At 44.3% G+C, this 72,089-nt stretch overlaps 1 protein-coding gene across 2 annotated transcripts; it reads right to left on the reverse strand.

Annotated features, from left to right (window-relative positions):
• Positions 1-9,521: 9,521 nt before the first annotated feature.
• ISM1 (isthmin 1) lies at positions 9,522-49,655 on the reverse strand. Of its 2 annotated transcripts, XM_048299472.1 has the most exons (7): positions 49,570-49,655; positions 48,408-48,889; positions 27,474-27,710; positions 18,852-19,119; positions 15,240-15,383; positions 13,064-13,153; positions 9,522-11,414 (listed from the first exon to the last, which is right to left on the reverse strand). In XM_048299472.1, the coding sequence occupies exons 1-7, from the start codon at positions 49,577-49,579 to the stop codon at positions 10,897-10,899; spliced, it is 1,749 nt and encodes a 582-aa protein (XP_048155429.1). In that variant the 5' UTR covers positions 49,580-49,655; the 3' UTR covers positions 9,522-10,896. The 2 variants fall into 2 exon arrangements, with proteins under 2 accessions (XP_048155429.1, XP_048155431.1); XM_048299474.1 differs by lacking the exon at positions 49,570-49,655 and having other exon boundaries at positions 9,522-11,438; positions 48,408-48,578.
• Positions 49,656-72,089: the final 22,434 nt, after the last annotated feature.

Here is a 72,089-nt window from a genome sequence, read left to right on the forward strand (position 1 = left end):
TGTCCTGTGTGCTTCCATCACGTGTGCTTACACAACTGGCTTTGTGACTCACCCTTTCGGCTTCTGCAGTCGCATTTATTAAACTGAAGGCTGAGGTTTCACCCCACAGAGAACAAAGCCCTCCTGGATGCAGGACAGCGTATCACGTGTGAGTGGCACATTGCAGAGAGCTGCTGAGAGCAAATCCTGCACCGTCTGCACTGGCTGCATCCACCCATTCCCTGCTCTTGAGTATTTGTCTGCGTGCTGCTCTGAGGTGTGGACAGTGTTTAACCTGGGCACAAACTTGTTTTTGCCTCACACAACCTGGTGGCTGCTCAGTTTCTGTCTAAACCACTGGTGGGTATGAGACACAGTTACTGGAATCTTCAGGAATATCAGCATTAATGACACTTGTGTTTCAGTGATCTTTCATAGTAGTGCTTATGCTTTTAGAAGTAAGGTGGAGCCCTATGGGAAAAGGGATTTGCAGTCAGGTCCCAGTTTTGCCACAGTCCTTCATCACTGACTTTAGCCAGGTTAATTCTCTTGACACCATGAGTTTTCCTAATATTACTATCATGCTTTAAAAGGTGTGGGGAAATTAGGTAATGAATATTTGTTGAGCTGAGATCCCCAAGAGGGACTTAGAGATGTATTGTAATGTGTCATAGAAATGTTCTGAGTATGGAGAACCACACCAAGGTATGGTTGTGATCCTGCTGCTTAAGCCTGTCCTGTCCCACTGTGTAGGGGCTGACTATGGCTCATAAGAAGCCTCAGTAGATCACCAATTTTGGTTTTAACCTAATGAGAAATTCTGTGTTTGTAGAAAGGCCTCAGCTCCTTCCCCATTTTGACTGGAAATCCTGCCCATGGTGGAGGATATGGTTTAGTGGGCATGGCGGTATTCAGTTGAAGGTTAGACTTGATGATCTTGGAGGTCATTTCCAGCCTTAATGATTCTAGGATTCTGTGGATGCTCTCAGGAAGGACTCTGCTCTAGGCCTTAAGCTAACAGCTGAACTCTGAAACCATTTGGTGACGTGCCAATAACCTGAGGAATTTGAGTTACCACAGCCTATGGTTATAGGCAAGTTCCTCTGCATGGAAGTACTAAAAACCTCACCCATATGTGTTTGTGTGGGATCCACCAAAACCAGCACAGCCTCCTGTCTGCTCAGGCTTTGAGCCCTTTGTCTACAGTGCTGGTTACAGCTGGCTTTTGCAATGGGGCTGCTTGTCCACGAGAGTTGAACGGGGACCCTCAAATGGTCCCAGTTAGCTATGGTCTGCTCAGCAGAGGTGCCAAGACAGCTGACACTGTTTTCTTCCCAGGAAGAATCTGGAAGTCTGCAAAATGTGCAGTGTTTCACTTCCCATGTTTTCCTCCCTCAATGAACCCATCTCATCATTCTTTCCTCATTTCTTTCATTGCCAGGGCACAGTGCAGCCTGAGCATGCAGGTGAGGAGCTCCAGCTCCAGATGAAGAGGTCTGGTGGGTTGTCAGCAGACATCTGCCCAAGGAGGGCATGGGATCAGGGAGCCCAGATATTGAGATACTGCTTTGGTTTTGTTACAGGCTCCTCTGTGACCACCAACAGCTCTGGAAACTGCCCTCTATTTCCAGTTCATTGCTTCCTAAACCATTTGCTTTGCAAAACTATTGCAAAGCTTGATTCACAAAAGTGCTCTGAGGCCTCGGGTGTGAAATATTGTGACAAAAGAAGGCATTCCAGCTCTTTATTGCATCGCACATTTTAAATCATGGAAAATTGGACTAAAATACAGTAAATTTAGCATTAAAAGGACTGCTTTCCAATTGCCTGTCAGGATCCCTTCAGCCTCATAACTGTTTTTGTTTGAAGCAATGAGTGTAATGCCTGTTGATAGTTGTTTGTTCCCTTGTTGTCTTGAAGTTGCTGGAAGCAATTTACGAGTTACTCTTGCTTAACATCTAGGAAGAGAAGAGGATGCAAAATGTTTACTTGCTTCTTCTTCGTAAAGAGTTGATTCCCAAAACAACAGATTGGGCTACAGATGATTTGAGCCTTGCTGTTGGCTTCAAGGGGTGAAGGCTCTGGTCCTTTGTACCCCCACTGCTTGCCATGAGCAGAAATGTGGGTGTCAGGCTCAAGTTCCCTTTGCCACGCCTGTATGTTTCAATGGCATTTGTGCCACTCCCATTAAAGCAAAGGCTGTTGTGGAAAGAAACATCACCTGAAGGATGGGATAATGTACTCTTGGATACCATGTGTTGGTACGGAGTGTTTTCCCTGCAGTACAGTCCCACTCACTGGATCTGCTCTCCTGCTGCTTGTGCCACTGTCCTTTTACTGCCAAACACAGTATTTTGCTCACCTTAAGCAAATTTGAAGACAGTGTTCAAACGCTTTTTGATCAGTCAGGGTTTGTTTTCACACCTTTTCTTCCTGCATGCATCTGTTCATTGACTGGCCAGAGTGGATGGGGGCCTGAGCAATCTGTTCTGGGGGTGGCACCCCTGCCCATGGCAGGGGGGGCTGGAACTGGATCACCTCTGAAGTCCCTTCCTATCCAAACCATTCTGTGATTCTGTGACTGAGGAATGGCATGTGGAATTGCAATGCAATGAAAGAGTTTCTGAGGGTTTTCTAAACCACAGTCTCCCTTCGCAACCTGTTCAGGGATGCCAACTAATGCTGTGGGGAGGATGTGATCATCTCCCAGGGACTGCACAGCTCCCACAGCACTGAAAGCATCACAATTTGTTCTGTTTGACTTCCGGCAGACGGTCTAATTATATGAAAGAGCATCACTCTCCATTTGGTCAGAAGATGTATTCTGAGCTAAGTTTACCTAATGCTTTCCTGATTTGTGTGGTTTTTGCTCTTTTTTTCTCCCTGCCTTGAGCTGGACAACAATGTGGTCTTAGTCCAGCAATCAAACACGAAAGAAAACCCATATATATAAAGTACCCTCCTCATGCTGGAACTTATCCAGAAGAGATAAATTGTCTTCATACAGGAGGTCTGGATTTGTCTCTCTGCCCATTAAAAAAAGGAAAAATCTGGCATGAGAACTGTCTTGGGATAAGGGCAGTGCAGTGGCCATTGCCAGTGGTGCTGAGCTGTTCTGCCAGACCTGAGTGCTCAGGGATGCAGTGAGGCCTTTGCAAAGCCAGCACAGGGCAAGCTGTGGTAGGAGAGGGGCTGTCACTTGTCCCCTGTGCCCCAGGGTGAGCAGCAAACATATCCTTCTCTTAGAGAAGGATTTCAAGCCTTTTCACTGAAGTCCACACCTGGCTTGACCTGAAAAACTCAGCCAGCGGGTAGGAAAGCTGGGAGTGCTGGTCCAAAAAGGGCCTGGCAGCTCTTGGCATTTTTGGGGGTGCAATGACATGGTGGTCACTGAGCTATCGGGGGGTCATATTGCTGCTGTTTCCCTTCTAGGTTTTGCTGCCTATGAACCTCTCAAGGGCAGGTTGGATGGACCTCTGAGCAATGTGGTGTAGTGGAAGTTGTCCCCACCCATGGCAGAGTGGGTGGAACTAGATGAGCTTTAAGCTCCTTTCCAACCCAAACAAACCATGGTTCTCTCTGGAGGGGTCTGGATTTGAAGATGTTTGAGAGCAGCTCTACACCTGCTGAAAGCAGTGGGAAGTTTTGCAGAAAGCAATCTGTGGGAGAAATAGGTGGATATTCTTGGGAATAAATAAATCTCACGGTTTCTATTAAATTTGCTCTACCCTATTCAAGCTCTGTTCAAAAAGACCTCTGCAGCTCATGGCAGAATTTCTAGCCTGGAGGTGTCAGATGGAGCACATAGGCCAGTGGGATTTCCTGGCCTTGCAGATCTTCTCTTCTAAAGCTGGAATTATCTGGCCCCACCACCTTTCAAATGCAGACAAAACACAGCCTGACAGTGACTTAGACACCAAAGCTGGGCTCTCCTTCCAAGTGTTCCTCTGGCCCTAGCTCCCTGTGTGGCTGCCTGGGTGCAGTTTCCATCCTAGGACTGAGATTCAGATTGGCAGTGCTGACTCTTGTATCCAGTTGGATCTAAAAGTACTCAGCTCTCGGGGCTTCCCACCTTCCTCCTTCCCGTCAGTGCTGAGCAGTCAGACACAGAGCATGCCACTGCTTTCCCTCTGGCTCGCAGACTGAATCCGTGGGGCAATCCCACCGGCTGCAAAAACAACCCTGCTTTTCCAACCAGGCCACCCAACCTAGCAATGATGGATGCGGTTGTGTTTGAGGTTGAGTCAGCTTCCTCCCCCACCTCCAGCCTGTGCCACTCTGGTGGCTTCGTGCCTCCTGTCTGTGTGCTGGGAAGAAGAGGCCAGGTTCCCCTTTCCTGGTGGGAAAAACGACCCGAGCCAGTGCTCTGTTGTGCTGTCGGTGGTGCTGGGAGGGGGCAAACCCGGGTGGCTGATATGGGGGTGAGAGGAAGGGGGGCTGGCCTTTTGAGCAACAGCCGCATTAAATTACAGGAGTGCTGAGGGCTGTGCCGCTATGGGCAAGGGCAAAACCCAGTTATTTGTCAAGGTTAACCACCGCCATGGAGCTCTCGCGGGCAGCCGGAAGCTGTGGTGCAGCCACCGCTGTGCCGCGGCCTCTCTGAGCACGTGGCCATGGGCGCAGTTATTCAGGAAAATGGCTCAGGAATGTTTCCTCCCCTTACACCTACCAGCTGCACCTTTTAATTTGGCTTTTCTGGGACTGTGTACCTAGTGGTGATTTAACACGTGGTGAAATATTTGGAGAATGGCTCTGTGAGTGGATGGCCAGGCAAGGGAAGTCCTTAGGATGTAGACACTGTATTTTCTTTGCTCAGCTCCTTTTCAAGATTTGCTTTGCTCCTTCTGACTTGTCCCTCTCTGAGACCATCCTCCTTCAGGATATCATTATCCACATGCTGATTTAAATTGGGATGACCCTTAATGAGGCCACTTTGTAGTTCAATGTACTGCTATTTCCTCCCCACACTGGCCAGCAGTCCTTTCCATTCCTCTTACTTCATCCTCTCAACCCAAAGAGACTCTTGGCGTTTCCCAGGCAGGCTGTAAGATGAGGGTAGTGTAGGGGAACTGATACACCCAATTCAGGGTGTTCAGATGTGGTTACTGCTGCAGGGACAGTGGCAGACCTTGCTGTTTCTCCAAGCTGTCATTTGCTGGATGTGCTGGAATAGCTTGGACGTTTGCACATGAGATGGAACTGTGCTTTTGCCTCCTGGTGGGAGCTGGCTCCTGGATGGAGATGTCATGCCAGGCTGGATGCCCTGTGCTTTTTGGCATAACAGAACTGTAGCAGTGCTGGCATGCACCTTAAGATTTGCCCTCATGATTTTTGGCAGGCAGGAGGTGTATGAAGCCAGGCTGCACTGTGGTTAGAAGGTTCTCCCCATTGGCTGCTTGATGGTGAACACTGCCAGGGACAGTGGGACACAGGGGTCCCTGTGTCTGCATGGTCCAGTACTTCTCATTTCCTTACCTGGCTCATGGAGCCCTACTCAGGCAGATGGGGCTTTTCCAAGGCCAGCTTTGTCCTAGTTCTGTGTTTCACAGCTGAGCAACATCCCCTTAAGAGCTGCCCCTGGGAAGTGAGGAAAGGGGAATGGCTGCAGCTTGGATTTGGGGACAAAGGAATGGGCTAAGCACAACAAACCGGTTAAGCACAGCTGTGCAGAGGCAGGAGCCAGCCTGGAATATGGTGCCTGGAGTGGAAACTGGTTCCCAAGCCTTCTCTGCTCCCCAAACTTTCTGACTCACATCCTGTATCCACCACCATGGTGTGCAGATGCTGTCCCTTGCTTCAGGCATGTTTCAGAGTCTTACCAGAGTCCTCCTGAAATCCATAAGTGAAGCACTGTTCTACTTTAAGTGAACCATTGGTCAGGCCCGTAATAAACAGCAAGCTCTGACATTTAACACATGTAATACTGCTTGTCCAGTTTTAAAAAGGAAATATTATCTAAGCGCTCCTCTGAAGACTAGAGCCACCCACACTTAGCTGTGTTAGGTTTGGCCAGTTTGACCTGTGCAACATTGCTATCACTTCCAGAATATAACATTGTGAACCCCTTATAAAATGTGCAATGTACAGAATGAAAAGTTTCTCTGTATGTTTAAAAATCTTCCCCCTCCCCAATCCTTCTTGTGATAGAGAACAAATACGGAAAAAATTTATAACTCCCTGAACTGATAGAAAATTAGCACAGTCATAAAAGGCATCTGTGGCCTTAGCAGTGCAGCTGAAAAGGAAGAATGAGTAAACCTGCCACTCAGAAAGTAAGAAGCAGAGCTGAAGAATGACTGCTGCCATTTTAGCCTCCCAGCCTTTCTCCTCCCTGTGCAAGTGCAAAAATAGCCTCATGCCCTGTGCAGGAGGCACGGAAGGGCTTTGCCGTGGGACCCTTTCTGCAGGCACCACTTGGCAGCAAACCACTGTACAGCGCATGACTAGAGGATATCCTAAATTAATTTACATAGACATATAAATATATGCATGTGTGTGTTTTCTGTATGAAATATGAAACCAGTGATTTCTTAGCCAACCCCTTAATTTGTCTGAAACAGCACAGGCATAATGGAAACTGCCCACACATTTTTCCATTAAAAGTTACAAAGGGAAAGAAGCGGGGAATTGGTGATAGAAAAACACATGCTCTCTCAGCTGGCACAGAAATGCCAGGTGGCAACACACACTCACTCCAGTTTGCTGGGAAAAGCATCATCTTTATTCTGGTGGTCTTCCTGCTGATGTTCTCCCTCCTCAGCACGCTGGGTTCCCTGTGTTTGGAGAGGAGGGACGTGGCCGTGCTGGTGCCTGTGCAGCTGGATGCAGGGAACAGGAAGAGTTTTGAGTTTGTCCGTATCTGTTTTGCAGGTTTCCTCTTCTGGGGGAGAAAGAGCCTTGCCATGCCACTGTCCCTTGTGTGGTGCTGGATGGTCCTGCGGGTGACAGTGGAGCTGCAGAGCAGCTGTGCCTGGGTGGGTTATGAACATGCTCTGACAGCTTCCTGCCCCTGCTAGGAGTGGCACGTGCCAGGTTCCTGCACAGTCTGTCCAGCCTGATGTGACTTTCTCCAGGGAAGGATGAATGTGTGACTGCTGCTGAGAGCTAAAGCCAAACTGCTATGAGCCATGCTGGCTGCTGGGTGGTTCCAGGGGCATCCTGACAGAGAACAAAGGAAGGGGAGAAAGGGAAGGCCTGGGGGAGCCCTGGTGGCTCCTCAGAAGAGGCAGCTCCCTAGGTCATCACTCAGCTCTCCCTCGCTGCCTTCCTGCTGCCAGCCAGGGAGACACCACAAGTAAGGCACTGTGGCATTAAGGCCCTGCCATTTTGGCAGGGCAGATTCTTCAACAGGAAAAGGTAACTTTCCTCCTTTCCTGCCTTCAGCTGGCCTGGCCCCACTCAGCTGTAAGTGTCAGGTGCATCCGCAGCTCATTGCAGGCAGCCCTACAACCTCACCCCGAACGCTGTATCTGGAGCAGCCCCACGAACTCACCAGCATTTTTCCAAAGAATGCCTTGTGTTGACACTGCTAACCAGTCTGCACAGCGGGAGGGGGGAAAAGCAGCTGGTAACTAATGCAGGGCTGTGGGTATTTGTGGATGTGTGTATGGTTCTGGTTTTTGCTATATTGTCCTATAACCCATATGCATCACTGTGGGTTATGTTAGTGGAATTTTGCTGCTCAGCAGCTGTCCGGGCAATGTGAAGCCAGGCCCACTCATCCTTTTAACCATCAAAGGTACGATTCAATCCATTTATGGCTGCCTCAGGGCACTGCTCCACACATCTTTCACAGCAGCTGTGCCAGCTTAATGCTTTCCCACCAAGTTGACTCGGAAGTTGTACTGCAATCTGTATCTGCTGATTGATTGGGGGTTAAAAATAAGTTGGATGACTTGACTGGCTCCTTGTTTAAGTTTCCCTGTTCAGTTTTGCTTGTTTCAATCCCTCCCATATCTTTGGTTGAGTGTTCCAATGTGCCTGCTCTGTGGTAATGTAAGAAACGTAACGACAGCTTCTCCTAACCGCCAACCTGTGCCTGGGAATGTGAGCCACAAACCCTTCCTCGAGGCTTGTTCTAATATGAACAGCCTTGTATTTAAAAGACTGAGCCATATTTGGCCATGGTAAACTCCAGCACCTTGCTGAAGTCTACTACACAAAGTCATTTCACATACAATTTTGGTCATTGGAAAGGTGATAAAGAAAACAGAAAATAAAATACGCAGCCCAGCCCTGGATGGATCATAATTTATTATGAAGTAGGACAGACTTTGTTTTTAATAAAAACTGCTGCTTAGGACAGCAGACTCTCTCAATCTGCGCTCCAGGACTCATCCTATGAAACACCTGGTAGGTCCTATCAGAAGTTATTTGGCTCCCTCAGAGTTTCCAGCCTTGGCAAATTACGAGCAGTAAGACTTGAAACTTTGTGCGTCATTTCATTTATTAGAATAATTTTTCCTTTTCCCCGACACTTTATGTGTTATGTTCTTTATTAATAGTGTAGTAGCATTTCTCAATAGCACCATAATTTACTAATCCACAAAGGGCAGGGATGTGTTTTATATTTCAAGAATTGTGACCAACTGCCCTCTCATCTCCCTCCCAGAGAAACCTGAGAATGTTGTTCCCCCCTACACTGTTAAGTAAGAAGCAGAGCTTTCTCCCTGAAAATACCTGTCTTCCCTGTGAAGTGACTGATCCTGGAGATCCTTGTGCCTTTCATCCATCTGCTGTCAATTTAACTGGCTCCACAAGCTAGTGGCGCCTTCGTATGACCTTGCAAGAATTTACAAAATCTGGTTTCTATAAAAAATAAGGGGTGATCCCCATGTTTACCCTCTTGCTCAACTAACCATGTTTTGTTACTACCAGCTTGTACTAGAACATATCCACGTCTTCCCCACCAACTCAAGTCTGGATCTGGGATGACTCCCATGACTTGGCCAAGTTTTCCAGCTGCCGAGGTTACCTCAGCAGACCAGTTGCTGTCGCAGATGTGCGGTGGCTTTGCCCGGACCGCTGTGTTTCTGGAGACTTGGAGCCTGAGCAGGGCTGGGGTCTGAGGCCCAGCAGATCCAGGAGAGCCTCCAGTATGGGTCAGACTGGGTGTGCCCGGCCTGGGCTGCCTTTGAACCCCCTGGTTTGCACCATCTGGGCAGACCAACACAAGCCTGACCCTGCCCAGCCCAGCGGGGTTGTTGTGCCCGTGTTTGTGCCAGGGGCACCACGCACATGTCCGTCCATGAGCTCACAATCAACCAGACCTGAGAGGCCAACAGAGACACAGAAAAGATTTACAGGATGCCACAGAAGGTTTGGAAGGGACATTAAATATCATCTATGTGTGTCTGTATATAGCAGAGGCAATTGTCTTTTGTGTCTGTCTTGAATCTTTGAGCTCAGACTGCGATGCCGGTTGGCTTTACCACTGCGTGAGGTTCCACATGTGCCTGTCAGACCACATAACCCCAAAATAGGCATTTCTCTAGTGACATTTAGCCTTAGTGTTCCAAATGAAGACACTGACTTGCAGCAAGGCAGTCTTTTGCAGGATGGAACTGTAAGTATTTATTTACCCAGGGCGTAACTTTTATCATTCATCAGAATGCAGGTATGAGCTGCTTAATGACAGGATTATGTATGTAAACTTGCACTTTATAAAAGTTTGGAAATAGACCTTTGCCTAACAACAGTCATGTTCTTGGAAATCAAGTTCCATCTACAGAAGCCTTTCATGTTATAAACATATCCCGCATGTGAGTCATCGTTACAATTCAATAAATACTTTACAAAAATAATGCTAGCTTTTTAAAAAAAATTAAGACATTTTAAGTCACCAATAATTCCTCCCAGAGAGCTTCCCTTAAAGAACAGCTACTTCTGTAGGACACTGCACTCAGCATGAGAAAACTGGGGGAAAAGGGCTGCTTGTATCTTTTATCCCAGGGAACTTGTGGATTCCACTTTTACTGTTCTCTAAAAAAATAAACTTCTTTCTTTTCTTAAAAGAAAGAAACAAGCAGATCCAAACATTCTTCATATTAAAAACTGGGAAGGAACTGTGATCTTTTTTTTGTCCTTTGACATGGATTCCTCCTCTGCCCTCACTCCTCCAAAGAGTTACAGCATTCTCGGTTCACAGGTAGCTGCTCTAGAGATGTAAGCCCCAACAGCTGCAGCTCCATATCCGAGATGTCTCCAGGAGTGGGCTGTTTGTAACTCTTGCAGAACCACTGCATCAGGACATTTTCTGGCCTGTGTGAAAATTACAGCTACAACTTCCTGCAAGCCTACCCCAGGTGGACAGCAAAGACCTGAGATAGAAGGTAACAGGAAGAATTCCAAGAGAAAAATTGCTAGGGATTTTCTATATTCACTTCTGACTATTACCCTTCCAAAAAAAGTTCTTCCCTTCTTAGATAAGACTAGTCATTAAACCAATTACAGGGAAAACTGATGCAGTAGGTGCATTAATCTTGTAAACCGTTCCCATATGGAAGAGTACATTCTTCAATCCCACTGTTTATAACAACTTTTAAATATGTGCCTCCTCTGCTGGGGCCTTGGGGCCTGATGGTGATGGCAGCTACCCCCCAGCCCCTCCACTATGTTACAGATGGGAAATAAAATGAAATGCACATTATTACATGAACATTATTGCAGTATAAAATCCTATCAGGACAAGATTTATGTATGTCTGTATGCAAAAATAGGTGTGTGTGAGACAGAGAGATACGTGTTTATAAATTACACACACTATGAAAAATAGTTATATATTATATTACAACTATATACATTCATTGGAAAGGAACTGATCAACCCCTGTGGAGGAGCCAATGCAGCAGCCATCATCAGTTCTTTGGCATCCAGGAAACGAATGCTATTTTGTATCTGAAGAAGAGGAAAATCTTCTCAGTATTCCCTTGCTTCTTGAAACTGCTTGTAGTAGTCTTCGTCTGATGGGTTTTCTGTACACTTCTGTCCATTGTTGGGAGGCCGGGCTTCATTGTAGCGGCTCCAGTCACCTTTGCATATGATCCAAGGCAGAATGTCCACTTTGTAGTGGAGTTCTGCTGAGAATTCGATGCTGATCAGGTTCGGCGTCCCTGCCCCTTTGCCCCTGGTGATCAGCTGCATGTTATCATCGTAGCAGCAGTGCTGCGCTGCAAGCGTTGTGCTTTCCAAAGACAGCATGGAGCGGATGCAGTATCGTGCCGTGGGCTTGTAGATCTCCAGTTTTTCCTTGGGACCACTCGCATCTTTCCAGCGGAAGTTCTTCCTCTTAAGTCGATCGTAGATCTCAGCGGTGCTGTACGCAACTTCTCTGGGGTAGGAGCACGGGCAGCTGGGAAGATCGTTGACCACTTTGTGCATGTATTTCTTCAGGAACTCGCTCTTGCAGCTCATCCATCTCTCACAGCTATCAGTATCTGTTTCAGGGCAGGAAATGGAAACTTAAGATACATTAAGCAGCATCCCAGTTCATGTGATCAGTGATAATAAATGAGTCAAGTGTAGCTGTTCAGCACCAGTGCTCTGCTTTAGAAAGAAAGGGCAACCACAGCTTGCTGCCCTGCCCACAGTATATCACTGTGCTCTCTTGTCAGGTAAAGAAATCATGTGTGACTGACTTCAGTGCCTCAGGCAGTGCTAGTCTGAGTTACAGTGCAGAACCAGGCCAGTAGGAATCTGTGACACTTCTACCTGGCAAATTCTAATTAAGCCACTGATATGCCCATGCAGCACAAGAGACACTACCATGGGTTGATAAGCAACAGAGGTAGGGAAATCACAGTGATTTGGGACCAGTCTTCAGCTGGAACCCTTAGTCAGAACACACTCACCAGGAAAAACAGCAGTCAGATGTTGAAGTATTAAGTTTCAGACGATGCTAGAGATTACAGGATGGCAAGCAAGGCCTGGATTACTCTTTCTAAAGTTCATTCTAGGCCCTAATTCAGTCTTTCTTCTAAAAAACAAATAGTTTTTTCTATTTGGTCTCCACTTTCCGAAGAGGTACTTCAAGCATCTGCAGTTCAAACATGGAGACTGACATCTTAGCTGGCAAATGCAGCCAAAAGCAATTCAGGTTCTAAAAGGGCATATACATCAGAGTGGCTGTACTTCAGGAGGAGTTAATGGCACTAGAGCCATGACGTATGGCTGGGATTAAAGAGGTTTGTAGACCAGTAGCATATTTAATACTGGCACTCTCTTATTTTGCAAGGCTCTTGTGAGAATCCAGTTAAACATCTCCTACCTAAAATATTATTTATGTTGTCTATATCTTTCTATGGGCTGTCAAAAAACCCCTGCATGTCTTGTTCCACACTTACTTCAGAGGACTCTGCAGGAGAGTAACTAACTGGGACCTAAAACTCTTAGAGCAAACACTCTTGCAAAATATTTACTTAGTGATCAGTGTCCTGTTTTTCTATCTCCTTAAAGAGTCCCATCCTGGCTGTCATTAACTATTGTGCCCTGCCACCATAGGAGGGAGGTGCTGGGTTACACTATTTATTCAATTAATCCAGCAGCCAGTGTCTCTGAGTGGCCACATTATGGTTTTGTTGGAGGGTCGAAAGCAGAACATTGCAGAGATTGGACTGAGTTTTAGATAGTTCAGAATCAAGCCATGCCCTATAAAATTGCTTTGGCTCCCCCCACTGCAGCACACAGAGCTATAAAAGCAAAGCACACTCATAAAAGTCATTGCCCTTTTTTATTTTTTTGATGCGACAGCTGTATTTAAAATGCTTTTATAGAGTCTTCCATTCGAGGCTATTTCAGCAAAATAATAAAGGTTTGATTTTTACCTCCTCCATTAATATGGAGTCTTACAGCTCTTTTCTGAATTAGGACAGCAAGTAACAATTTTATGATGAAACAAGCACAGGACTTAAGGGGAGAAAGATTCTATGACTGAAGCAAATGTTCAGATTGTAAACATAAGCAAGATAATAAATGACTGCTGTTATTGATATTTTTAGTGATAAACTCAATATCTTGGTTCCAAAGGACTAAGAAAACCCTAAGGAAGCCTCTTATCTGTTACTGAAGGATTGACTGTGCTGCTTACCAACTTCAAACAGTTTGGTTGCGTTGAAGTCTTCACTCCCTGCAAGTAAACTCACTTCTGTGGCAGCTGTCCGGAAGGTATCTTCGATCCCTAAGACAAACACGTGTTAGTGGTGCTGGTGTTTTCCTGTTAAAACACAATGGAATCAGCTGCCTCCTTGCCACCCATCCTTCCCCAGGCTCTGCAAAGTGCTTTGATTTGGCAGGGGAGCATTCTGAAGTTGCTGCTGGACTCTTCCTTTAAAAGCATAATGACCAAGGAATCTGTGCTGTTAGGAAGGTAAAAGAGAGCGACAGGCCTGGAGACAGGCGAGTAAGTTCATCTCCATAAGTGAGCAACCATTTTTCAAGGAAAAATGATTCTGTTACAAGAAAATTGGTGCTTGTTAGTCTCTCCCAATGCTAGGGAGTTAAAAGGTGTGAGTAGGCAAGAGATAACCAACCTCTCCAAGCAATTCCATCCCCGTGACTTATAGCTATCAAATAAAATACCAGGATCTCAGCATATCAGGATCTACCAACAACCTCCAGTTAATTGTTTGCTATCAGTAGAGAGACACAGAGATTGCCAGAAAAATGATCTTGCCAAAGTAAACAGCTTTCATTACTGCTTTACTTCAGCCTATTGACCAGCCCAATGTTTCTGTGCCACGTAGGCTTAACACAAATATCTCCTCAAAAAAACTCAAAAAGGTTTTAGGATTTTTTTTCCTTTCCTCCCCATTGAATTAAAGACCTCTAAAGAGAGCATAAAGATCTTTAATATGTGATAACTATATGGTTAATAATGAAGTCTATTCACCATCCATCTTCTTGCCAATGAACTTTCTCCCGCTCTCCTGAACTGGGGCATAATGGTGGCTTGCAAAGGTTCAAAACAGCCTCAGGCCAATTTTCAATAAAATTATCATACAGTTTTGCCTTAACTCCAGCACTAGATGTAGAATAATAGATACCCAAGAACCCATTACAAGGCAGTAATTCACTGCTGGAATTATAAACAGCAGAAGCTGAGCTTTGCCCTTGTAATTTTAAAAATGTCAGCACAGCCTCAAAGAGTGAATGTGTTTTGCTTGTGGATCGTTGGAGGTCTGTTATATGACATAATATATTCTTTCAAGTTTGCCACTGTTTGGTGCTAGCTGGTAATAAATACTAGACAATATAACTGGGGGTTACTTGCTTTTCTCTGGAATTAGCCCCTTATTATTGAGGTTTTAGGATGTATGAGAGCATGCAGAAATATTTTTCCCCTGAACTGCCTAGCAGTTGTTGCCTTACAATGGAGACATGAATCTATCTGCAAGTGAGAAACTTCTCTCCAACTCTCTCACCAAGTCTTCTAAATCTCCTTTCCAGCACTGCTGACATTTCACTTCCCATTAAAAAAGCCTGACCTACAGTTTAAGAATTTCTGCCTTTCTGAGTCATTAAGTAAACTGAGAGTAATGCATACCACCACAACTTGTGTTTTCACTTCTCTCTCTCGTCTTGGGAAGTAATGAACTTGCACCTATCCCCTGCATTGTGGCAGCTACTGCATGACAAATTGGTCTAAATTCAAACACACAGCAACATTTAAAAAACAGTTTTCCATAGCAGCTTCAAATTTTCATGATGTAGGCTTGAGTTCTCAGCCCTGCTTTTGCCAAAGTGAAGACTGGGTGATGGTAAGGACACTTCAAATGTCAAATCCTGTGAATGGGCAGGAACTAAGGCAAGGCTCCTTGGCCATATTTTCTGAATATATTCAAGCCAAACCTATACATTCCTTCATCCCTGTTCACCGATCAGGCAATGCCATTCACTGCACAGCAAAACAGGAGCTCATTGAGGTAACAGCACAGCTGGTTTGATATTCTAAAACAGCTCCAAATTTGTTTCAAGAGAGTAGATTACACCCTTCGGAATACAAAACGCCTGTGCACAAAAATGACTGCCATGACCCAAAGAAAGCCTGTACTTGTCTTTTAAGTCCTGAGGGATGGTGGACTGCATCTAGCAGTGTATCATTACCATGAATAAATGGTGTTGAAAATCGGTGTGTCTTTTCCCACCGGAACCCTAACCTTGCCACGGAACACATGGGCCCCAGGCTTTGCACACAGGAGGGCTCTCCCACCCCATGGCCACCTCTCCCTGCCCCCCCGGCAGCAGCTCCCACGAACAGCTCCCACCTGGGCAGTTGGGCCTGTCGCAGGTGCGGGACTCGGTGGCCGTGCAGGCGTACCCGCAGGACCTCGTGCGCTTCTGATTGCCGCTCCCACAGGTGACGCTGCACAGGGACCACGGGCTCCAGTCGCCCTCGCCATCAACGTAATCTGTGCAAGGACAAACATGGGGAAGGAAATGAAGAAACAAAACTCCTACTACCCAAAACTACTGTGTAGTGTTTTTTATTAAGAAGGCAAAACAAGAATGGAATCCAGATGTCTCTACCTGAAGCTTGGGCTGAATGCCAGGCGCAAGCCTGCTGTTTAAATGGTTTTCACACTTGATGCTCCTCAGGGAAATGCATGCAACATTATTTGAAAAAATATTTCCTTTCTCTTTTGACCTTTTGGCAGCTGAGAATCCTCAGCTGCAGAGCTGGGTCGTGAACTAACAGTACACATCTATTCACATAATCTCCCTGCATACAGGAACATGTTTATAGACCAGACTAACCAGGCACAGGATAAATTAAGTTTTCTTTTTCATATTTTCAAAACACACAGCCATAGCACAACAATTCTCAACTTTTAGGGAAAGATGCATGTTGTTGGGATATGGGAAGCTACAGGGTCATGAGTGAAAATCACAATTTTGTTTTTCAGTCCCTTGAACAGGGTACAGATATTTCAGGAATACTGCTATGAGAACAGGGAACTGCATGCTCCTCTTGCACTGAGAACAACATGCAATTTTTAGTGTTTTGTGTGGATTAATAAATAACATCAAGTCTGACTATTTACTAGAAGGAACCTTCTGAAAAGGAGACATGACTTTATTCTCTTCTGGTAGAGAGCCAAAGGCACTGGACACCAGGTCTGTACCACAGAAGCTGGTGCTGCTGTGGGTACCTAAACTCTTCAGAACCAGCCTCCTTTGTGTGCTGCGTTCAACTGTTGCACATCCCACCATGTGAAGGCCACCAAAAAAAGCCCATGAACCCATCCCAGTTTTCTTGCCTTCCCACTGGCCTCCCCAGCTAAGGGAACATTTGTCTTAATGGTTTTCCCTGCAACCTACAGGAGATATTTTACTGACCCTGTGGTCATAACTTGCAGTCGTAGCTCCTTTGGGTTACATCACCATGCGTAGCAAAGCAAAATCTGGTTTAGTGGTTTTGAGACAGCCCTGTTCTATAGCTATAGGTAAGAATACCTAAGCTACAGCAAGACCTGCCTTCCCTGGCCTCTGTGCTACACGAGATTCCTGCTCCCCCCACGGCCATGCTGTCTGTGGGCTTCCTGAGCTGGTTAGCAGAACATGTAACTTGATTTGTACCATATGTAATGACTGACGACAACTCTGTGGGGTGCTATTAAACATTTATTGCCAGGAGTATGGCAAGGTTATATATCTCACTCAGAGCAAGCTGCCTAGATGTGAGCTCCTCGTGGCAGGGACCTTATGTATTTCTCCTCCTTTTCTGACATGGCTGATGATGGGGAAGCCACCACACCGGAATCAGGTGTCCACGGTGTGATGTGGTTGTGAACATGGCTAATGTCAGTGTGCAAGACCCATGGTTTTGGGGTTTGCCAGCAGACAGGCACCACAACAGTCCAAAAAGGCATCAGATATCTCAGGAAAATGGCCCTCTATGCCTGGCCCTGCTCTTCTTCCTAGCTTTTTTCCAACTCTTTTCTTTCCACAACAATGTGGTTGGCAAGGAGGAGGACAGGTGAGCAGGCGCAATGGCTGTCAAACAGCCCAGCCCAGGAGGCCCAGGTAGGGCAGGGAGAGACCTTGGTAGTGGCAGTGATGCCATGAAGGCTTTTTGCTTTGTCCTTTATACCCTTGCTATACCTTTTTACAACTTCTGTATTCTTAGTGCTTTTTGCCTACATTCTTGGACTTGTTTGTTCATCTAGGAGACTAAACATTTTAGAAGCTTCGTAGCTAGGGATCAGTGTGCCCCAGACCCCAAGGTCCTCTCCAGAACACATTCTGTAAACTACAATAGAACCATCCAGGGGAAGGTTCCTGGGGGAGGTGGGGCTCACTCGAGCCTCTCATTGGGGAATCTTTGATAGATATGCTAATTAGTAAGACCCATAGTGTTATACCAGATCTTTTGGGGGTGTGCATTGCAGTGTGCATTTCGGTGCATTTGACTTGGATGTGTGCACGTAAGGATTTTTAAAATAAATACCAATGTAAAAACCCTTTTCCCCTTCTAACCGTGTTTGACTCTTGATTTTAAGACCAGGAAAAGGCATCAGCAGGAGGAGAGAGAGACACACATAGGAAAGGTGTGAACATGTCAGTGGGTGCAGCATCTAAGCCCCACATGGGCAGGATCTGCTGCTACATCCTCCTGGACAAGGCCAATGGCACAGAGCATTTCAGGTTAGACAGAGGGCCAGGAGCTGTTTCCAGTTGGTTGGGTGCTCTGGTGTGCCGAAGAGAGCTCTAAGATAATTTTTAGACCTGCCTACCTAGTGTTTACACTTCACACTGTTGAATATACCATGTTAGATTTTCAGCTGGAGCTCAAACTGTTCTTCCTATTTTCATATTTGTAATTCTTACTATGTTTTTTCTACCACAATTATTTGTGAAAGCAATTTTATTTAACTTAAATGAATAACTACTATATGAATTCTTGGCAATAAACCCTGCCCACAAATAAATGTAGGTGCAAAAAGAGGGGATAGACTTTAATCTTCTAGCCACAAAATTTAATACGTATGTATGTGTTTAAACACACCATTCCACGAAAACTCTCTCTTGATTTTTAAGACTCTAGTACTTCAAGTTAGCCAAATCGTAGGAAAAATAAGGCTGAAGCAGTGCATGACAGGCACTCTGCAGCATCTGGGGAATAACAACAGAAATGCCAGGGTAAAAGTACTGCGGCTCTGACACCTTGTTCTGACTAAAGTTGTTTGTATTTACACACAACTTAAATTCAAGGGGCTCCTGTGAACACAGTTTAGCTCACCTCCCTTGGGTCATTCCCATGTGGACAGTCACAGCCTGTCAGGGCAGTGAATAGCTGTAGTTCGTCTCTGTTTCTAGTTTCTGCAGCTGTTTCATACAACAAGCTGAAAACAATTGTTTTTGCTGTGACACATCTGGAATAATATTACACACGCAAATACACAATGTTCCTGCTGCACATGCCACTCCCCACACATGCACCAACATAATTAATCTTATTTGTGTATCCACCAAATACTACCACGTTTCAGATCTTGCTTATTTATCCAATAGTTATATTTTGGTTCCCAAACCACCGCACAATTCTAAATTTGTACTTATCCTTACTCTAAAAATAAATACGAAACCTTGTTTCCTCTACTTTTAAAAAAAGCACACGTCGAACTAAAAAAAGGCACTCTTCTGGGATAACTGGTATGATTTTCAAGATTATAGACTTACTAGTGGAATGCAGCTACCACCGTACAGCTTGTGCATCTGCACAGATTTGTATTTAAAAGCTGATGAACAAAAGCCACATGTTGAAAAATTCTATTTTGCTTGGCCTGCTCTCAGCGATGCCTCACCATTCTCATTTCCCCCACGCTTGTTTTTTACAATCCCAAAATGCCCATACGAGGCCTGGAACGCAAACTTACCATACTCTGGCTGCTCCTTGGACTCAAATGTCCGGTGACTGGGTGCATGACTATCCCACCCACCGAGAGGGTTTAGGAAGTTGCTGTCCTCAGTAGTGCTGTCGTACTTGTAGTCCTGGTCCCCGCTGCTCATGCGAGTCAAGGTGGAGGACCTCTGCCACCAGTTCCTCCAGTCAGGCGATGGGGCTGGCCAGCTGGGCTTGCTGCTCTCCTTCTGCAGATCCTTGTCTGTCTCCGTGTCGGGGCCATCCACCACTTCAATGGTAACCTGTGGGATTCAGAACAGCCCAGTCTGACTGTCAGCGCCTCCTCCCGGTCAGTGGGAAACTTTCCACACAGCAAAGACGAGGTGCTGCTTGGCAAAGGGGCTGTGCAATACCTTTGAGTTTGCATATTGCAAACCATATGCGGATTACTGAGCCCAGAGATAGGCAGAGGCTGAGTGATTCCTTCTGCTACCTCTGCTGAATCAGATCTTGGAACAAAGGCTAGGAAAAATCCTGCACAAAATAATAACCCATGCTGTGCCTAAAACCTTTGCAGCATAATTTTCTGCCTTATGGGGAAAATGTGTTTAGAGCCAAACATATATGAACAGGAAAAAGAAAACCAAACCTCTAGTCTGTGCTGAGGCTGAATTTGAGGCAAGCATGAAGCACACCAATGTGCAGAGCCTGTTCCAAGGCCTTGGGCTGACTCAAGATGGGGCTAAGCAAGGCCATGAGTGTGAAGGTAAAGATGCAGAGCCCAGGTACCTCTGGGTTTGCGTCTGTCTTGCCCTCTGGCAGCAGCCCAGCTGTTACTGCTGCATGAAACCACACTTTGTGGCAGTGATGGGAGCCAGCAGCTCCTCTGACCAACGCTGAGTAAGTGACTTGCTGCAAAGCCCTCTAAAGTAGGTCCTTTTGTCATGCTGGAAGAGTATAATGACCTGTTATGGTCAACCTGTTTATGGTTTCTACAGAAGCCCAGAACCAAAATTCAGAGTTTGCTGCCCAATTCCCTCACAGACATCACAAATGTCAATATCATTGTGCATAAGAGCAACCCTTGATTGTTGCTTTCTGTGCTGAACAATGTGTAATTGTAAAACTCTTGGATAAATACTGTGTGTGCACATAGGTGGCTATTTAGGTAGAAGCAGAGACTAGCTGCCAGAAACCTTGGCTCTGTGAGTCATGCAAGCATTGCCTGGCCACAGATACATCACAAAAAGCTCTCATGTGTCATGCTAATGGGGTTCATTGATTACACTGGACTGGCTAAACAACCAGAAGTGACTCTCAAGATATATCTATAATGTTTAATAGGTATGGAGGCATTCTCAGCCTTCCAAGATGGTACACAGTGAAAATCAGGTTGTATAAAACAGAAATAACGTACAATTATGCTAGAAGTCATTTACACAGCTCTGTGGATGTGCATGGTGCATAAAAGATTTGTTTTATAAAATTGTTTTTGGTAAAATCACACACAAGGAAAAGAAAGAAAACATCACAGCTACCTGTGACCCAGAGAGTGTGACATAGGAAGCAAAGAAGAACTGTCATACCCTCAGAGCTGCAGACAAACAATGCCCACACATCCTGTGTTTGGAGAAAGGAGATTTTGAATCTATTTCATGCTTTTCATTTTATCACAGACCAGGCCATTGAAATGAAAAAACTTTCAGGCTACTATGAAGCTCCACTAGGAGAAAGAGCAAGAGCAAGGTAAAGTGCAGCTGTCAGCCTAATAGCATATTTACACAAAAGGTATTTCACTCCCAGCCTAAATATGGAATTGGAACGATTACTTCATTAAACCTCAGTTTCTACAGACCAAGAATTAAAATGGATTTCATAAGCTTGAAAACATCAGGGTCAGTTCAGGCATTCAAAATTGTTTCATCTATCCAAGCAAAACAGAGTTTTCACAATAAATGAAAGGAAATCGCCTTACTGAGTGGCAACCACTGCCAGTGGTGGGGCTTTGGTACTCCCCACCTGGAAATTAGTACAACTCCAGTACTTTAGTAGCAAGTATTTTTAGGACCACACTAACTCTCTGAGCAGTGACTCAGCAAAGTGGGAAAAACCATCCCTCTGATAAAAAATAATGATAATTGCTCCATTTGCTTTGATAATCTGTAGCTGTGTGACAGTCAATCAGCATGAACTTGCATTATTTCAGCCAGGGACAATTTGAAGAACCACAGGGACTTGGTTTTAAATAACGATTGATGCTTCCAAGTCAGTTTAAGGAAAAGATGGTTTGCAGGGACAGAGAAACGTCTGCTGAGCTTGGTGCTACACTGGTGAGGAAAGGCAGGTGGAACACATGGGCTTGCAGTGTCATCAGACCCCACCAGACCTCCAGCAGCACTGCAACTAACTTACTTCCAAGACACATCTGTGCAATCAGATAGCCCCTGCAGTCTGTTTTTACCACTGAGGAAGCTTATTAGAAAGGCCTCTAAAATGAGTTTTCCAACACACAGCTAATTTAAAAACCAAAACCAGCAGAAGCAAAATCCAGTGTGGTAGTCTGACAAATAACGGTGTTCCTCTCTCCACTGCTTTAAGCTTTGATTACCAAGGTGTTTATTGTGGCATAAAAATCATACAGTGAAAGAAATTCTATAAAGAATCCTGGGATTGTCTGAACTGCCACTCTCGGAAATTAGAAGCCGGCTTCAATCGACTCTGGTGTTTTCAGGGACTTGGCTGTGCTCTGCCGAGCTCCATTTGACTTAATGGACTTTCCAGAGGCAGGGAGGAAATCAGTGCCTAATCCTAGTAATCCCTCCTCCAAAAGTTAGGTCAGACTTGTGAGGAGGCTGCTGTTTCAGGTGAGCAATTGCACCCTTATCCCAGTCTAAAATTTTGAAAAGTCAGCTTTCACTAAATTCTTCCCAGTAGTTACAGATAGACTTACAGTGTTAGTCCATGACTGTACATACATGTACATGGCACTGAAGCATGTAACTTGTTTCATCAGTTTCTATATTGGGGGCTGTTTATAAAAAGGAATAAAGAAATCAAGAACTAGAGAATAAAGACCAAGAACTAGAGTCATAAAGAACAGGCGTTCAGAGAAGCTCTGGAAAAGCTTTCATGCTGTATAAGTATTCCAGCTTACATGTTCTCTTAAAAATTAAAAAATAAATCTGCTTTAGCAATTCTATCTTGGAGACAATTTTAGAGGCTGATTTCTTCTTCCAGTGATTATCAAAACTGTAAAGATTCTTTTTTTCTCAAGCTTCCCAAAATGTCTGTGGTAACACAGTTCTTGTATAAATCCACAATCATCCCCAGAAGTATTCAAACCTAAAATAAAGCCACTTTTTTTATGGTTGTATGAGCTAGGAATAAGGACATTCCTCTGACAACTGTTAAAAGCAGTTGGCGTAGGCACATTAAAACAACAGATTTGCAGTCAATTTCTAATGAAACAAGTGTATCAAGCACAGATGTATGCAGACACCAACATCCAATTTTCTCCTGGCCAAAAATATACAGAAGATAAATATTATCCCAGCCTGCTGGAGTGCACAAAAAGTTCTGTGTTCTTCGTCCTGTTTACAGAGACAATGTTTCTGAATTCACTTTACTGGTGTAAACATTGCCCCAAGCAACTGGAAGATAATGTTTCAGGAAGAACTATGTTTGTGATATTGTGCAAGCAGCAGATCCTACAGCATTTCTATCCTGTTTCTTTCATACAATCGATGCAAATTTTCAATACAGAACTTGCCATTCTGGTAAGATAGACGTGCAAGTCAGCAATGAGGTAAGAATAACAGGAGAACAGAAATAAGTTCATTGTAAGAGATTGAAATGGTAAATCTGGCTTTACGCCACATAATTTTAATTAAAATGCTATCAGCAGTGATACCAATTTACTTCTGGTTGTGTCATGTCACTTAGTTTTCTGGACTTGAAAAGTGAAGGACCCTCAAACTCTGTTGGGAGCAAAGAAGACAATGTGACTTGAAACCTGAAATTTCTATTTAATGCTGTCAATCCAATTTGCAATCTCTGATGAGCCCAGCTGAACCCCAGAAATAAAAACGTGTTCTAGCTCTGAATTCTGTGCTCTGCAGTGAGATCTTGTTACAGCATGATGTTGAGAAACCTGCACAGCTCTGGTATTGACAGCAGCTTAACCGTGGCCCGCAGCCCCCGGCTCTGCCTGCACGAGTCTCTCCAGCTGGCCAGAGGAGCAACCAGCTCCTGCTAGGCTCCACTGTGCTTCCAGTGCTGCACCTGGCAACAACTGCTGTGCTGCTACCTCAAGGTATTAGACCTCACAAGCCTTACAAGAAACAAGCACTGCTGGAGCCCTCCAGCTCCTCTTGTGCTAAATTAGAGATCAGACTGGTAGGACTGGTCAGACACTGTTGAGTCTTCTGTGACAATACCAAGAGGGTGTTGCTTTCAAATGCATTGAAACCAGGAGCTTCAAAGGACAAATATAAGTGATAGCTAAAAAGTAAATCTAATAAAATGAGTAAAAAGTGACATTATGAGGCAGGTGGAGGTGAGGGAAATGGCCATGGGTGAACTTGGAGAAGAGTTGAAGTCTGCAGTTCTTTTTTAAAAGCAGATCACAGAGCCTTGTTTCTCTTTAGTTGTGTATGTTCCTAGAGTGGGTGGTTTTGTGTAGAAGTTCTTCTAAGAGAAGGTAGTAACCCAGTAGGTATCAAAGAGAGAAAATAGGTAACAAATAGATAACAAAGCTAACACAGCAGCACTGGAGTGGTGTGACTAGTGGATATGGCCACAGGCCTCATGAAAAATGATAAAGACGTAGCAGGCATTAACTTCTTCCGGTTTAAAGCCACTCCTATCAATTACCATGGTTATCAACATGGTTTTAAACAGGAATCCTACCTGTTCCTGTGCAGTTTTCACCCAGAATATGTCACCTCTTCGAAATGTTTAACACATCCATTACGACTGGAGCTCACCCAGCTGTGTTTCAGCTCTATTGGTCATGAAGCTTGACCAAGATTTAAGTTTAGTGAGGAACATTAATATCCACAAAATGCCCTTATTGCCCAAAGAGGTTGTGATCTCCTTGTCCCTGGAGGTGTGACTGGGCTGGATAGGCCTCTAAATAACCTGATCTAGTGGAAGGTGTCCCTGCCCATGGCAGGGGGACTTGAACTAGATGATCTTGAAGGTCCTTTCCAACCCAAACCACTCTATGGTTCTATGAGTTTTCCCTTTCCTGCTCATTTGTCATGGTGTCGAGCACTGCTGGGGAAGCAGCAAAGCAGTGCAACAACAGAGCAGCAGACTACCTGTCCCTCTCACAGTGCACAACCCTGGGAGACCAGTAGTAGAAGGAAAAGGGGAGGGACTGGGCAAAAAGTTCAGTTGCAGGTTGAAACATCTGGCTCCAAACAGAGGGTTGGCTGCAAAGAGTGAAGAGGTTGTAGAAGGCTGTTTAGAACAGACAAGAAAAACCCATCAGAAATGGAAAATAGGCAGGTTCCTGTACACCTCCCATGTGACTTCGTTCTGCTACTCAGGGGTTAGAACAATTCTGACTGAATAATAACCCTGACCAATTACAGGGTCTGCATAGGCATCCCTTGGCTAGTCTGTCAAACAAGTGCAAACCTAGACATCCTAGGGTATTTTCCACTTGTGAAAGGAAATCTAAAAAAACCATGTGATCAGTTTTTGTAATCACCTTCTCATCTAGAAGTCTTCCAGGCATTGACAGAACTGTTAAAATGACAAAAAGGAAAACAAAATACCCCAAACCAAGCAGCCAGTCTTTGCTCAACAGCAGCTACTGTGGTTACTCTCAACAACCAGTGTGGAAGCACAGCTGAAGCATAAAATGCCACTTGAAATGATGGGAGATTTTACAAGGCTAGAACACCACAGCAAGACCAGTAAGTGTTGTCCTGGTCTTGTATGCAAAGAGACATATTCATTTGGATTACTGCAGCTCTGACTGTTGCTTCTGAGGGTTTTCTAGAGACAGTCTGCTGTACTTAGGTTATCATCTGATAAATACGGCAGTACCTGGGGTAATCTGAATTTCTCTGATGGTCTTCTGATATTCACCAGTTCATCACTAAAAGAGCACACACCAGGGCATGATACAGCAAGTGCCATCTCACAGGAACCAGAGAAGGAATGGCCCTAAAGAAAACTCGCTGGAGTATCTTTCCCGCCTGCTTTTTTGGAAGAATTTTATGTCTCTTTCTTAGATTTTTAATTTCCCAGGTATAACTTCCATTAAAAAGATGTTATTTTTGGTCTATGCAGTAGAAGGAAAAAGAGGTTTTGAGTCTTTGAGAAGAAAATGTGGCCATTATGCTATCTTAAAACGGAAGCTGTTTTCTCCTTTCCAATTTCTCAGTCCTAGGAGGACTCTTTAAATCAACACTCCCAGGATTGTAACTTACAGAGCCAGGAGCCATTGTGCAAAACCAAAAATAAGCATCAATTCTGTTTTCACCTGCCAAATAGCTGATGGGAAATTTGCAAGTCAGCAAGTGTCACTATTTCTGTTCAGGTCAGTATAGTACTGTTTAACAAGCAAGAATTCACTATAATCCTATTTTTCCTAAAAGAGCAGGCCAACTTTTACAAGCTTTAGGCAAAGAAATAAACTTTCTCTGTCTCTGTAAGGAATTAATGGGAGTTTTATCTCCATGAGGCTTGACCAGCTGCAAGACTGTCAACCAAGAACTTAAAGAAGCTTTGTATATCACTATTTATGCACCTAAGTAAGCAGAGTAAGTGCAGAGTAAATAAAATGCAGAACTCAGAGAGCCTGTTTCTGAAAGGGCTCATCCTTGTGCACAAGAGCTCTGGGATCAATGTTGTCCAATGCTTTTCAGTTTACAGGACTAGTCTTCTCAGAGTCCAGCAAAACTGCTGACATAGTTGCTGACAAATTTCTGAGATCAGGTGGTGGAAAAAGAGGTCAGAGCAGCAGTAGTTACTATGAAGACAAGCCAGGGAACTGTTGCCATCTCTTTTATCTGTTCCCTGTGTCTAAATATTGTATGCTGTTACCACTCAGAGAAGGTTTTTGTTTCCTCCTGTCCTCCTCTGCAGTTTACATACTGTTCAAACAGTGATGTTACACTATTTGCCTCATGCCACAATCTGGGGCCCCTACAGCTTCCCAATCTTCCCTTCCTAAAGCTCTCTGGAATGGTTCTCCTTGCACAAGAGATGTTCCAACTTATCTACTGTGACTGCAAGGGAGTGACGCTGTGGAGGCAGCTTGTTCTCACCCAGTCATGGAATCATACACTGGTTTGGGTTGGAAGAGGTCTTAAGGATCATCCCATTCCACCCCCGTGCCATGGGCAGGGACACCTTCCACCAGACCAGGTTGCTCAGAGCCCCATCCAACCTGGCCTTGAACACTTCCAGGGATGGGGCAGCCACAACTTCTCTGGGCAACCTCTGCCAGAGCCTCCCCACCCTGACAGGGAAGAATTTCTTCCTAAAACTACTCTAAACTTATCCTCTGTCTGTTTAAAGCCATTCTCTCTTGTCCTATCACTCCATGCCCTTGTAAAAAGTCCCTCTCCAGCTCTCTTGGAGCCCCTTTAGCACTGGAAGGTGCTCTACGGTGTCCCCTGAGCCTTCTTTTCTCCAGGCTGAACAGCCCCAGCCCTTCAAGCTTGTCTCCAGAGCAGAGGTGCTCCAGCCCTCTTGAGCATGTTGGCCTCTCACCAGCAGATCTATTACATCTTTACATACGTACTTCTTAGACATATCAAAAGGATGGTAATTTTGTGGGCTGGGGGACTATAAGAAGCCAGGAATTAATTTAACCAGAAAACCAGATCTATTAGTGCATTGTTTTTATAAGCACTTCTTAGGCAGAACAACTTTTGAATTTATTGTTTTGGTTAAAAGAGACTGCTTATTAATGCCAATTTTGCTTTAAGGCTCTGAATTAAAAACAAATCACTCATTTTTTCCTCTCTCCGATCCTTGAAGTTTCAAGATGCAAGTGGCTTGTAAGAGGCTGTTCCAAACCCAAGAACAGTTTGAGGAATAACAAAGTTTCTTGCAGACAACTTTTTTTTACTCCAAGCAGCTGCTACAGAAATTAACTCTAAGTCTCACTTCCATACAGAGGAACACATTTTGACCTGAAAATGAAAGACTTGTTCTCTGACAACGTTTGGGGATGGTTGCATTTTATAATAGCATACCAAAAGCAAATCTGTTCACAAACAAGTTTTACACCAATTAATTGAAGACAGAAATTAAAATACCCACTTATTATCAATGAAGGTAATATGCTCCAAAATGGCAGTCACAAAGATGGGTTTAGTGTCACAAAGATGGGTTTAGTATCACAAACAGGTCTACATTGTCCTCCACACTTATGCAATCAACGCTATCCAAGGAGCAATTTAGAAAACATTTGCAATCTGTGCATTAACTTAGAGAGAAAAAGTATGTATTATGTATTTTTTATATATAATACTATGTTACATTACATTATATTGTACTATATACCTTCTCTATTGGTAGAGACAGATTGTTCTGGCTGCATGTCATGCAAGCCAAGCTGAAAGTTGTCTTGGTTCAGTAAAATAACTTTGTGTAAGTCATAAAAAAATCAGATGTTAACATAAATTCGTACCTGAATGTTGGGATTCTGCCCATTGATATCCGCTTTTGACAGGTCGGGGAAGTTTGGGAGATCCAGGAGAAAAGATCTGGGTCCATCTCTTTGCAAGGATGTATGCCCATTCTCCTGCCTGAATTGCTCCTTAGGGAATGGCTGGTGGGCAGCCTGGAGATCAGGGTATTCTCGTCGCTCCTCAGGGTTCAGGGTGAAACTGTCTTGAGGAGAATGGTCCTCTGCACTCAGTGTGTTCTGGGGAAGGAAAGCAAGGCACAATAATGACAACTGAGAGCGTGCAGTCCTGCCAGTGCCCCCCTCCCTCCAATGGCTGCAGCCTTACAGCACCCAGGCCCACGGCTCGCTACTGAAACACAAATCTGTAGCCAGCTGACACAAGATAAAACTCAGTCAGACTTGGGCCCTTAGCTCTCCCAGGCTCTTGAACCATTCCAGCCTCGTGGTGAGCACCTACACGTGGACACAAGCATCAGACTTAAAACGAACCTAGAAACATGAGGCTCTGAAGTAACCCCTGGGAAATCAAATGGTACCACATTAAACACGTCCCTAAAAATGCCGAAAGGCATCCTTCTTATAAATCGTTTCAGTTTGCTTTGTTCCAAAGTGCAGCAAAACCACTGACTGTTAAGGCCACGTTGAAATTTATGGTATTAAAAGATCCTACCGCTGAGCTGGCAACTTCTCCTTCTCTCCCCTCAGTCCGCAAACAGCTTCCATCTCGTCTCTGTGTTCCTCACCCAATTTCTCTGGTCTTGAACATCTGAACCTTCCTTCCTCTGGGATCTCATTTTCATGTTTGCCTAATGGTGGGATTGAATTTCACCAAGCTGTGGGTCAGCGGTTAATGCTTTTGTTATTGTTGAGCGTACTTTTGGGTTTTGTAGTATATTACAGCAGGCTGCCTCTGAACCAGTAGCACTGCTGCCACTGCCTTTGACCTCACCAAGGAGACACATTTAGTATCAAAACACTGGCTCCCTGGGTTAGGACTAGCCTGGGGACTTGGGGAAAAAACAGCAGAGAAGTCCAATCTTCTTATGGCTACAAAAAAAAAAAAAAAAAGCATGGAGCAGATTCAGCACAGGTTTTGGGTTTGACTCAGCTGAAAAATTTTAGCTTGAGGTCTTAGTATGACTGCCTGGGGAGTTTTTATTTTCAGCTCATAAAGAGACAGCAAGCATGGAGAGGGTAAATGTTAAAGACCTATCTTTTAAAACAAGCACAATTAAAGTGGAATGGCCACATGTGGTTCTGGCTCTACTGAAGCATATTTTTGCCAGCATTTCTGGTTAAACGCAATCTCCATCCAGCTCCCCTGGTCCAAATTAAGCCATAGCATACCTTTAGCTAAGCTCTCAGATAGATAACAGCTCCAATGCCTTTTCTTTTATTTTGTGTTTATTTGCTTAGAAGGTTATAAATTGACCTTTAAAGAGATTTTACAATATAACCTGTGCGCAGTACAGGAAAATATTCACTGACTTAAAATAAACTAAGCTTGAAGAGTTATCTTGGACTAAGTGAAATTGTATCAAGTAGAAATGAAGGTGCTTCTTCTCTATCCTCCTCACTGCACTCCATTTGTAAAGAGCAAAATCAGATTTGGCAGAATTAATATTGTCTTTGTATTGTCACGCCCAGAATGGTTACACTCTGAAAGTGCCAAAAGGGCAACTTTACACATTTATCTACAGCACAGGTTCAAATTCTGAACTAGTGCATGTATGCAGTGCTAAAATGTGTGTGCTCCTGACAGTGTGCTTTGCTTGAAGGCTAAAACAGGCTCTTCTCTTTGCTGGAGACCAGGAAGGACTTTCAGATGCCTTTGGTGGCCCACCCGTTATTCAATATAAAGCAGAAAGCACATCACACAGCACCAAGCTCTGGGAAACGAAACTGAGGGCCACTTAGCTAACTTTAGGTTCCTTACTCATATGCTAGTGCTTTAACTTAACACTTTTCAGACAGAATTTAACATGCTTGGTGCATGAGGATTAAATGGCTTTTCAATTGTGTCTCACTAACAACAGGGTGTAATAGTGCTGTGATTAAACTACTTCAGTCAGGAGCCAAAAAAAAAAGTGGTACTTAACTACTTTTACTGGGGTATCATGCCCATAATCTTACCTTTATTAAAAATAAAGTAAGATTTTATTAAAAACTAATAAAATTCTCACATACAATTTTATACTTTCCCTATCTGCCTGCCCCTTCAGGAGCATCCTGATCCTCCACATTAACATACCATGCAGCTAGAGCTGACCCAGGCCTTTGGAGACCCACATTTAAGCCTCTGACAAGACTTGGTGTGTGATCCTGACAGGTCATGGTCTGCTGGTGCCTCGGTGGGGATAACAGCACTTCCCTTCCTCACTGAGATGTTTGCGGGGAGCTCAGCAACTACAATAATAACGGCTATATAAAAAGTTTTTAATAGTGTCAAACAGATGGAATATCACATGGAGTTAGTTAGGAAACTGTCATGGTGAGGTAATGACATCGGGCTGATCGGGCCCACTACCAAGCTGCTTGGGGCAGGGACTGTCATTAATTACAGACCGAGCACGACGGGGCTGCTTGACATTGGAAAGAAAAACGGAGGGAGGACAAGATAACTGCTGCATCCCAAAGGCTGCTGCAGGCAAGGGAGGATGGGCCACTCTGCTTGCTCAGGGTGGACACGACCCAGAGACCCCAGTGACACATCAGGTACACATTTCTGATGGCAGCGACTTCCAAGCCCCAGAGCAGACAGTGAGTGGGACATGGAGCTTGACTTCAAGAGCAGGGTTGACTAATGCCTGGCAGGAATGACCCAGGTTAAAGAGTGTGTGCTCTACCTAGAGGCAGTGCTGTCTCTCAGTCCCTTTTACACTAGGAAAGCCCAAGATAGGGCTCCTTGGGCCTCTGTATCGTACTGCAACACAGGCAAATGGAAATGCTCAGCATGTGTGATCATTCCAGTTATCTGCTCATAGTACCACGAGTGAAAGGACATTTATTTCCAGTCAATAAAATGAAGAGATGTCCATTTTTTAGGAAGATACTTCTTGGTGTCATGTCTAAGCTGATCTGCAGTATTAGAAATGTGTATTTCTGGTAAAAAGATTAAAGAGGCTGCCACAAATAAAAGTGAGCTTGAACTGTGTGTGAAGAGAAGACCGTGCTCACCCTGTGCTACTGCATTAGCTCTGCAAAGGTTCTTCCAAGACCCATCTAGCAGGCAAAAGTTTGTCCTTATTGCAATGCCAGCATCCTTTCTGAAGAAAACAGGGTTTATATTTCAAAGCTAATAGATGAAATTTAATTTTTTTTTTTTCAGGGGGGATATTATTCTCTTCTTATTTTTACATTATTTCCCATGTTTATATTTCACGCTATTTATTTTTAGGTGTACACAATTTTATTCCTGATGCTTTTGGGAAAGCAGTGTTGCTTGCCTTCCCTTAAAAACTATGTCACTTCATTCAGAACTACTGACTCAGTTTCTTTGAAGTTATGACATTTCCAATTCAGGCACACTGGTTTCTTACTCAAATGATGCATCTGCTCTAAATATTTTAAGATAAAACACTTTTTCCCCCTTCATTTAACAGGATTATTCACAATGTTTAAACTTTCCATTAAGATGATTTTGAGAGGTTACTCATCCTGGCTGTAAGCTACAGTTCTGCAAGCCCCATGGGATCAGATAATTATAGAAGATCCTAATACAAAAACAGCTTAGGATTTTTGAGTGTTCCAAGTGTGGACAGTATATAAGGGCAGGAACATATAATCCACAGTTGTGTGACAAGACAACGAAATAAACCCTTGAGAGAGAATCTGACACATTATTTGCATTACAGAGTAATGCACCTTGCAACACCCGTCTCTGAAAAAGGGAGGGCAGTAGGTCAGTACGTATGAATGTCTTTGTGTCCATCTATAAACCACAAAAGAAGTGCAATGCACAGGGATTTTGTGAGGATAATTTTACGTGTTGGTGATCCAGGTGGGACTTGCACTATGGCAGGGTTTAAGGCCCCAAGAGACAATCCTGCATGCAGGAAAAATGTTCTGCCGGATACTGCAGCTTAACTCTTCAATAATCAGACCGGTATTTTAACGCCCTCCTTGGCCTTCCCATGATGTTTCTCCCTCTGTCATGATAGACATGAGCTGCAGGGAAATGTACTGTTTCTCTTCCCCATAGAGAAGCTAAACAGAAATGGGAACTTGTCAAAATACCAAACTAGGGGAAAAAGGAATTTCTCTGCAATTTTGGCACGCAAGAAGTTGATCTCCCTCCTCTCTTCCTTATTTTAATACCATTTCCAGTTCTGGAAAAACAACCAAGACAGAGAATAAGTGAGGAATGACTGTAGCTACAGAAAATATTATGAAGCAGTTGCTCTTTCTCTGTCCTTCATATTTATTACTTTCCTTCATTCACTCCCCACTTACCAAAGTAAGGGCACATTTACAAGCACTACTAATTATGGAGTCGAGAGGATTTTGGAAAACTGATACAACTTACATTCTAACAGCTCCCAGGCAGCAAGGGAATCTATTACTAAATTCCTGCTGCAGCTACATTGCTTTCTTATTTCTTGTATGCTCCTTTGAAATGTCTTGTAAAATGATCTTGACAAGAGGTCTTGAATTGAAAACCGAGGGTCTGTCACTGCACTTTCATGATGCACCTGTACAGCATCTTCAACCACCAGCAACAAGGAACTTTTATTTATTAGGAAACTTCACAGACGCTATAAAAGATTATATTGCTATCAGAGACAAAATGAGGCCTGGGGCCTTCACAGAAAACCATTATAGCCATTAGGACTGGTTTCATTTCTCACCTGCCCAAACAGATTGTTTTCATTTTGAAGGCTGTCGTGGGTTTTTAAACGATCACTTTAGCATTTAGCAGTCTGGGGAGGCCGAGTAACACACCAGGATACTACATGAGACTCTCACCTCCAGAGATCCAAGACGTGTAACAAACTTGGGTGATCTAATTCCTGGAGTTTATTTATTTTTTTCATCTATCATGAATGTAAGCAGCTCGGGACCTATCAGGGCGAGGTATGTGGACAGTGTTAGAGAAGCAGGCAGTGAGGTTAACAGCTGAGAAACATTATCAGAGATACACAGAGAAAGATTTCTTTTATGATTAATGCCACATACAGTCCAGGCACTCAGACAGAAAGTCAGACCAAAGGGGTGTCACAGCAACCACTTCCCTACTAAAATATTCTCATTTTTTCTTAAAATGAGCTTGCCCCACACTCACATATAGCAGTGAAGTGAAAAACCTTACTTATCTTTAGAAAACTGCACAAACTAATAGTTTCAAAAATAAGTAACGCATTTGAGATAGTCACTGCTAATAAATAATTTAAAGCACATGACATTGGCTTGCATGTACACAATTGTTTTCACTATGCAGGTCCAAAACAGCATCTGCTTTAAACATTGTGCAAATAAAAGATGAATCACTGATAACAGTTGGTAGTAATAATGATAATAAAGTTCTGTTAATCATGGCCTATGTTTTAGTAGTTCTCTATTATTCTCCAACTCTCCAGCAAAATTGGTAAAATGACACTGTATGCAGTTCTAACTTGCAGTACCTCTGCCTGTGCGACTAAGTGGCCATGCAAAGACCAAATCCAGTGATCCCACAGCATACTGCTCTGAGACACATAAGCTTCAGGGGCTGTATGGCTCTTGAAGTGATTTTGTCTCTCTGGAGAACAGGAGGGAGTCACAAATACTGTTGCAAGTAAGAAGTTCAGGGTAGACATCGATCCACAGCCACTGTTAGAGCAGTGGTCTCTGTAGATGTTGGGTGCCAGCAGCAGCACAGTGAGGTGCTTGGGATGCCCCAGCACACACCCAGTCCACCACAGCTGGTTTTCTGCCTTATGCTGAAATAGCCTGTAGGAGCTGCATAAAGCAGAACCAGCATCTCAAAGCATCCAGGCACATTTATCGCAGAGTCACACCTTTTGAATTTTAGGGCTTCTACAACTAAAAACTTCTTGGTGTAGCCCTCATGGCTACATAGAAAATCTTGAGAACTGAACGTGTAGCCAGGATACTGCAGAGATCCTCGGGCTGTAGGGTTGAGGGCCCCTTCACACCTAGGAAGTCCCAGACAGCCCTTTGGAGGCACATGGCCAACACTACGTCAGGACCCTCCGTGGCGGAGGAAAAGGCTGTTGCCTTGTTGAACCTTTCGAACTGATACACCCCAAGTGCCAGAGCAGCTCTAAGACCATTCTTCCTCCACTGAGCCAGTTTATTCACTTGCAGTCATCAAGCTTTGGTCCATCCTTTGTTCAGATTCTGCTTGGCAGTTTCGCTCACCAAGCTTCCTGCCTCCTCCATACCATGCTGGCAAACAGTGGGTCCACATCTGAATTGTTCTGGCAGACAATATTTTTAACTCTGAGCTTAAGGAGAAAACCAACCATATTATGCTCAGATCTGGCAACCTTTTGCTGCATGCTGTGGACACATTTCACATCACAGCTATTTTTTATGCTCTGTTGTTTGCTTGTATTTCATGTTTTCATTCAGCTGGAAAATACAAACAGTATGGTTCAGCTTGGAGGTGAAGAATTGCCAGTTTGTATAAACACTTTGATAATAGAAACTTGGTGGTGATTACAGCTCAATATCTGCTGGAAAAAACCAGAGGCCCTTTAGCAAATTTTCTAATGTAGTACAACACTGCTGCTTTGTTCTTCAGCAGATACTCAGCCATCCAGGGGACAGCCAAGCACACAGAATTAAATTGTGTAGGGCTTTGACAGACTCTCAGTGCCAAGTTTTGCTTGTAGTTAACAGATATTTTCAGTTGCCTAAGCTGCTGGTAAACATTTAGTTACTCTTCATTACTCTAAAGTTCTTTCCTGTAATCACTGCCTGGCTGGAGCTCTCCACACAGGACAAATTGATTTAGTGGCTGAACAGGCAAAGGTACAACTGAAGAGTAGCCCAAGTATTTGATTCCAACAACTTGTGGTGCCAAAATGCAAATTCTTTGAAAGTTCTAATTCTATTTAGATTTCATTAAAGACTTGCAAAAAGTCAGTAGTAAAATAAAGCTTCAAACAGAATTGCCTTTTACCCTGGCGAAATTGAATTAAACTAGTTTAATCTCACCCATCATCTGAAACCTGCATCATAATTTACACATTGGGTTCCAACAAAATGGGAAAAGCTGCCTTAAGCTGTGATCAAAACTGCAAAGGAAATCCAGAATATTAATACTTTTTGTACACAACTCTTTGGTCAGGCTTTGCAGGTCAGCACACACAACGTCAGTGTAAGTGAAGGAGAACAAACATACATCTTAAGTTATTTTCCTGGGTTTTAAACTATGTCCTTTTGCAAGTTTATTCCACTAAATCACTATGGCTGGGATTTCACTAGGTGAACCAGCTTTAATAAGTAAAGTTTTCATCTCTCCCTAGCTAAAAGAGTAACCTTACTTGAAGCCTTTTCAATTTCCAAAGTTGCCTTCAGCTGTTAGTTTCCAAGAAACAGCTATTCCCAGCCTGTGTGTCTCCCTCTCATATGCCACTGAATATCCACCCTATGCTTTCAAAAGTGTCTATGACTCTGGCTGTGCTAACTGGCAGATGTTTTTAGAGACTAGAAAGTGTTTAGTCCCTGTGGACTAAAAGTTACATGATGACTTCATCACATAAGCAAAAGCTAATAACGGGAAAGCAAGAAAGCAGACAAGTGTTATATTCCAAAAACATGATGTTTCCTGTGCTTCTGGCAAAGCTACTCCTGTGCCTGAAAAAAGGCAAATCATTTGAGTCTTGGTGCTCAAAACACACACACCATCAAATCGCTGCGAGATAATTTATGTGCCTCTCCCTTAGCTGCCTTCCCCACCAGTACTCACTTTCCTTTGGATGGAAGGGAGAGGGTGAAGGCAGAGGAAAGGCAGTGTTTGTTTACCTTCAATATCTGTGCACCAACTATGTGCCTCACAACACTTGCTGGAAGGGGTTACTACACCCAGGAGTTTACAGCAAAACAGCAGTAGAAATCTGAGCAGCTGCCTCACAACCACGCACCTCAGCTCCTGCAGGGAAATACTCTTTCAAGTGCATGGCTTTACCCTCTCCATTTAGGAAAATTTGGAGACTGATACAGGAGCAACTGGAAGTAATTAGCATAAACGGCATCTGCACACAGAGGCAATACTTGCTGTGGTTTCATATCAAGCCATCAGCAGTGGACATCATGCTCTCTTGCTCCACGTCCTTGAGCTGCCCGAGTGACAGATCAAGAAACCAGAGGATGTGGATACACAGGAGAAAGGCCTCCCTCCAGTGACATGATGGGGAAGAAGAGCAAGGAGTAGATAGGCAGCACACCATGGCAAGACACAGTGAAGACCCTTCTCTGTCTAAGAGGGGAGAAAGGATTTGCCCTGGAGCCAAGCATGGCCTTTTTGTATTATGAATTCTATGCATGTATACATAATTTTTCTTAGAACAGTAAGGGAGGGGGCTATTTCCTAGAGCTGATTAAAGAAGCATGACTCAATTTTCAATTTCAAACGACTCGGGGGGCATTCCAATCGACTGCAGACAGGAAATGAATACCATACATACACTGAACAAGGCAGATGCTTTTGAATCTGACACTTACGTGAAATGAAAATATCTTCATTTCTGTCTCCCCTCCACCCCATGATCACTAGTTAGTTCTAGCTATTTTTAGGATAAATGGTTTTATTTTTCAAACTTGCTATAACATAGCACCAGAAGCCACCCAGACGCCACTGACAATAAAGTGTATGGGAGCAGGCAAAAAGCATCGTAGGAGAGGAAAGATAAGAAGCTCAGTTTTGTGTATCCTCACCTCCTCTGGTGAGGAACAGAGATGAGACCCTGGTGGATAACCCAGATCCAGGGAGGGACAACAGCTCTATACAGAGATCCCAAAGCAGATACAGCAGAGACACTGAAGGCTATGGCTCAGAACTCACTTCCAGCTACTTAACTCTGCTAAAGAGATAAATATATATATTTTCTCCTCATACAGCTGCTACAAGCCAACTGCAATAATTGTCATGGTAGTATTATGGGGTTTATAACCCAATATAACAATGTAATTGTGTCTCCTTTTATCAATGATAGCAGTGCGTATCAGGGAATTGGCATATGCGGCTCTTTTCCCCCACTTAGTCCATATATGTGCAAACACTTCTTGTATTTTATTGTAGGAATAGGATAAAGGAAGGAAAAAAATCAGAGAGGCGGTATTAATCTGGCCCTTCCTCTGATGTTATGCAAATAATGAGTTCATTTTATCTTGATGTTAAGACAGCCAAAGCTGTATTCCTAAGAACATGAAAAAATGATCCTCTTAGGAGACAGAAGAAGAAAGAGGGATGGGTAGGTGAGAAAGGCAGCTTTGATTTACATTATTCAAAATGCCATGACTGCCAGATCAAAGAAGAGCAGGAATCAAATTCACATCCACTGAAGGATTTCAGCAGCTTTTTCAGAGCTATTGATCTCTCAAGGGCAAACCCTTTTAAACACTAGGTGGTGCCTCTAACTAGCCAGAACTCCCACCTTACACTGGCTGAGCCTCACATAGTTTGCTTTTATCAGCTGAGGAAAGCAGAAACAGCCAAAACAGCGCTGTGTCTGGGTTCGATGGACACACAGAGCTGAGCACAGAATAGCATGTGTGCATTTTCTGCACCAGATGTTGCCTCTCCAATGGCTGCCATGGTAGATGGTTACTAAAACCCAGGTTCCCCACTGACGAGCCATGCGTTTGGTGACCATGGAGCGCTTGGTCTGAGGACAGAGTGCTGTCACGCCAGTGAGAGCTCTGGGCAGGGCTTGTTTGCTCAGTGCTGACTTACTAATAAGTATAAAGTCACCTTGTATTTTGTGTGGGATGAAGGTGGAATAAGACATCTAAGGAGCTACTGCAGCTCAGCTGGCAAGCAGTGACTTGTTCATGAGTTTGAACTCACCAGTCTAATCTGAACACCTAGAAGGCACAGGATACAACCCTAAATCAAGTGCTGAACTGTCAAATGCACCACGGATTGGCATCTTCCCCCCACCCCTTCCCTTCCTGGGGTCGGGTGTCTTTGGAGTCTGGTAGACAAGCTTCCAGGTGTTTTGCCTTGTCAGGAGATTTCAGGGTCATGTCTTAAGCAAGAGCCACTGGAATTGGGTGTAGTACAGCAATTTAATCTGATGCAGCCCCAGATGGTTTCCTAAGAGCTGCCTTTGGGCTTCTGATGTGGATCCCCTTGCAGCAGGCTCATTGCTGCTGCCATCATTGCATCCCTGGGAACACTCCTTTCATGCTGCCTTCCACATTTGCTATGCTACACACAAAGCTACAACAGCACATTATGGATTATTTGCCTCTTTCCAAGGTCTGCTCACATTTTGAAGCCTATCTGCTCCCACCAGCACTCAGCACATCTTGGTACCTTAAACATTTTCAGGAAATGGATGACCCATTTCCCCTGGCATATTTGGATTGAGAGCTGGTGCTGCTACCATTTCAATACATATCAAAATTTCCAGGGCTCTATCAGGCTACACAGGTCATTGGAAATCTTTGGCACTATTGTTCCAATGCGCCTGAAGACACAGGCAGTGTGGCTGCCCTGGGTCATGTTTGAGATGTATATTCACAAATGTTAGACATACACATATGAAGCCCCCTGTTCTTTCCCCATAAAAGCCTGGACTCTAAAGCACAAGGTGAGGAGTAGACACTCTATTGGCCAGCTGCAGTGAGCCGTTCATAAATAACACGATGATCAACTCCCATTATGGAAAATAATACTCCAGCAGCTCTGTCCTGACAAACATCTGCTTTCCTATTGTAGAAAGCAATAACAAGATAGGAAGAGTTAAATGCTGAACTAAACAAACTGAATAAAGAAGAAATGGTAGGACTAATGATGGATGAATTGTAAACCACCTGCAAATGTTAAAGTTGCCATACTCTTCTGCAGAACATTATGTCTATACTGCAAACCTCCAGTAGGCAGGGACTGTGCTCTATAAAAATCATGATGAATGCAGGCTTATTTTTATATTATGGAGGTCCTAATCCTCCTCCTCCTCCTCTGCCTTTGCTCTATTGTTACAACATCAAAGACCAACTGCTGGCCAAGATACAGTCAATATGAAAAGGGCGACCAGCAAATTTACTGCTTGACTTCATTCCCTTTAAATGGAATAGGCACCATGGCCCTTTTTCAAAGTCCAATCGCAGACATATATCTCTTTTATTGGACATCATGTACAATAAAGTGAAGCTGTAACTTGGAAAAAAAATAGAACACCTTAAAAAAATCCCATGAGGTGAACATTCCTTTATAAAAATATCACTGTGGTTACATGTTTTGAAAAACTCTGGGTACTTCACAGGGCAAAAGGCATGGACTGGCTAGGTTATAGTTTAGCTAAGATGCATACCCATGCCTAATATTGAGTTGATTTCAAAAAAACCCCAACCAACTAATAAAAAGCAATATATTTAAGACAGAATGCCAGCGTCATTCAAATAAACTGAAATGGCAGCATTCATGTCATGAGAATTGTTAACTGCTTTGTTATAGCCTGCTCTCTGCAGCAAGCCTTTATAGACTTCTTCAGTCCAGAGAATCTTAAAATCAGGAGCACAAAATGCCAATATATAGACTGCATCTTAAACAACTCCAGTCTGATTACTGAGGTAACTTCCAGAGGCACTTTCAGAAGAGAATTGTAAGCATAGACATGAAAGACGTGACAGTTTTTTGCTATCATGTTGCTAAATAGAAGCTGAATAATTTCTGGCTATGAAATTAAGTAGTGAGTAAACAATTTACATGATGAAGGAGGTGAGTATAGAATCAGGGTGTTACAGAATCTGTGCTAGACAGCTATGGTTTTCATTTTTTGTTTTTAACTCTTAATCCTTTTTGTTTCTTTGGGTAGCTTGTACAAACAGACATTACTAACTATCTGGTTACTAATGTTACATTGAGACCAACCCCATACTGATTTCGAAGTCCTGCACTGGTGCATATGGCAGGTAAAACCAAGCATATTTATGTTTTATCTGTAGTAAACTTTGGCAGCTGCTTCCAGTAGAGTAATTATGGTTTCTTCAGGCAAAAACTGCTGCTGCTGGGTTACTTCTAAGGCAATAAAGATACCAAAGCTGTGTAACTAATTTTTGAAGCACTAGCTTAAAAAAAAAATAGTTGTCTTATCACTAGATTCTCTTCCGTCTTATTTCTGTTATGATTTCTCTGCCATCAGCCACCTCCTCTTTTCATCACAGCCTGCAACACAGCTCTTCCAACACAAAAGACCCCACCTCCTGCTCAGCATTCCTGGGCATTCCTCTACTAGAGGAAGTGTTTCAAATGAGTGCCCAACCTCAGTACCTGAGCACCCAACCCAATGGGAATGCAAAGGCAAGATGCCTGAAGGGAGCATTTGGGAAGCTAAACCTGTCCCATGGACAACATGGACTCAGTAACTGCTCCTTAGAAGGGGAGAAATCCTCTTTTATTAGAGCAGCCCCAGTGGCAGAAACAGATGGGGCACTATTTGGTTTTTATAGACACGTACACAGAACTCTCTGGTTTTGTCATGAGAACCGATCTCCACAGCCCTGGCCAAGACGAAATGTTAATCTTCTCAAGGAAGAATTACCGTGGAACAAACAGTCCTGGATTTTTCAGTGCAATGAAACATAACAGATGGAAATTAATTCATGCAACATGAAGAAAGCCACACACCAGGGCCCAGCTTGTCTATATGGGTGGACATGGGCTATGTGCTTATCAGTTCTGTAGAAAAACTGAGCTGTGAAAGATTCATATTCAAGAGGATCTTGGCTCTGCAGCTGACACAAATCATTGACTTGTCTTGCTTTGTGGAAGTCAGTGGAGCAAGGTCAATTTAAACACACTGAGAATGCAGGTCTAGCAGAGAGGCATAAAAGCCAAGGGATGTTTGAACTCATACTGCCTTTCAATGTGCACTGACTCCACCAAGAGTGTGAGAGAAAGGTTTCATCTCTGATTTTCCCCTCTCATCTTCAGGAGCACCTCCATACATTAAAGGCTTAGAGGTGAACAACTCCAGGCCTGCTTTCATCTTGTTAGACTGCTAGAAGAGAAGGATAAAAAAGATATGACCCATGGCTATGAGTTCTCCAAGCACTTGAAAAACAAGGACAAAAGGATAAAGGAACTGCTTACCAGTACCGCCCACACCAGCTCCTCTAACCAAGCATTGCAGTGCCACAGAAGTGACCACTGTGGCGAGCCATCCCTTATTACAATAATAAGTTACATTTTACTTTGTTTTCTTTCTTTTTCTGGTATTTCAAATCAAAAGTACATGGAAATACCAACACTGGAAATATTCTGCTCTTGGTGATGTACCAATGAGCTCACTACGCTGTTTCTTGGAAATGTTATTCATCTCTATGCTTTGGACTATGAATTTAGCCTGGCATTTACTGTCTTTTAAAACTTGTAAAATAGGCACAATGGTCTTAAAGCGCAACAGTAACCACTGCATCATTGAGTGCTTCCTTCTGCCTTTTACTAAAGCACTTTGTATTTTTCACTTTAAAGTTACACTTCATTATTCATTTGTGACAGTGCCTCCATTCAGGCTGGAGACCCATTGCGCTGCACATCGCTCACAAGCTACACCACAATACTGGAACCTCAACATCCATAAGCTTGGGTTGAGATCTGAAAAGTAAAATAAGGAAAAATAAAGGATACCACTGAAAAATAATACTTTTAAGAAGTCTTCTTTCTGAAAACTGAACATTATTCATTCAATTCAAAGGGTTTTTATGCAGTGCAGTCTTAAAGCAGACAGCAAGGTAAGAGTCGTAACAAAAAGGCCAAATAAGCACTACCCAACACCGTGAAGAGAACAAATGAGGCACAACTGGGTACTACCACATCTGTTTGCAAGGAAGACTGGCAAAGCACACAGAAGAGCATAAAGCAACCAACTCTGACAGGTAAACCTGCAAAAGCTGCTAAATCAGGATGTAAGCACAAAGCAAAACTACATTGCTTCAATTTTTTAGGTTTATGCTTGTGTAAGGAAACATCTCAATTGTCTGTCTATATACTTGAAATATGAGTGTATTTCAAGATTTTAAAGTGATGCAGAAGAATGTAAGCATAAGAAAAGTACGGCAAAGTTATTTCCTAGCACTACTTGTACTATGTGCACTTTTACATAATAAAGGAAAACAAAGGAGAAATTCTTAAGCATGAATGTTCACAAATCTGTGCATCTGAAAAAACCTAGAGATTTTCAAACTGATTTTTTCTTCCCACTGGAATACATACCGATGACTGGGTTTTCAGAAGCCATCTCTATCACATACGACTTCAGAAAGCTTTTCAAACATACATATTACATTGGAAGGCCAAGCCTGCATTGTCTGCATCATTATCAATACTACTGCCTTCTGCATTTCACTTTCTATGAAGTTTTCAGATGCTGTGACATAACACAGCCGGTGTTTCCACCTTATCGACAATTCTTCCATTGTTTGATGGTGTTTTCCACCATTTTGGAACAATTCAGCATTGATTACTGTTACAGAGATGCAGTAGATATGAGTAGAGACAAAAGAACAATGCTGAATTCAAACCACAGCTCCCAATTTACATTCAACATAACCTGGGTTGGTTAAACAGATGTCTGCTCAGCAAAGGAATTCTGCAGGAGAGCAAGGTGTCAAACAGCTCAGTATGCTGAACCTTTAAGTACTGGGGCTCAGCTACCTACCTGCAGGTCCTAACAGTACACACTGACCAGCACCACACAGTGTTGAAATTGTTGAGGCCACCAGAAGAGCTGTGGCTCTAGGCTTCCTGTTTTTGTGGACAGCTGGCATTAGGAAAGGACAGAACAGGGAAATGTTACTGAACCTAAGGGCTGGCAACTGAAGCAGGAGAAGCGAAGGAGAGTTTTGTGCTGATCAGGTAAGAGCAAGGGGTCAGGAGCAGTGTGGTTGTATCACTGTTGCAGCTGCCATGACCAACTGTGTTCCTCCTGTGTAGAACAAGATTCTCTATATGATCAACAAAGAGTTAAAAATAAAAGCTACTCCAGAACTAGTGCTGGCTGTCCAAGTTAGATGAAACAAAGTGGAAAGTACCAATGCAGCTCAATCCAGGATCTCTGTGTACTTACACTTGACCTCTGCTCTCACCAAGGGCAATCACTACAGCTCTAGACTTTCCCAGGAGCCAGTCTCAAACCCACCACTCCTTGCATTGCCATGAGTCATCCATCTGGCTGGAGGTCTCAAGGCCCTGGTAGCAGGTTTGCCTTTAACCCTTCCACTCTCACACACAGCCCTAGAGCACAGGTAAGGATCAACTGAGAGAAGAGAAAGGCAAAACAAGGAATGTCACTGGACCTCTCCCTGTAGTAGCCACTGCATTTTGTGTTTGGCTCCAGGACCATGGGAATGGACATGAAGACACTGTGATGGCCCAGAATGAATTTAGAACAACACACACTCTGCTTTTTTCTTACAACAAGCTCAATACTATAAAAAGCTGGAAAACAATCCTAAATCTTGCTCAAAACAGAACTAAATAACTCAAAGAGACTATTCAGTATGAAGCACTAGGAAAAAACTGCTCTGATCTATAGTTCCAGAGACAAAATAGAGAGGCACCTTGTGATTTAATGCCAGGTATTTATCAGTGATGATCCAGGATAAGCAGTGCAGTAACTGTTAGCTGTTGAGCTGAAGAGATGTTTAGCAAAGTATGCCTCATCCAAACATCTTGGTAAAATTTAATTCAGGAAGTTACATTCATACCTGCCTAACATTGCTCCTTGCAGCCACAACTAAATAAAATATTCTTCAATACCGGTTCTGAATTATTGCAGTAGTCTAAGATACCAAAAATCTTGCCACATCCTACCCTGAAGGTATAGTAGCTCTTTTCCACCAAGGACCTGAGTTTGCTAGGAAATTAATCAAAGTGATAGGTATGAAGAGAAATGTAATTAACACTTTCTGGAGATTTCTGGGAGCTGGGTTTGAAATGTGAAAGAATCTCTCCTGGGAGCAATGGATGCCAGAAAATGGTCCTCTGCTCAGTGCAGCAGTCTGAGTCCTTCACCCTTGTTTCCCATTTTATCCTTTGCTTCCATGCATGCAGCAGCAGTACACGTAAAGCTAATCACCCTTCCTTCCCCCTGGATCCTGGAACAAGCCACAGCCCACTAGCAAAACCACTAAAGAGCACACATAATTCCCTCCCTTGGGAGATGAGAGAATGAACTGCACATGGACTAAGCCATTGCTAAATCTTCGTGCATAACTGGAGGAACATATGCCAAAGGGTGAACTTCAGTTAAGAACCTACACAGAAAAGCCTGCTGAGAACAGGCAGGTTTCACTGTCACTGCCAAAAAGCATGAAACAGTGTCCTCTGCGATGAGGAACCACCTCCCCAAGAGAGACTTTGGGCTGCAGAGAATCAGCCTGCCCAACTCACAAGCCACCTGCTCTGAAAACTATTCACGTAATGTATAAACTTCTCTTGAGGCAGAGAAGGATTTAGTGTTCATAGTAAATACACGATGTACATCCACTTACTGGCACCTTATCCAGGCTACGGGCAGTCAGGAAAACAAGAAGGCAGAACGTGGAATCGACAGGTTTTCAAAGATGACTTAGACAATCGGTTCCTATTAGAGCAAACCAAACTTAAAGCTCCAGAGCTCAAATAAGCTTTAAAAAAAGGCCAGACTAAAACACTCCCAAAGTAAACAGCTTGAGTCCTGCTTAACTGTGGAAGCCAGAAAGCTGAAATATGCCACCATATGTGACTGGAGATAATTTTGCAAATTGCCTGAATGCTGTACAAGGGTCAGCAAGAGCGCACAAGCCCTGAAAAGGCTGAAATGCACGCCAGCAAAGGTAGCAGACAGCGCACCATTGCTAAACTTCTCGTGCCATTGAGCTGGGGATCTTGGGAGCAAATCACGAGCTCAGCCCTGTAAAGGGCTCCTCACACAGATTGGAGAGTGACTCTTGTGCAACCACTTATAAGCAGCAGAATGTGTTTCTTCTGGTAGGGCTCAGAGAGCGTTTCCGACACGCTGTAATTGCTTGCACGCTTATTGAAGAGGGGGGCAAGGGCAGGAGCAGGGTGATTAGAAGGAAAAAAATCTGTTTACAGCATTGTTCTGCTTTTCAAATTATGTTTTCTTATGCAGCTCCAGCTTTAAGAACAACTACCGAGTTTCAGGCTAATGTAATACTGCTGCAAGTACCTCAGTGGAGAATCTGAGTTCATGTGCTATGGCATATATTGTTGGTGGCTCCGTTACTGCATTTTACAAGGTCATTTTTCTTGGTGTGGGAACACTGTTTTTCTTGGTGTGCAAGGCCTGCTATGGAAAAATTAGAAGTGACGGGGATAAACTTTGCGATGAAATATTTTCTCTCAGAATGAAAGCACAGATTTTAGAGCATCGTAAAGTATTAAAAATGTCTTCCAAAATTTATGTTCAAGGCTTCCCTTCCTTTTAGAACTATGTAAAAAGATAAAAACATACCCAAGATGCTTTTTTCCATCTCTTAATATGGCTTCATTTGCCCTTCTTCAGAAAAGAAAGTTTGTACTTGTTTATTTCATAAAGATGCTGCACAACAGCTTCTGGATGCTAATTAAATTAGACCTAGTAGAATTCTCACCAGACAAAATCTCCCCCCTCCCCAATTTTCCTTTTTCTTTTTCCCCATTGGAAGAGATGGAAGGAGGGGAATGAAATCTGATTGAGAAACACAAGGTTGATTCCCTCTCATAACTCAAGACTCTGAGCTATTTTACAACTCCAGTGTGGATTTCCCATTTTGTGTTAGTTTGCCCTGCCACGACCCAGTTCTAACAGCAGCATGAAGCCGCAGCCACGCAGAGGTCCAGCAACCATTGCTGCAGCAGTGAACCAAGGGAGCCTGGGCTTGTGTCTCACCCATCCCAAAGAGCACCACAGGCATACAACAGGATTTTCTTCTCACTGCTGCTCCCTTACAGCCAGTCACAGCGGCACAAGACAATCGCAGACATCTGGAATCTCTGGAGGCACACACAGCTTGGGGAAGGGCACCAAAGGGGAAAAACAAAAGGGAGGAAAAAATAACTTGTTTAATTTTAGGATGGAAGGGGTTTTTTTCTATATTTCTTTCATCTCTCAGTCTAATAAATTGCAGGGGTTAACCCAACTGAAATACCAAAAGAAATCAAAACCTGTCTTACAAAATCCTTCCTACATTTGATGGACCAAGGGATGGGAGAAAGAGAAGCTCTTCCTCCCTTAATGAATCAGACTTCAAATGCTTACAAATGTTTTAGACTATTTTAATCTCCAACAATATTTTAAGATTACTAAGGATTCTTCCTGAATCCGTTTTATGTAAAAAGGACCCAATTCTGACCACCTCACTTGTGCAGAGTGCGTAAGTCCTAACAGATCATATCCCACGTTTGATAATCAAAAGCCAGGGGCTTTTGATACAAATTTGCCATGTCGAAAGACATCTATAAAGAGTTGCTGCAAAGATTACTCTTTCCTGGATTTGCCACACTTCTTCAAACGAAATTTCATCAAATGCAACACTGACATACTCACTTCTCACAATCGTTCCTCTCCACAGACCTACCAAGACAGAAAAACTCTGAGAGATAGTTCTAAGTCTGAATTTGTGCAGTTTTGTTTCCCACTCCGATTCTCTCCCTGGGAGTGCAGTGCACCAGGATTTTGCATTTCACTTCAGCACATGCCACGATACAGCCTAAAACCTGTCAAAATCAGAAGATCCCAGCGCAGATTTCCCATTGAGATCTTACGTTGTGATGCTCTGAATGGAAGTATCCGCCTGCTTAAGTGCAACTTTCTAAAGCAATAGAATCCAGCTAGCAATAGAATCCCTGGAAGTTATAAAAACAAAAAAAATTGATAGACTTCCATCTGTTTAACCAATTGCTCTAATCAATATCCTTTCCCCCCATAATGTTTTGTACAGACACAGTCTCTCAAATACATAACTGCAGAATCAATTCAGTTGGGAAGTATATAAAAATTTCAATTCTACAAATGGCAAAACATGAAAATATGAACTGCTAAAGCTATCACAGTGCTTAAAGGCACAGAGTTTATTAAGGTAATCTGTAAAAAATCACTGGACAGAAAAAAGTTCTTGAAGTCAACAAGCTACAAATTTTCATGAGACAGCCAACTACAATGATAATAATCCAGGATAATTATCTGAAGATGATTTTCCTCTTGTTTCACCCTAACCTTACAATAGTGCTCTAAAAGGAGCTCCTCAGGGAAATGGCATCACCCAGAGTTCCCACTTGCCCAGATGTTTCTCTCATTATGTTACAAGCCTGTCAAGAAAAGCCAAATTCAGGTTTATTCTAATGATAGCAAACACCTCATAAAAAACCTCTCCAAATTTACTTTTCCAAGGAACATCATTTTAAAAGGCATTTCCAGTGCCCATGAGGAAAGAAAGCATAATTTATAAAACATTATTACCAGAAATCTTGCAGATACTAAAAAGAAAAACATCCTGGAATGTCAAGCCGGTGATAAAACTGCAGCTCAGAACAGAGACAGCACAGTGGGGCCTTACCAAAGTGCACGGCTCAGCACTCCCAAGCAGGACTCCCACCAAGTTCAGCAGGAGGTTTTCTGAGTTTGGGGGACCTGACTGCAGGCTGTGACTGGGATGTTGAGCCTGCAGCTCTGGGTTCCCTCCTGTAGCTAGCGGGTTCGTTTGGTGGACCACCAGCTGGGGATCCCACGCATACAGTGATCAGTACAGCCTGCACTCTCCTTAGTTCTCCTTGTGCTTTTATACTCTGCTGGTGCTATGAGTCTTATCCAGACGAGGGAGGGTTTACATAAATTTATGGTGACAATAATTAGATATTTTTCTGTCAGTTCATCGTGGGACTTGGCAGATGATTTTTCTTTTACCGCTTGGATACAGGAGAAAAGAGTTGGTCAGGGCACATGCAACTGACCAGAGATTTACAAGCTTTGTCTGGGGATGTTGGTGATTCTGCAGCTTTGATCGCTGTCTCCAACCATTATAAATGAACGGCAATATGTGATACTGAATAAAAAGAATCCCCTGCAAAAACACTGAAACAGAACAAAAAAAGTCTTTTACCTCTGTAGGACATAAAACACCGTTTGGTTTCATGGGAGAAGTCTTTCAAAAGACTGGAAAAGGCTGGCTGGGTCACAAGCGCTGTCCTTCACATCACAAGCACTTATCACCCTAAGTTTCTTGCCTATTTCAGGGCTGCCAGCCTGTCTCTTGACGCTTTCCAAGGAAAGCCATACATTTTGTTCCAGTATTTCCCGAGACCATACACCTATCTGTTCCCCTCTCACTGTGGGGACTGCTGTGCCCTCACGAAGGGGTGCCCTGGGTGGGACATGCTGTGCCTGACACCGCTGCTTCCATCCCTCGCCTGCCCCACAGACTTCTCAGGTGCGCCGGCCGTCGTCCGCTGCGGGAACACGCGTGGGAGCCGCCCCGACGCCTCCCGCACCGCATCGAACCGCGGCGCCGGAGCAGCTCTGCCTTTGCCACCGCTGCCCCCGACAGCGTAAAGCCAAGGGGAGCAGGGGACACCCCGTGCGCGCCCGGGGAGAGCCCTCGGGCGGGGGAACCCTCGGGGTCGGGGCAGGCGCGGGAGGCGTGAGAAGGAGGAGGAGGCGGTCGGGGCAGGTGCATGGCGCCGGCTCCCGACAGCCCGGCCAGCCCCGCGCTGCCCGGCCGCCCCCGACGGCCCCGGGGAACGCGGGAGGGTGGTGGGGGAGGCGGGGCGGCACTCACCTGCCGCTGGCTGTGGTTGCCGGCGCCCGTGGGGGCGTGGGGCTCCCCGCCGCCGCCGCGCAGCACGGTGATGTGCAGGGTGAGCAGGAGCAGCCCCAGCAGCAGCAGCAGCTCGGCCGCCAGCCGCACCATCCTCTTGAGCCGAGCGGCTTTAGGGCCCCGCGGCGGCGGCCGCGGAGGAGGCGGAGGAGGAGGAGGAGCCGCGGCGGCCGCCGCCGCCGCAGCCGGGGCCGCCGCCGGGGCGACCCCGGCCCCGGCCCCAGGAGCCGCAGGACGGGCGGCGGGGACCGCGCCGCTCTCGGCGTCGGCGGGGCGGGCGGCGGGCGCGGGGCAGCGGCGGCAGCAGCAGCAGCAGCAGCGGGGGCCGCCACACCACGGCGGAGCCACGTCGGGGCGGGATGCCGCGGCGGCGGCCAGAGTCCCAGCGCTGCCCGGCGGCGGGCGGCAGGTACCCGCGGCCGGCGGCGTCTCTGCGGGCAGCCCTGCAAGCCAGAGGCACCGCGGGCCGTCGGAGGGAGGGAGCGGGCGGCCGAACCCCCACCGGCTCGGGGAGCCGCGGCCGGCGGAGAGCAGCGGGGCTCGGCGGCCGGCGGGGAGACGCTGCGAGGACGGGGGGAGCCGGGAGCGTGTGTGCGAGGGAGAGGGAGGAGGGAGGCAGAGCGAGGCGGGGGGGCTGGGGACGAGTCTCACATGGCGGGGAAGCCGGGACGCTCCGAGGGGAGGAGAGAGCTCGGGGCTATCGCCTCCCTCCGCGCGCGGGGATGGGGGTGGCCCCCGGACCAGCTTCCCCCGCTGCCGCCGCCGTGTCCTCGCCCGCCCCGCTGCTCCCCCCTCCCCTCCGGCCGCCCGTCGAGGCGTCGCCCTGCCCTGCCCGCCCCGCCGGGCCCGCGCTGCCCCGGCCCCTCGCCGTGCGGGGCGGACGGAGCGGGGCGCGCCGCGACCCCCGCCGGCTCCCAGCCCTCGACGGGGCGGCTGCGAGCTCCCCGGGGAAAAAGAGGAGCAGATTGCTGCTTCCCTCCCCCGACCCCCTTCCCCTTCCCCTTCCTCTTCCTCCTCCTCCTTTCTACCCCCTGGCTTAGCCGTGGGAAATGGGGGCGGGGGCGGAGGACGGGAGGCTGCAAAAAGCTTCAGCTGCTCGCTGTCTTTCCGGGGAGCTGGATACCTGGCTCCATCTCTCCTCTCTTCCCTCCAGTGCCCTAGGGCTGGCAGGGGCAGCGCCGCACTCTCTCCTGCCACCGTGCGTGCGTGTTTGCAAGCGGCTGCCGCTCCTCCTGGCTGCTGCTGCTGCTGCTTCCAGACCCACTTTCTCGCCCCCTCTCTCTGTGTCGGGAGAGGTACGTGTCGGATGCTTTTATACTGCCCTGCCTCCCTCCCCTGCTGTCCTCCCTCCCTGCTTCCCCCCCTTTTCCTTCGCCCTCTCTGCAGCTCCTGCTCCAGCCTAGAGAGTCGTCCCCCCCACCTCGCTCCCCTCCTCCCTGTGCCGACCTGCTCTTCTGCATGCCCTGCTTTGCCAGGACACCCCACTGCTGCACCCGCACCCCATCCCGCACACGGCTGCACCTTGCGTCCCGACTGCCACCTCTGCTCGGCTGGGATGGATCTGCACTGGAGTGACACGTCCCTTTCAGCTGGTCTGTGCATCCCTGGTGGGACTCCACTGGCGTTTGACACTCCTTACTGTTCCTCTTGTTTGCTGACTGTGTCAGTACAGTGGAAGAAGCTTTCTCTCTCAGATGGGAGGCCTTCAAATTTAAAAGTAATGTGGACTTGAAAATATGTGAAAATGAGGGTTGGATTATCACTTGCTGTAAGTCAGTATCTCAGCATCCGGTCTGAGGGAGCTGGACCACTTTGTGAGTGCTCAAAATGCAGCTCAGTGTAACAAGAACAAACACAGCTCAAATCAACGTGAAGCATAAATAAAGCCACCTAACAAAAAGTGGGAGTTTTGGAATCTTTGTTGTTGTTGTTACACAATTGGGAATGTTATGTGTAAAAATGAGGATATGAAGAATCTGTGAGTGTGTGACAGCTGGGAGGCTGAACTGGTCTAAAATGTCTAAATGGGCAAACTGGGGAAAAAGTATCCCCCAGTCCAAAACATTTTCACTGGGAGACTGGTGTCCTCCACAGGGTTCCTGCAAGGTAAGGGTGAGATGTTCTTCCAGCGTGCAGTGCCAGGACCAAAGCACATCATGGGAGCCTTAGCCTGCAGTGTGCCTGACCTGGAAAACGGGCACATTTGGGGCATGAGGAGAATCAGAGCTCATGGGAGGTTTTTTGCAGGTCTTGGTGGATCTGAAGGCTGTGATCATGAATGAGTCAGAATGATGTCTCGTACCCTTCCAGTGATAACCACTGTCAATGATTGCGCAGGAATCAGGCAAGAATATGGTTAAAATAATTGCACTGGGGTATCATTAAAGACGTGACCAAAAGCCACAAACCCCAAATCTTCAGATTTAAGGATTTTAAAATCCACAAACATGTTCCATGTTAGCAGTGCAGTAGGAATGATCAGCATAGATGATTGTGCAGGGTAGGGACTCCTGTGGATCTGCCCTGAGTGCATCAGAGGTGCAAATCCCATCTTGTGAAATCACTTGTTGAAAAATACCCGGTATGGCACTGATGCTCTCGGTGACACGGGGGATCATTTGGAGCTATTGATACAGCAAAAAGTCATACCAGCCTGTGGACCATCATGTGGCTTTTTAAAAATGTGGTGCCTTTTTTTTTTTTAACCCAAACATTCCTCGGGCTAATCAAAATATTGAGAAGATAAAAACACTGATGTACTTCAGCTGTCATCGCTCGGCCTGAGTTCTCCTCCTGCCACCATTGCTGTGATCCTGGTGGCAGTGAGCAGAAACAGGGCAGCTACAGGAGGCAGGCTTAGCAGCCAAGAGGCACAAGTGTCCTCCAGGTCTAGCAAAGTCTGGTCATACCTAGTGGCTGTCAGTGCGTCCCAGCTGTTGAAGAAAAGTGGAAACTTGGCCGCATGAGTTCTGTATTTCAGAGCTTAATAGTACAAATCAACTGCCAGAGCAAGACTGAAGGCTCGTAATGCGAAACAGTCGGAGTGACAGTCTGGTGAAAAACACACACACGGGTCTGCTGCCGAGCTCTGGGTAGTGCAAGTTCTCCCTTGCCTTACGAAACTGAACCAAAAGACATCTTTAATCCAGATGAGATGGGCCTGTACTGGTGTGCGTCTCCTCGTGGCACATTAATGCATTGAGCTGTTGTGCAAAGCTGAGGAGGGACAGAGCAGTGCTGCTCTTAGCTGTGAGAGGAAGGCAGTGAGGAACCAAAGCCTCTTCCCACTGGAAAAAGTTGGTGTAAAAGCAGCACTTGGGTGTGGCACTGCTCCCTGTGTGGCTGTCTAGGGCAGGCAGGCAGGAGTGTGCACATGTGCTCTGGAGAAGCCTGCTTAAAGACACAAACGCTGTTCAATCAGCACATGACTTCATCGATGAATCCAGACAGCTGAATCACGACCTGTAGGGGAGATGGATTTAAAAGCAAAGGGGAAAGTTCTCTCTTCCCAGCTGTTTGGACACTTGCTCAAGCAGCCACTGTTTAGTCCCTGGAAAATGAAATCAGGGTTCACCAGGAGGAGGAAATCCATCGCTAGCCTGAGGGGGTTGCTGCTCCTGGGACATGGTTATGGGCACTCAGCAGGGAGGTGGATCACCAAGTGGGTCTGACAGTGGTGCTGGGGTAAGAGAGGTGATAGTTCCTTCGTTGTGAAGGTTCACAGCTCACACCTCACCCCTCCACCTCCAGCTTTTACCTTCCATTTCTCTTCCCTTCAGTGATAGAGGCAGACTCAGCTCCTGTGCACTCCCAGCTCCTCGCCAGTGCCAGGGAAAACGCCATGAGCCCAAGCTCTTTGATGACCACCATAGTGCCCAGTTAGGTGGTGTAGCTCAGCTCATGTGAGGGCAGTCAGTAAGCTGTGGGAGCTCCTCTGATGTCCTGCCTCTCTCATGCCTCGCAGATCCCACGTTCCTCATTGCACAGCTTCAGGAGCAGGTTGTGTCTGTCCATGTTGCAGCCCCCACCGCATGGTGAGGACACTCTCCCGGGAGGTGTTTCAGGAGCTGTGACACTGCAGGATGAAGGGCCCATGGTCTCCCTTACACCAGCCTGCCAACAAAAATGCCACTCCAGTGCCACCTTCAGTGCTCCAGGCCAAGAAACTCTCTCTGTCCAGGGCTGAATTTGTGATGTCCCTACTGGCATGTCCTGACGGTGATGCTCCTGTCTCCTGCTGTGGCCATCACAGCTTACCACCCCACATACTGTCCCACCACACTGCCCAGGGTCAACCCCTCTTCATCACTGTGCAGGCACCTACACTTGGTGTTGAGTCCTGAAAAATGAAGTATTGCCTAACTGAGACACAGCACACTGCAGAGGCTGGGTGGTCCCGGTGACTGAAATGAACATTTCAGTCCATTTCATTAATTGTACCTGGTCAAGTGTAAAAAATCCTCTCTTTGGATGAGTGCCACCAGGTGACAACCTTTTAGACCAACATGAGAATCTCTGGATAAGGAGGGGAGAGAAAAAAAATTAGTATGATATAATATAAACCAACATAACTCACTTTGTATGCTTTATCTCAGAAGTGAAAAGGACCACTGGGTTTTATGTCTCAGTATCAAGACTCACTGGGGTCCTATACTGAAGTAGTCCCAGCAGTTAAAAATTATTGGTGTTTACCTGATTGTCCACTTTAGCCCTTTACTGTCCATCCTGGCATTGCTCCAGCACTCTGGAGGCATCCTGTCTGTAAGATCTGACAGCTTTTCAGAGAAGCATTGCTGGTCCTCAGTCTGCACCCACTCTCCAGGATGCCATTGTTTCATCTTTAAGCCTGGGGGTTGCTTTAAATTTATCAGGGATGAAAACCTGGCTCCACTGAAGTCGTTGGCAAAGCTCCCATTGACTTCAGAGGAGCCAGGATTTCACCCTAAGACGCTTTGTAGATTATTGGTGAATGGAAAGCATACGTCTGGCTTCTCCAGGGTTATTATTGTTGGTGGTGACCTCTGCTCTGGCAAGCATTGAGCAAGGCTGGGCTGAGACAGATGGTTAAAGCTTTCCCTACCTCTTCTCCTGCTTCCTCACAGGGGCTTTGCTTTACGGCTCATCATCTTGGATGCTGCTTATCAAGGAATACCTTCCCGTAGCCTGCCGGTGGAATTTAATGCCTGTTTGCCCACATTCCCCTTCCCCCAGCGCCAGCAGATCAGCAGATAGGAGACAGAATGGCTGATTAGCTTCTAGATCCAACCTCTTAGCTATAAGCTGCAAATGCACACACAAGGGTCTTCTCTTAAAAAAAAAAAAGGAAAGAAAAAAGAATAACATTCCCCTGCAGGCAACCTAAGTCTCTCTGTGACTCATGGTTCCTTTATCTCAGTAAATTACTACTTGAATAGTAATCACCCTCTCTTTAAAAGGACTGATTAGCTTAGCGTTCTCCGTTTTCCTGCTTTTCCTAGACTGGTGCTTTCCTTCCCGTCTACATATTTTGCCACCAGCTGGGGTCAAGATTTCTGAATTCTGCAGTGCCTGTGTGACAGGCTGGAAATTCAGCAGCCACTTTATTAAAACTTGAAGCCAATCTGGAAATGTATAACAAGTCTGAATTATGGAATATGGAAATGGAGAAAAGAGAGAAAACAGTCCAGCCCAGTCTCCCAACAGTTAGGTTGGGTTTTTTAATACCAAATTCTGTTTATTTTACACTCTGCCACATTTTCACTTTTCAATATGCTGCACATTTTTGTACTGATCATGTGCAACTGCACTGGAGTATTTGCCAAGCTGTGGCAGTACGGGACTGTGGGAACTAGCATGCTGGCAAGGTTTTTCAGAAGTGCCCAAAGACTCTAAATTCTGCTGACTTTCACAAGAGCTTGCCACAAGGCAATTTTTGCCTCTTTGGAGAAATACAGTGAAACCAGCAAATGCTTTTCCTCTGAAGAGAGTTTTAGCACTGCAGAAGTGCCAGAGTTGGTGTAGTGGAGCTGAGTGCTACAAATGGAGTAAAGGATCTGACTCCTGGTTGAGTCACCTTGGCTCCCGGTGGTTTTCTGGCAGCAGTGCCAGCCATGTGGCAGAGCTGGCCCCCTGGCCCAGAGCAGGGAGGCAGCCCCCTGTTTTGGCAGCAGTGAGCCATTAGATTGGCTTATCCACTAACCTGACTCAGCCGAATTTAGCACTACATTCAAATTAATACATAAAATAACAAGTAACGCTGCAGCTCACCCTGAGCGTACGCAGTCTGTGGGTGCACGGCAGTACCCAAACAGGTCTGGTGGGAGCTAAGAGCAGAGGAAGGAGGTGATCCTGGCACAGCTGATGGCTGAAAAAGCTGCAAATTACCCTAAGCTGTTGTTTGACTGAGGCTTGAATTTCCTGATCGCTTCTGACAGGTCTTGTCCTATGCTGAGCAGTGTAGCAGCCAGCGTTTTTGAGAGCTAAAAAAAAGAAAGAAATAGAGATAAACAGAGTGATTCACACCTTCTGCACCTATGGTTTCCAACCCTTCACTTCCGCAGGGAAAATATCACATTATTGGCTTGCATTTGGCTTTTTTTCAAGACTGCTTTTGTGACTCTGGAGATCAGAAACTTAAATTAACAACAACAACAACAACAATAATAATAGAAGGACCAGAAGGCCATTTGAGGCTGAAGGACAGCTCTGCAGCAGGAAATGAAAAGGAAGATTTCACAGTGAATCCTGTAATGGTGGGTGAAATGAAGGCTTGTCTCCTAAAAGAAGAGTTCATCTGTCTCCATTGCAGGAAGACCTTCATTCCCAGAGGGGAAGAAAATAGAGTTAATTTCTTGATGGCTTCAGGTTTTAAGTACCACCAGGCTTCACTTGGGTGTTTTAGCACAGCCTGTGCAGAGTGGCTTGAACTCCTGTTAGGGAGTTGCTGCACTGGCAGAGGTAAGGATCCGCGTAGTCTGGTTATACCTCCTGGAAAGGGGATTAAGGGGCTTTATTTTATTGGTTTTGCTCAGTCAGTTCCTCTGCTTGATAGCCAACACTTTGTATTTCCTAACATCTTTGAGCAGTGCTTTGTCAAGTCAAAATTATGCCACATCAGTGAAACATTTGGTTTTGAAACCTGCATATTCTAATGCTCAGTAATTGAATACTCAATTGTTGAATTTACACTAAAGTTTCTCAGCTCAGTTTTGAGCCAGTGCACAGGAACCAAATAGTACTAATGACAAACATTCTTTTCTGTAAAGCAAATGTTTCCAGATAAACACTGCACACCAAAGCTGACATAGAAGGAAAATGGTGCAATCCTGTCATTAGAGAAGGACTTTGTTCAACAAACGTGGCAGAAACATGGAGAGTGAGGGCAAGTTCTTTCCCTGCCATTTGCCTCTTTCTCTGAGTGCCCTTGGTATACCCCAAGTCTGAGCCTGATGACAAATGCTGTATTCCCTGCAGAGACATCTCAATGATCTGTAACAGGTCTTTTAAAACATACATTTTTCTGAAATGCAGGGAAAAAGCTCTTATGGGAAGTAAATCTTTGTTCTGTAGGGATTGTGACAAGATGCTCAGCAAAGGCATTTGGCTGTAAGGAAACAGCGAGAATAGGCTCAGAGTTACTACAGCAGGTGAAGAAATAATTTAAACCAGCAAATGTGTTTCATGCTTTTATTAAGTTGCTGAGGTGTCAGATTAATTTCTCCTGGACTAAGGATGGGCAGCTGGATTAGATGCTTCTTCCAAAAGTACAGGCTGTGTCCAAGTACTTTGTGTTCTCCCTTGGTGCAGTGTTTCTCATAGCAGTGCCCATGTCTGCGATACCCCAGTACCTACAATAATAATCACAACACCTAATAGTGAGGGACTCCCTGGGGAATGTCCCAGCTAGGAGAGGACAGGAATAACTGAAAACATGCTTTTAAAGGGGAATGACTTTATGTCAAATAAGGCAATGGAGAAAGAAAACAGAATCTGGGATCTCTCATCGAAAGTATTTAATTCTAGGAAAACCATTCTCTGCTACCCGGCTTCCAGTGTGGTGTCTGGCAAACAAATGTGCACATTGCTGGTGCTCTCAGGTGCAGTTTGGATAACAACAGCTTCACCTACTGTCCATGGTGGAATGGTGGAAGTCTGAGCGGGTCTGAATGAGATGGTCAGAGCACAGAGAGAAGCTGCAGAAAGGTGCCCAGAGAGCCTTTGCAGAAACCTGACTGGCGCATGTCAGTAAATAGCAGACAGGGAGCACAGACACTCACCAGGCTCTCGGGAAATCACACAAACATCTCTCCTGATCCTGTCAGAAGCAGAAGTTTTGGGCAAAATGCTGTGGTTGGCTGGAGACACAGGTCTGGGTTGGCTGGAGGCTCCTCTCTACATGGCTGTGGTGGCTTTACAGCCGTGCTCAGCACTCAGAGAGAGGGAGAGATGGAGGGAGAGTGGTTTGAATGTGCAGCACTTCGGTGCCTGCAGCTGAGGAAATCACTGAAGATCAAAGTATGTGTTCATTCAAGGCAGCTGGCCTGTCTGTAGAAGATTTTCACTCCTCTAGTACCCTGAAGACAACAGCAAGTGTGAAACGAAACAGCATGGAAAAAGCAATACCTGGAGCTCCACCTTGCTGCGCGAGACAGTTACTTGCTGCTAAAGAACAACTAAGATTTTTCTTCGCTGTTTATTAGTAACATCCTTGTGCACTTGGAATTGGCTTCAGGAGGCGGTGCAATCCTACACAAATCCTCGTGGGAGGGTTTGGAAAGACTGGTACAAAAAAGGGGCACACGTCACTGTAAACAGCACAGCCCCCCTCTGATCAAGCCTTTGTAACATTGTTCATTTCATGCAGCTATATCACGTAACAGTTTATACATTTCCAGTGCATTTTCTTACACATAATGTCATTCTTTCAAAATGTGAGGTGTGTGGGCTTATTGTTGCTGTGGAAGCTGCTGGTGGTTTTTTCTGGATAGCCAACCAGAAAACCTGACCAGCTGGCAGGGCAGTTAGGCCAGCTTCTTGCAGTTTTAGTTCCAGAGTTGCCTTTTCACTAGATTAAAAACTATGAGGCAGTTTCTAGCCCTAGAGCCACAAAACAGGTGGTTGATAACATTGTTGGCTCAAGAAAATAGGAAATTTGTGGCTGGGCCCACTATAAAAGGAAATTCTTTCCCATGATTTACAAATAAATGAACTTCAGTCCAGGCAGGATCAGACCCTGTGCATGAAGAATCTTTTGACTGTATATGGAGACATATACAGTATGAGACATATAAGTAGAGAGAACTTTTTTAAACAAGAAACCACTTGAAACAGAACGAGAAATGGAGAGAAGGAGGCCAGGAAAGCAAATTAACCCTTTTTTGACTTCTGGTTCTTAAACTCAAGTAGCTTTTTAGTAGATCCCTGGGGCAGTTCTTCTGTAAAATACAATTTACAAGTGGGTTTAACTACAACATGTTGCTTTTCAAGCGCAGACAGACAGGAAAAGATTCAATTGACACCTGCTTCAGAGAACAAATGGGACACAATAGATGAAACTAATTTCAAAGGGTCTATTTGTTTGTCTCTTGTCATGGCTTAAACCAGGGGGACTACTATTTCAGGATGGATTCTGGTCCCATTCCGGTCAATGGGGGAAAAAAGCCTATTTGTGTGAATAAGGCAGAACCAGCCCCTTGGTGAGGAAACGAGTTGGTCGTTGCTGTAATTTTACTGACAATTCTGTAGTAAGGGGGGACGTAGTACTGCTGAAATGCTTGATTTTCAAGCCAGATGTTTGAAATATGAATATTCACACTTGCAGAACTTTAAACAGACCGATGAAAGTTTACTGAAAAACAATTGGGAATACAAGAATTTTTTTTAAGAATGCAAAGTACCACAGTGCTTTTTAAAAATAGGTTTTCAATTATTTGATTCAAGTCTAACTCAGTTTAGAAAATTCTTCCTGTCTAAAGCAATTTCTTCCTGTCTAAAGCAATTCGTGTGTGTGTGTAAGAACAGAGAAAAATTGCTGAAATTATGCTTTTTAGAAATTGAAACCAAAGAAAAAAAATGACTACTTCATTGCCAGTAGTTTCATTAAAGGACATAACGAGATACCAAAGCAAAAACTCCAAATCCTGAATATACTTAACAGTTTGTGTGCAGGGGTTGTGTTTACAGAGCTCCCCTAAACACGTGCCCATCTTTGCACTTTCTGTTTTGGTCCCTGGGTGGGGGTGAGGTCCTGAGCTGCTCGGCTGCAACCCAGCTGTGCCTGCCCAAAGGAAGAGAAAAAAATCCCTGACATGAACATTTTGGCAGCTCTTTGTTTCGAAGAGAACAGCACTTTGTCTCCTGCTTGCTGTCCTTTGATTTTCATGGATGTGGCGATGGCCTGGGTTTCCAAATCCCTGTCCCTGCCAAGCAGCAAGCCAGAGTTTGTCCTCACATACTTACCTGCCTCTAATCCCCTGGAGCTGCGCCGAATTTGGGCTACACTTAAGCTTTTGGCTGTGTATTTAATCTCTGGGGGGGCTGTGGTAGTTAGAACCTGGACTGTTACCGCTGTTCTGCTCTCACCATGAATCTCACAATCGCTTTTTTTTCCTTAAACCCTTCAACCTTCAAGCTACTTGAGTGTACTGAATTAGTGGGATGTTTTTTAACTGGCATTGCTAACGATGACACGTGTAGAGGAAATAATGAAGTCAAAGGGCCTCCAAAGCAGAAGGTAAATACCAGGAGCAGCAGATTTTAACTCCCAGCTCCTCAGCTCTCAGCACTCCAGCTTCAAGGAGGCCTGAAAGCTGCATTTGGGGGTGTCACCCATGGTGGCATTTGCTGCTGCAGAGCACCCAGAGTTTGGAGGCCACCCCTGTCAGAGGAGGCTGCAGAAACTGGGCTGTGTAGACAACTGAGAGGCAGCCAAACCTGTAACAGTGTCAAAGAGCAGCAGTTTCAGCACACAGAAGGTGATGGGGCACAGGTGATAACTCTGAATTTCCTGCCTTTTGTAGCGAGTATTGTGCCCCTTCCAACCACGTTAAAATGCCATTAAGACATAATTTCATGTTAAATGCTAGGTTTTAGCATGCATTTACCTACATTCTTGAAATCTGATTTCTGCCCTTTTAACTCCCAATTGTTCCTTGAGGCTAAAGGACACAGGGGTTTCACATCAGTTTAATTCTTCAAGTTTAAAACTGGTATAACTGGGGTGTAACTGCCCCCTCCTTGAAGGTCGAGATGATGCAAACAAAGTGTGTTCCAATCTGCAGGAATAATCTATACCAGTATAAAGCACCCTTCGTTGTTAATCTCACTTTTGTTAGGGCTTTCACTGATTCAACAGTTTCGACAAAAAAATCTCATACTCCCCGACTGAAATAGATGGAGAATGTATGTGTAAACCAGATACAGGATATAAAAGGACTGGAAGGCATGGTCATTCTTGCTTAATAATGCAATTAGAGACATTAGGTCTGAAGAGATCAAATGGATGTGTGTGAAATTCAAACTGCAGATTGTAGATTCATTAGATAACAAAAAAACCCCGATGATTAAAGGTGCTGAGCCTGAAGCCTGCCCCAAGAATCCCAAGCACACTCACGTGTGTTATATGACTGATAAACTGATTTAAACTGGACACCATCTTGGGGGGAAAATGAATCTGTAAATGTTTAAATTGCTCTAGTTTGTTTCCTTTTTGTGGTTATCAAACCTACAGTATCTTTACAAATGCATTAAGTATGGCAGCTTTAATTCTGTCTCTAGTAAACACACGGCAGTCCTCTTGGAAGCAGTAGGACCACAAACAGTTCTGGTTTGAGTAGAGCAGTGGTTGTATCTGCAACAGCATCTACTCTTGTAGAAACCAGTACCAAGTCAAATAGATGATACAATCCTTAAGAAACAGAGGACTTGCAAGAAAGAAATGAAAAGAGATTTGATACCTCTCCAGTCCACTGACATTCTCCGATTGTTTCAGCAAAACACCAGACAAAGCTTACCTGGCCTTGCAGAAAGACTCCTGCTAGAGCTGATGAAATGAACTGAACAGTCAGGGCTGAAAAGGCAAAGTTCTGCCACCGACTGAAAATGATTTAAACAGTAAATATTATTATACATACACATATATATGTATATATAAACCTAAGAAGCGATTGCTAAATTTAGCAGGTAACCCAAAACAGACAAAGTTAAACAAAGCTGAAGGAAAATAGGAACTTTCCCATGTGAGGAGGTACCTAGACCAAAAGGAAGGAAGTGAGCCGACATACAGGTGCACTGAAAAAGGTCTAGTAAATAAAACTGCAACTGGTTTGCACAAAGGGAAATGACCCCTTCCACCCTATTGGATAGGGAGAATGCAGCATCATTAGTTGACATGACTTCTGGAAGCAAAATGAACCATGCTTTTAAATAAATAATGCCTAGCACTGTAGAAATGAGTAGTGGGATTCAGACAGAAAAGTGTTGAAACCAGACATTTCTCTGCAAGCCTAAGCATTCTTATGTAACCAAAATCTCTCCCCAGTATAACATAATATTAACAAAATCAGTGGCGTTCCATCTAATTTTTATTGTGGAATGCTGCATTTGTTTCACAGGGATCCCTGTGCAGTTCCTGAGCCTACTGACATTACTTTTGCTTTCCTCAGCTGCCTGTTGCTGTCCCACAGATTCATAAACTGCAGGCCGAAAATCTCCTTTCTAAACGATTTCAACCCTTGGAGCTCAGGACACAGTCATCTCAAGACCAATTAAAAAAAAAAACTAGTGATGGGAATGGAAAGATTCTGCATTGAACTTAATTATCTAGGGCAAGGAGAAAACATCCTTTTCATCCAGGAATTGCATAATTGTCTGTTATGGGCTACAGTCTCTGCTTTAAAATGAGTGACAAAACTCATATTGAAACAAGCAGAAGAAGGATTTGACCCATGAGGGTTCGGACATTTTGAAGCATCTGATTTGCTGATCAGTGACAAAAAGAACACGGGAAAAACAGTTCAGTACTTAGACAATATACTTGCAACGATTGATAAGCCTCTCTCTCCCCCAAAAAACCCCAACCAAGCAAGAAACCCAGGCTGATGCTGCCTGTCTCCACAGTGCACTTGTGTATTTACGAGAGCAAGTTTGCTTGTTGCCCAAGAGGAAGTCCAGGCCATACAGAGAAAATAAATTTTGTATGTAATTTGGGGGTTTCCTTAGGCTCAGGAATGTGTTTATTTATATATTATTGAATAGAGGAACAGTATAGGAAATCCGGAAATAATCAGCACTCGAAAGACTGGTCAAGGCTATTATTACAAATAAAGAAACCAGGCTAAAAGACCAATGTGTTAGGCTGACAAACTGGATTTTAAATTAAGTTTTAGCTGGGATGAGTTTCTAAAGCTATTTTTAGCCTCAACCATGTGAGAAGCACATGGCTCCATAAATACATTCCCCTCAAGAATAAGTTAATGGGGGTGGGGTGTGTGGAAGGAAACAACCTAAACAATTCATTTAAAGTTAATAACTGAGTCAAGAATTTTATAGCTTTGTTTTTGAAACATTTGTCATTGCAGTGTGATTCACTTTTGCAATAACATTCATTCACAGACCAACAGTGCATGGGACAGTGGACCGATGGGAGGGTTCGAATGGGCCTCTCTCAGCCTCCCTGGGCCACCCTGCAGCTCTGCCAGAGGGGAATCGCTCAGCATTTTGGTGCAGCTGTGGTAGGCTCTGGCTCTGAAACGTCCCACAAAGGAACCTGCCTTTTCCTCTGCTCCTACAGAGAGGGCTCTGGGAGAATCAGCCTGCATGAAACCCTCCAGGCCTCACTTTGGAAAACTGCACACAAGCAAAACAGTAAAGAAAAGAACAGTCACAAAATAATGCCCAGACCTTTTCACCAAATATACAGGGAGGGACCCACTGAATGCCCTAAACATGTTTGGACTTCCAGTAGAAGAGAGCACTTCCAAGAGAAACGACTTGTGCAACAGAGTGTTTTCCCAGCTACATCAGCAGATCTCACATACAGGCCATAGCTCCTCTACAAACCTCTTCTCCTCTGGGTAGAGATAAAGATGACAAAGGACTTGCGCAATTAAAGAGTATCATTATGTCTTCAGTCTTCAAGCATTTCAGTCAGGGGATGCTCCTTAGCTTTAGAAAACAAAATAAAGAGGCAAAAAATAAAAGAGAGAGATAAATGGGACTACGAGGCTTGTTTATTCTGGTTCATCCCCTGACCCAAGAGGTCACAGGCCAGTTGCTTTGGTGCTGCAGCTCCCTAGGTCGGAAGGTTGATGAGCAAATTCAGGCCTGGTAGGAGAGCAGACACAGAGGACTTGGCTGCTTCTTCAAGAAAGAGGCATTTTGGTTGTTTTGTTAAGTCACCACAGACACCAAATTGCTGTTGTCATGGTGAATTTGGCTCCCAGTCCGGAGGTGACTCTCTGAGGGGACTCCAAGACCATCTGTGGCCAATAGGGTCGTGGAGCAAGAGCAGCTGGACCTCTCTGCTGATGAAGGGCCTGGAGGAGTTAGCTGTCTGTTTCAGTTTTGCAGATTTATTACTTATTTTGTCATGCTGGATGGGAGGTGTAAAGGTTTCTCCCTCATTTTTCATGACTGCTTGGTTACATTGGATTTTTTCTGGTACATGGCCCACGTAAAGGTTGAAGTAAATGCAGAAATCCAGAAAAGGGACTCCATTAGCTGAAATGGCAACGAATTGTGGGTTTTGGCATGCTGAAGCCTGGTTTCACCTCCCTGCTCTATATGTTCCTGTGTGTATCTCTGACTATGGACTTCATTTTCTTAAACTATACAGTGAAGTTTATCTTTGGTTACTTCTACTGTGGACTACTGGCTTTGCCTCTTTTCAACCCACAGATCAAAGAAATTATGTAAAAACAGTGCAATTATGACTAAAATAAACACTTTAAACTCTGTTACTGTGATTTCATCCAGATATTTTTTCCCCCTAGGTTTGCATTAACACTCGTGGCTCAATCAGCATTGGTAGCAATAAAATACACATGATAATCCCCTGCTGATCCATCATTTGTACTCAGAAGACTTAACTGGTGGAACTTGTATTTTATTTCCTTTTTCCAGCCTCTGTCAAAAGTGCATGCCCTTATGAAACATACATGTGATACTTAGAAATCAAAAGAACAGCTAATTAATTACATCCCACCTCCTCATATGGAAAATACATCTAAACTAGCATCTAAAACACAATGTGTTTGCTTTAAATAGCCAAATGCTGAGGGACTGGAGAGATCTGTGGGAAATTTTTGGCACCATATGAAGATTCTTTCAGCCCTCGAATCCCCCACCCTTGAATTCTGTGGTGGGTTAGTAGGGAAAGGATATAAAAATGTGGAATTTTTTTTAAAGGCTTTTCTCTTTGTTTTCTATTCTCCTTGGCTGCGCTCTTATATTTTAATACCGTATAATAGTAAGGAACAAGGAGGGTCATTCAAAAATATTTTTTAATCTTTATTAGAAACAGAACTGCCTTTTGATGCCGCTGGACCACATTTACCTACAAAGCCCTAAAATGGCTGAAAGAACTGCAACCATAGCTTCTACTTAGGGGTTTTGAGGGGTGCCCACACAAGTCTGAATGACTGCTGGCAGTGGGGAATACCAGGCTCTCACTAAGTTTGTACATAGTGCTGACCACTTCAGTGTTGAGGCTTTTCCCTGGGGTCCAAAATTACATACCAGCGTTGCTCTTTTGCTTCTGAAACAAAAAAGATGCTTTGCTTAGGCCTGATTTTTCCACTTAACCCCCCTGTCATTAAGGCATATTTGACTTTAATTTACCACGATGGCACAGTGTGATGAATTTAAGGTTTTGGTGAATGAGGAGGGGATTGCTCATGTATTAATAGCTATGAAGTGGAACAACAGCAAGAAATGGAGTGAGCTTCGGTCTCAGCTGTGAGTCTTGGGAGTTAGTTCTCTTGCTTCCAAGAGTACATGTATGTTTGGGCTTCTTTATGGCTCTATAGCTTGCACTTTCAGACTTCATTCTGCTGCCTGCACCAGAAAAAGAAATCTAAAAGTCCAAAGAAGGATTCTGGATGGAATAAGAAGGGTACAGGGAATATGAGGGTTTAGAATAAAAGGTTTCATAATTCAAATGTATGAAGGCTGCCCCATCCTTTTCCAGTAGTGGGGGTGGATGCTTGTTTGCTTTTCCTTCCTCCCACATGCTGTACATTTCCAGCATCTATTGCCATTTGCGTGAATGAACAACAGAGCCTCCTATCGCTGGAATTCATGGATTTCTTCCACCTGCGATCATTTCTATTTCTTGCCCAGTTTGTAAAGCCTAATCCAACTCCCCGACTTCCATGCCATGGACAAGAGCTCACATTTCCATACAAAAGAAGTCAAACTTGCTGCTAATACTTATTCAGACTGATCAGATGATCCCAGTGCCTCACTTAGGCACACAGGCACAGCTCCTGGGAATTGAATTGCTGGCAGCACCTCATATCCCATATGGAACCTAACATCAGACTATTCAGAACATTAATATAAACTAGCAGTCATATTTAAAAACAAGTAAACAAGAATCAAAGGAAACCATAAAAATTAGGAATGTGCAATTTTAAAAGGAGGAGAACGTAAACGTTGACATACAAAAAAAAAAAAAAAAAGGCAGTATGAATAGAATGGCAATTTGCCTTGTATAAGGCAAATGCATGAAAATGTCTGGGCTTCTCCATTCTTATTTTTGGTCTTGAAAAAACATTCTCAGATGATTAGAGAAAAAAAATCATTAATATAGAGTAAAAATTCCATTTAAAGATCCTGTGAAACATTCTCATTATACCACATGCAGGCTACCTCATGCTCTTTGATTAAGTTACAATGGAATTTTTTTCTCCTAAAGAATGGGGAAAATGCAACTCCAGTAAATTCTATGTTCCTCCCAAAATAAATGGATCAACAGCATGTCACCCTGAATTATCTTGAGAAAAATATCTGGGAGAAATTACAGCAACATCACAGATACGCAGACCCAGTATCTTAAACCAGTCAAAGTATCTATTATTGCTTGTTTTTATTTTTCTCTAAAGGGAAGCTATGTTTGACCTCTAAGGAAGGTCAACAACTTAATTATTGTGCTCGAGACAAAGCTACTCTGTGCACAGGAAATGAAAGCTAAAGAGAAGCACTTTGAGAAGAAAGACGTTTTACTCTCTTAAATAAATGAGACCTGAAAAATTCAATATTGTTTTCATCCTGACCAAGCCTTCTGGCTGGATGCTAAGTGATGTTCATTGGGTGAAGACAGGAAATCCAGGAGCCTTCTTGCCTTTGCAAGACAAGTCGTAGCAGGGCAAATCTGCTTGGAAGACAGTAAAAGAAAAAGTCCGTGCAGGGAGGGCTCTCACAATCACAATCTTTCGTTAGAAAGCCAAATCCACTTGCTTGAGAAATGAACACGTCAAGGCATTTTGATTAAAAAACCCCATTCACTTCTAGTTCTTGGACACTGCGTAGAAGAGGATAGCTTGGCTCTCCTTGAAGGTTGCAATTGGAAGAACGAGGAAGAGGCAGGAGCAGTCAGGCTCTGTGACAGAGCTCTTAACATTAATCCAAACACACCAAAACAGAAAGACAAACAACCAACCAAGCCAAAAGGGATGTGTCACCATCACAGGATAAGCACTGTGCTCTGGTGCTGAAGCTATCTAACCAGGACTGCTCTGCCAGCTTGTGCCTCTGTCCTTACTTTGCTGCCACACACAGGAGCTGCAAGAGGTTTGGTTGAACTTGGAGGTCCCTTCAGTAAAAATGCTGTGCTTTTATTCAGGTCTGAGCTGAGTTGTGCTGATGAGGCCAGAAGGAAGGACAGGCTGTAGCTCACAGAAAGCAAGGAAGGGTACAGCAGGGGTGTGGAGCATTAGGGCTACAGAGGAAACCCAGCTTCACCAAAAAGCTGAGAAAAGGGATGCTATTCACCAGTGCTGCAAAGACATGAATCTTTTAACAAGGATGGTCTGGCAAAGGCTGTGAATCACCAGCCACAAGCCTTTTCCAGAGAGGAAAATATGAAAATTACAGTAAATAATGCAAAGACTGCAGCCCTGCTCTGGGTATTGGGGATGTGGGTGTCTGCTTTACCTTCAATGATATGAATAAAACAGACAAAAACAAACTTGGAGAATTCTTAGTGAGAGGAACTCAAGTGTGTGTGCATTGCCTCTTTCTAGAGCTCAACAATACATCTTTCCAGTGTTTGTACCAACAAGTAAGAACCTCCATGGAAATGGCTGGATTGTCATCAGTGCAGTGTTGCAGCTTCTCCTGTGGTTGATGTGCTTCTGGAGAAGCCTAAGAGGGTAAGGAAATCCCTCTGACTCCCTACCTGTTGTATATCCCCACCTGTGGGGCTGGCTGATGCTCATTTTTGGCAGCTTACCTGCTCAGTGATGACTCAACAGGATGTTTTCCAAGAGCACCCCAGTGATTTACAGCTCATGTTGCATTTTCAGAAGTCATGTAGAACTTGGGAGCCTGTATTAATTAGTAATGCAAATGGCAAATCATTAAGGTAGGGGCCCTGTAGAAAAATCAAGAGCAGCCATGGGATGAGAAGCTATCCTAATCCCCATTCACAAGGAAAATTACTTCAGTTTGCACAGAGAACTTAATCCTGGCATTTCTTACCATTTGAATACCTGACAAATACTTTCTTGCCTAAAAGGAAGAACAATATGAATTGCTCAGTCTTGAAGGGTTTATGGGCTTCAAGAATGCAAGAGTGACCCTTTCCAATCAAACATCACCATTTATCCAGTAGATCTTTAGCAATGTTTTGACTCTGATTTCCACATGGCCTTGTTTCTTCTCTTAAAATTGGCAGAGCTGCCCTAAAACTTGGCCTCTTGTCAGGTCATTGGTGTGATAACTGGCAGCCTCAAGGATATTCACTACAGATGATAAGGCATTTCAGAGGGGCAAGAAACAACTAAGTTTCAAGTTCAAAATCAGATACTTCTGCCTTTTTCCAGCTTGTGGGAAAATGGGGAAAAATTGTCCTAAGCAGGCAAATTTTCACTGAAGTCTACACAGTGGCTGAGAACAGAGTGGTCTGGCTAATGAGAACAACTGATTATAGAGATTTAACATAAAACGGATTTTAGGAGGTCTGAGATTGGATTTAATCTGTTCTCGTGTATGCATTGACAAAGCCCACAGCCTGTGCCTGGGCCAAGGCTTTCACAGTCACTGCTTCCAGGATGTAAACTGTCATCTGCACTCTTTGTTCTCAGATGTATGACCTTACATTTTGCTGGTTTAAAACACATGTTCAGAGGAGTCCACTTTGCCAAGTGTTGCAGTTTGTCTGGCAGGCTTGATCCGTCTTGTTTATTTACCACTGTGGCATATCTGCAACTTTTCCAGCAGCTGATTTATTTATTTTTTTCTTTCAAATCCTTGATAACAATAATGAATAGCCTGGGAGTAAGAACAAATCATTGCAGGACCTTGATAAAAATACCCTCCTGATACCTCTCTGTTATAACAAGTTACTCACTCAATATGTGCTACATCTTGGATAGTGACATGTAAAAATTATTTCGTACCACCATTTTTATTATCAAAACTGTACTGACTGGTGTCATTTTTGTCACCATCTCTTGAACTTAATGTTAGCGCCTTTGTGCACCTGATTTTCTTGCAGTTGCCTCAGAACTGACACCAGGTTCACTAGTCTGTATTTCCATGGGGACTCTGGGAGAAAGGGGTCACCTCCTTCATCCTTCTAAAATAATGAAACATTTGCTCAGCTCTAGTTGTCTGGAATTTCCCCAGTACCTTATGAGGTAAGAGGGTCCCCAAGAGATGTTGATAGTAAGAGAAAGTAGAGAGTGCTATAAACAAGAGACAAAAATCTCATCCTTGAGGCTTGGACACAGTGTTGTAGCACTTGGCTTCAACGAGATCAGGATGGAAATGGATAATATTTGTTTCTGTGGATTAGTACTCTGTCCTGGTTTTGATTCTCATGTATTCAGCGTCCTTAAAGGTACACTCCATTTCTGCAGTTTAAGTCCATCTCCAATGACAAATTATTGAGTGGTGCTGACTTCAGCAGCAGCATGATGTGGCTGGATTGCCAAGCACTGCCTGGTTTCCACCTGTTACAGTAAATTCCCTGCATTTCCACTAAACTGTGCCCCAGCTTGCAAACAGCAGCACAACTGACCTGAACTGCAGGATTTTATGAGACCTCCCAAAGCAGGCAATTTTACCTGGTTTTGATTTTCATTAGGAAAGCTTTGCTCCAGCTTCAGCCATTTTTAAGGGTACCAGGGCACCTCCTGTTAAAACTGGAGACAATGATCCATCCTTCAGGAGAGCAACACTGCATGGAGGCATCTCTAGGAGACAGTCTTTAACAGCAGACATGTTTTTCTAGCTTTTTGTCAACCTAATTTTAAAGGCTCAGCAGAGTCTTTTCCCTACCACAGAAAAGGAATTGCCTCCCGTTTGGCACTTGTGTTTTAAGGCCGTGCATGGAACCATTTTAATAGGACAGCAGAGTGGCACTGAAGTTGCAGAGTGGCACTGAAGTCACAGAGTGCCTCTGAAGGTCTGACAGATAAACAGACGGCAAAAAAATGAGTTCCTAGACAGCGAGGAGCAGCAGTCAGTAGATACAGCTCTGCAGAACAGCATGAAGCATGCCCTGCAGTACATGCAGCTATGGCCAGTTGACATTTCTCCCATAAACACCAGAGGGAAATTTATTCTACTGAAAACTGAGCCTGTCTTTGACATTAAAATAATCAGAAATCAAATCCTAAACTCTGAAGGAAAAATAGTACTTAAACATTTATATCAAATTAGGACAAATCCAGCAAGAGAGAGCTTTTTGGCTAATGATCCATCTAAGAGACTCCCCATAGACTTTCAGAAAACACATAGATTCAGCTGCTTTAGCTCATTCTTTTTCGGGGGGGAAGAAAAGAAAAAATACTTCGCTAGGAGTTAAGAGATCCCTCTTGACTTTTTTGTTTTGTTGTTTTCTTTTTGTTAGGGTACCTCCTATCTGTTTGCTCAGGATATTATTTTCCTGTCATCAAGAAGTACGGTTTTCACAGATACACTGCTTACATGGGCACAGGGTCAGTCTCTGCGCGTTCTTTTCCACCACTACTCACAACAGAAAGAAAAGAAAATTGCATAATCACAGAAGAGCTTTCACCACTACTTTTAGGGCTGATCCAATATCAGCAATCCTCTTTCAAGAATAACTCCCACTCTCAACACTGCTGATGTAGAACTGGTCTTGATTCTTCATTAAACATCCAAAGGGCCAGATACCCTGCAGGAGTGTGTTAGGGTAGAGGACACTGAGCTCAGAGAGAAAGAGCTCCTTCTGATCCACAGTTCCTTGCAGTTCTTGTGGACTCTGGAGGTTGGTTGCCCCAGATGAAGCCTCAAATGCACCTACAGAAAAAGATTCCTAAGCTTGAGAGGCAGTACCAGCTCCACATGATTCATTTTCACACCAATTTCTTTAAAGATTTATTCAGGAGGTCTTTCTGTAAATCAGGAGCACTCCAGAGATTATCCATTGCGATATCCAACTGACTACAAGGTTTGGTGAACAAGAGTATGTGAGACATCCCAGTGGTTTAGAGAGGGATGGAGAGCTCCATCTGTTAAGGTTTGCTATAAATAAATTTTTGCCCTGCAAAGTTCCTTCTAATCCTTATATGGAATTCCAGGATATATCTTATATCTGCTTAACTTTTTCACCAATGTTCCTCAGAATTGGGCTGAACAGTGATGCAATAATTCAACCAGATCACTCTGATTCTTGGCATTTCAGCAAAGGCTTCACACAACACAGGTTAGGGAGCACCAGGTATGACACACAGCAAGTGCAATCCAGCAGTGGCCAGGCAGGGATAGCCATCCTCTTTCCAAAATGACAGCAGTGGAGTCCCAACTGCACTTTCCCTCAGGTATGTTACTAGATCAGGAGTAGGAACCACCTGTAATAACTGCCTGATTTAGCTAATTTTACTGTAATCACATCCCACATCTTCTCTGACCTAATTGGGTGCAAGCTGTCAGCAAAAATATGCTGGCTCTCTCCTGCAGTATTAATTCTGTAAGCCATACAGATATTATTTCAAAAAGATGGAAACATATTAAAAAGAACACGTCTTTTGTCTCCATTAATAACAAAGGGTGGAATTTAATGTTATGCATTTGATGCATTTGCTGCCAGAAGAGTTTCTTCTAAAGTACAAAAAGCCACTGGAAATCAATGTGCTTCATTGACATAGGCCAGAGAACTTTAAAAGGCTTCTCTGTGTCCATACAGACCTGGGAAAATGCATAAATTTCTGTCCTTAGCCCATGTCTTGGGCTGCAGCAAACAAGCACTGCAATTTATACCAGACATTGGAGAATATGAATATTTTCTTTACTACTCAGCTCCGGGAAAGGATAATTATTATAAGCAAAACCAGATGAAAATCTGAGAATATTTTATGATCCACTTTCATTACAAAAAAAAAAAAAAAAGGTCCTCTATTAGCCTTAGAACAATGGGGCCAAATTCACACTTGGAGTAACATGACTGACATCAGTAGAGCACTACAATTAATTTTGCCCATGGGATCTACTCAAAAATAAAATGTTCTGCCACAAGGATGACAGCCAGATTCTGTGCAGAAAATCTTTCTATACCAACTAATTTGGCTTCAAAAAGACAGAACAGCTGTACAAGCAGTAATCCAGTGGCCTGGATCTTCAAGTGCAGCTCTGCTCACATCTGTACAATAAAGTAAAGTTATAACCATCTGAGAATTTGACCAAGCACCTTTTCACAGACCAAATGGGAGATCACAGTATAAGTATTATTAGGCACTAAAACAGTGCTTGCGTGACATTCATAAAAAACAAAGAGAAGGATACTGGGAGGTAGAATTCAAGAGCAACCAGGTAGCCAAAGATCTAAGTGAAATGCTGATATCCCTTACTAATCCTTTCTTATCCTGGCTCCTCTGTCTTCCACCAAGTAGTCTCCTGAAACATGTTAAGCTGTGGGAAGAATCAGAAAAAAAGCAGAAGGCTCTTTTGCTGTTTCTGTCGTCATTTATTTATTTTTGAACAGAAAATTCTTGTCCCTTGCAGTGATGACGTTTTAATGAATCCATCAATCACTGCAAACTCCAAACTAGAATCCTACATAAAAGAGACCTATTTGTAATACGTGACCTAAGCCCATACCTAGCGAAATTAGTTCTCAGGGAGACAATGCAGGTCTTTCAGTGCTGTCTCCATGGAATCGCAGATGATTAAGCTGGACAGGGCCTTGTGGGTCCTCAAATCCAACCCTGTACACCTAGCATCACTTTACCCCTGCCTCGTTCCCCTGAGTGCGTTATCTAATCCTTTGCTGACTGATTGTGACCCACCCTACAACTTCTCTTCCACGGGCAAATTTCCATTGTGTGCTGCCTAAGCAAGCCCTTGATTGGTCCTCTAGGTTTTTGGTTCTCCTCTATCCATGAGTGTTAGGGTATTTGGATCCAGGCTATCTCCCCTCCCCTTAATTACTTTAAGTCTTTCCAAAATTGCCTTTTACTTTTTTTGGTGTCTCGCCCA

This window comes from Corvus hawaiiensis, chromosome 3 (genome assembly GCF_020740725.1).
Source record: "Corvus hawaiiensis isolate bCorHaw1 chromosome 3, bCorHaw1.pri.cur, whole genome shotgun sequence".
Classification (NCBI taxonomy): domain Eukaryota; kingdom Metazoa; phylum Chordata; class Aves; order Passeriformes; family Corvidae; genus Corvus; species Corvus hawaiiensis.

Bases quoted from the DNA above. Each gene is read 5' to 3' on its own strand.
- ISM1 (XM_048299472.1), bottom strand. The intron at 27,711-48,407 runs GTGAGTGCCGCC...TTCCTTCCCCAG, and splicing joins GCAACCACAGCCAGCGGCAG to AACACACTGAGTGCAGAGGA. The intron at 15,384-18,851 runs GTAAGTTTGCGT...GTCCTTGCACAG, and splicing joins CAAGGAGCAGCCAGAGTATG to ATTACGTTGATGGCGAGGGC.